The sequence below is a fragment of the Colossoma macropomum genome, unplaced genomic scaffold (assembly GCF_904425465.1).
Source record: "Colossoma macropomum unplaced genomic scaffold, Colossoma_macropomum, whole genome shotgun sequence".
Taxonomy (NCBI): Eukaryota; Metazoa; Chordata; class Actinopteri; order Characiformes; family Serrasalmidae; genus Colossoma; species Colossoma macropomum.
The window spans coordinates 1,941,775-2,013,863 of NW_023496051.1; the positions used below are offsets into that span (position 1 = coordinate 1,941,775).

At 40.8% G+C, this 72,089-nt stretch overlaps 3 protein-coding genes across 5 annotated transcripts in view; 1 reads left to right on the forward strand and 2 right to left on the reverse strand.

Moving 5' to 3' along the window:
* Positions 1 to 8,503: 8,503 nt before the first annotated feature.
* shoc2 (SHOC2 leucine rich repeat scaffold protein) lies at positions 8,504 to 51,448 on the reverse strand. Of its 3 annotated transcripts, none has more exons than XM_036565123.1 (9): positions 51,349 to 51,448; positions 26,205 to 27,264; positions 23,047 to 23,184; positions 20,460 to 20,590; positions 18,774 to 18,962; positions 14,491 to 14,613; positions 11,613 to 11,750; positions 9,550 to 9,667; positions 8,504 to 8,769 (listed from the first exon to the last, which is right to left on the reverse strand). In XM_036565123.1, the coding sequence occupies exons 2-9, from the start codon at positions 26,899 to 26,901 to the stop codon at positions 8,561 to 8,563; spliced, it is 1,743 nt and encodes a 580-aa protein (XP_036421016.1). In that variant the 5' UTR covers positions 26,902 to 27,264; positions 51,349 to 51,448; the 3' UTR covers positions 8,504 to 8,560. The 3 variants fall into 3 exon arrangements, with proteins under 3 accessions (XP_036421016.1, XP_036421018.1, XP_036421017.1); XM_036565125.1 differs by having other exon boundaries at positions 51,139 to 51,364; XM_036565124.1 differs by lacking the exon at positions 51,349 to 51,448 and adding an exon at positions 51,186 to 51,335.
* A 5,201-nt stretch (positions 51,449 to 56,649) lies between these two features.
* On the forward strand, positions 56,650 to 68,231 carry bbip1 (BBSome interacting protein 1). The gene is made up of 3 exons (XM_036565211.1): positions 56,650 to 56,724; positions 62,258 to 62,317; positions 64,510 to 68,231. The coding sequence occupies exons 2-3, from the start codon at positions 62,272 to 62,274 to the stop codon at positions 64,692 to 64,694; spliced, it is 231 nt and encodes a 76-aa protein (XP_036421104.1). The 5' UTR covers positions 56,650 to 56,724; positions 62,258 to 62,271; the 3' UTR covers positions 64,695 to 68,231.
* A 1,690-nt stretch (positions 68,232 to 69,921) lies between these two features.
* Positions 69,922 to 72,089, reverse strand: part of pdcd4b (programmed cell death 4b) — a 30,212-nt gene continuing 28,044 nt past the window's right edge. Inside the window, 1 exon segment of the mRNA XM_036565200.1 lies at positions 69,922 to 70,857. Coding sequence (XP_036421093.1) covers positions 70,797 to 70,857 — 61 coding nt within the window. The 3' untranslated portion in view covers positions 69,922 to 70,796.

Consider the following 72,089-nt stretch of genomic DNA (forward strand, 5'->3'; position numbering starts at 1 on the left):
AATGCATCACCCATTTTAAATGTCTGCATAATTAAATGGTTCAGATGTAAACAAAGTCATCCAGAGTGGTTTGGTGTGAAATTCTCCGTTCTAGTCAGGATTGAGATGGAACAAGACGTCCATCTCTAAAAGCTCCTTCACAGAAAGTTATTACATGAAATAGTTATGATTCGCTGCCTGATGACTGAGACACTGTTTCCTCATTTTTTGGCCTAAAAAGCATTTGTAAAATCCATACATGGTGGAGGGGTACATGCAGGCTGTTGTGATGAAAAAATAGTCCCCAAAACATGATTATCAGATTTTACCATCATCAACATCCATATTAACACTCAGAAGACTCGTGTAGGTTCCCTGGTGGTTTTGGATAGTAAATAAAAACCCTATATTTGTGCCGCAGTCATGGCGACGTCTGGTTCCTATCACCACCACTGTAGCAAGTTTCTGCACAATTTCAGATGAAACCACACTTTAAAATGTTTTTCCACCTTTTTACTACTGGTCTACTTTTTCTTCCCCTAGCCCCGTATTTCTGTGCTGAATGGCAGGGCTGCATGCTTATTAGTTAATTATTAGTTATTAGTTAATTATTAATGACTGCTGCTCAGCGTCCAGGCTGTGAACGCTGACGGGTCAGTCTGCGCTCTGAGCTCTGATCATTTATCATTTCACTCATATAGACAGAAGGATCAGGTTTCAGTGTTTAAAGGCCTGCAGAGAGAGAGAGAGAGAGAGAGAGAGAGAGAGAGAGAGAGAGAGAGTAAAAGAAAGAGATGGAGAGAGGAAAAAGGAGAGGGAGAGAGAGATGAGAAAGATGAGAGCAAGAGATCAAAATGATGGAAAAAGACAAAGATGACAGAAAGAAAGGTGAGAAAAAGAGTGGAAGAGGGAGAGAGATGAGAGAAAGAATTAATAAAAAAGCAAAAGAGAACACAAGAAAGAACAAAGAGAAAAATATAAAAAATGGAAAAAAGGAGCGAAAAGAGATGAGAGAGAAGAGATGGAGGAAAGAAATCAGAGAGAGAGAAAAGATGGTGAGAGAAAAGAGAGAGATGAGAGATGGGAGAGGGAGAGAGAGAGATGGGAGAGACAGAGAGAGAGATGGGAGAGACAGAGAGAGAGAGATGGGGAGAGAGAGGGAGAGAAGAGATGGGAGAGGGAGGGAGAGAGACAGGAAGGGAGAGGGAGAAAGAGAGATGGGGATGGAGAGGGAGAGGGAGAGAGAGATGGGGAGAGACAGGAGATGAGAGAGACAGAGAGAGATGGGGAAGAGAGAAAGAGAGAGAGAGATGTGTGTGTGAGAGAGAGAGTGAGAAGAGATGAGACAGAGTGAGAGAGATGGGAAAAGAGAGGGAGAGAGGGAGAGAGACAGAGAGAGAGAGAGAGAGAGATGAGAGAGGGAGAGGGAGAGGGACAGAGACAGAGAGAGACAGATGGAGAGAGAGAGAGAGAAGAGATGGGAGAAAGAGAGAAGAGATGGAGAGAGAGAGAGAGAGATCTGTTCATCTTTCCGGTTCGTTGTATGAATGTTGTGTCTGAGTGATTCTGATTTTCTTGGAAACAGAAGAAATAAAAGGTGCAGATATGAAACTCTTTACTTTCTCTTCTGCCTCACAATCAGCACTAAAAACAAAGAGAAGAAATAAAAGGTCATAAAATCTAAAACCTGCTCGTCATAAACAGAACCGAACTCCAGAAATCAGAGCACTGAGAATCAGAGAGTCAGAGGACTGAGAATCAGAGTCAGAGGAGTGAGAATAAGAGAGTCAGAGGACAGAGAATAAGAGAATCAGAGGTGTGAGAATAAGAGAGTCAGAGGACAGAGAATCAGAGTCAGAGGAGTGAGAATAAGAGAGTCAGAGGACTGAGAATCAGAGAGTCAGAGGAGTGAGAATCAGAGAGTCAGAGGACTGAGAATAAGAGAGTCAGAGGAGTGAGAATCAGAGTCAGAGGAGTGAGAATCAGAGTCAGAGGACTGAGAATCAGAGAGTCAGAGGAGTGAGAATAAGAGAGTCAGAGGAGTGAGAATAAGAGAGTCAGAGGAGTGAGAATAGAGAGTCAGAGGAGTGAGAATAAGAGAGTCAGAGGAGTGAGAATCAGAGTCAGAGGAGTGAGAATAAGAGAGTCAGAGGAGTGAGAATAAGAGAGTCAGAGGACTGAGAATCAGAGAGTCAGAGGAGTGAGAATAAGAGAGTCAGAGGACTGAGAATAAGAGAGTCAGAGGACTGAGAATCAGAGTCAGAGGAGTGAGAATAAGAGAGTCAGAGGAGTGAGAATAAAAGAATCAGAGGACAGAGAATCAGAGAGTCAGAGGAGTGAGAATAAGAGAGTCAAAGGACTGAGAATCAGAGTCAGAGGACTGAGAATCAGAGAGTCAGAGGAGTGAGAATAAGAGAGTCAGAGGACAGAGAATAAGAGAATCAGAGGTGTGAGAATAAGAGAGTCAGAGGACAGAGAATCAGAGTCAGAGGAGTGAGAATAAGAGAGTCAGAGGACAGAGAATCAGAGAGTCAGAGGAGTGAGAATCAGAGAGTCAGAGGAGTGAGAATCAGAGAGTCAGAGGAGTGAGAATCAGAGTCAGAGGACTGAGAATCAGAGTCAGAGGACTGAGAATCAGAGAGTCAGAGGAGTGAGAATAAGAGAGTCAGAGGAGTGAGAATAAGAGAGTCAGAGGACTGAGAATAAGAGAGTCAGAGGACTGAGAATCAGAGTCAGAGGAGTGAGAATAAGAGAGTCAGAGGAGTGAGAATCAGAGTCAGAGGAGTGAGAATAAGAGAGTCAGAGGAGTGAGAATAAGAGAGTCAGAGGACTGAGAATCAGAGAGTCAGAGGAGTGAGAATAAGAGAGTCAGAGGACTGAGAATAAGAGAGTCAGAGGACTGAGAATAAGAGAGTCAGAGGACTGAGAATCAGAGTCAGAGGAGTGAGAATAAAAGAATCAGAGGACAGAGAATCAGAGAGTCAGAGGAGTGAGAATAAGAGAGTCAAAGGACTGAGAATCAGAGTCAGAGGACTGAGAATCAGAGAGTCAGAGGAGTGAGAATAAGAGAGTCAGAGGACTGAGAATAAGAGAGTCAGAGGACTGAGAATAAGAGAGTCAGAGGACTGAGAATCAGAGTCAGAGGAGTGAGAATAAGAGAGTCAGAGGAGTGAGAATAAGAGTCAGAGGAGTGAGAATAAGAGAGTCAGAGGACTGAGAATCAGAGAGTCAGAGGAGTGAGAATCAGAGAGTCAGAGGAGTGAGAATAAGAGAGTCAGAGGACTGAGAATAAGAGTCAGAGGAGTGAGAATCAGAGAGTCAGAGGACTGAGAATCAGAGAGTCAGAGGACTGAGAATAAGAGTCAGAGGACAGAGAATCAGAGAGTCAGAGGAGTGAGAATCAGAGAGTCAGAGGACTGAGAATAAGAGAGTCAGAGGACTGAGAATAAGAGTCAGAGGACTGAGAATCAGAGAGTCAGAGGACTGAGAATAAGAGTCAGAGGACTGAGAATAAGAGAGTCAGAGGAGTGAGAATAAGAGAGAGGACTGAGAATAAGAGTCAGGGGACTGAGAATAAGAGAGTCAGAGGACTGAGAATCAGAGTCAGAGGAGTGAGAATAAGAGTCAGAGGACTGAGAATAAGATAGTCAGAGGACTGAGAATCAGAGTCAGAGGAGTGAGAATAAGAGTCAGAGGACTGAGAATAAGAGTCAGAGGACTGAGAATCAGAGAGTCAGAGGACTGAGAATAAGAGAGTCAGAGGACTGAGAATCAGAGTCAGAGGACTGAGAATAAGAGAGTCAGAGGACTGAGAATCAGAGTCAGAGGACTGAGAATCAGAGTCAGAGGACTGAGAATAAGCCGGCGAGCCGTTTGTTTACTGGTTTATTTTCTGATAAACGCTCCGTCATTGATCACTGATCATACCCGACTCCCCAGCCCCTCAGAATGGCACAGTAAATGGAAAAGAAACAGAAAAAAGACAGAAAGAAAGAAGAAAAGATGAAGCTGGAACGGGACACGGCGGTGCTGCTGTGTTCCTAATGCACGTTTCACTTGAAGTACTCGTCGAAGGCATTTATTTCACATAACAATAATAATCATCATCATCATCATCATCATAATTCCATTTCGTTAACAGCTAACTCGTAATTACACAAAAAGGAAGAAAAAATGTACATTTTCTTTTTTTTTCTAAGCTTTTATACAAAACCAGGAATGCAGTGCCTCTGGCGAATCGGCAAGCGAGAACAGAAAAAGCCCTTTTTACAAGTGTTTACTTTGTGTTGTCGTCGTCGTTGTTTATGTCTCTCCTCAGTCTGTGCTGTTTACGCCGGGCTCCAGTTTAGCGCCGGTTGGTCACGTAGCTCTTCGTCTCTGCTGGGTGCGTCGCTTTACAGCGTCATGTTTACGTGTTAAAGATGCGTTAAAGACGTCCACGAGCGCAGCGGCGGGTTGTGCTGTTTCCGGCCGCGAACCGCTGCTGAACTTCTTCAAAACAGTGAAGAGAAGGAAAGAAAGAAGGAAAGAAGGAAAGAAGGAAAGAAGAAAAAGAAAAAACAGCACATGACACTGCGGTTAAACTGCTTTTAAAACTGGGCTGATAAACTAGCTGGACTGTTTTAACGGTCGGTCACTTGATATAACAGTAAATGACAATTTCATTATTTATTTAAGTAAAATGAAAACATTCGTAAAATGCAAGATTAAAACATCAAGGGCCTTGGAGGGGAATTCCACCAATTTCCGAAATTTCCGCCCAGTTAATTGGTCGTCATTCAGAGAGAGGTTTGATGTGAAACGCTCCTTTCTAGACTCGGAACCGTTCACAGTGGTGGCGAATGGAACCAGACGACGTCTTATCTGTCGCTGCTGTTTTTTGGAACATTTTTGTCGTTTTTCAGTTTTTGACATAATGTGAAAATGCCTGTTGTTCTTTACATTGTGTGTAAATTTCATGATGAATGGACTGAAAGAAATGTCTAAAAAATAGCGTGGAAAAAAGTCTGGTTCCATTGACTTACATTAAAAGTAAAGGATGTTTTTTCCTTCTCCTGTAAAGTTACCATTTTGGAGAAACAAGGTTTTGTTCCGACAGCAGCGATACGAGATATGAGAATGTTTAACGCTGCCTGATGCCTGAAACAGTTTGGTGATAGTCTTAGGATCAAATTTTGTTCTTAAACATACTTTGTAAAGTCTATTCTCGGTGGAGTGAGGTCTAGAAATCCAATTAAGAAATCTGATAAAGAGAGCTGGAATTTAGCTCAGTAATCAGATTTCTCAGTGCTGTGAACTCTTACTCTGATTTCTTTCGGATTTCTCAGTCTGCGCATGTGTGAAACAGACGGTGGTACCAGAAATAAGCGAGGAGCGTCGCCGCGAGACGCAGCTAAACACTTTTGGAGTGACGCTGAAACCAAATACATGTGTGATGAAAAGAAGCATTTAAAAATTCTTCATCTTCTAGATGATGTATTTTCATATTTTTAGGAAAAGTTGCGCAAAGTTTTAAAAAAAGCCGCGGCATTAAGTTTGAGTTTACATTACGTTTTTGTCACGTCGTCTTCTGCGAGTTTATTGGCTGGTTGCAAAGCAGAAATCTGATTACTGTCTGACTCATGTAGACCTGGAGTTTCCCCATTATCTGATTACTCAAGTGCATGTAAACATGTTGATCGGATTACTGACAAAATCTGACAGTTATCGGATTGAACGTGTACAAAACCTTGCATCTCTAATTTTGCTGTTTTTCATATTTTGACACATTTTGGAATCTTCACATTGTGTTAAAACGTCATTTACATTTACTGCATTTGGCAGACGATCCAGAGCAACTTACAATTTGATTAAGTTACACAGGTAGGCGAAGGTAGTGTTGGGAGTCTTGCCCAAGGACTCTTATTGTTTTAGAGTAGGGTGCTGCCCAGGTGGGGATTGAACCCCATTCTACAGCGTAGAAGGCAGAGATGTTACCCACTACACCCCAGGTCATGTCCAACGGACCAACAAAAATGCTCCAAAATAACTTGGATAGATGAATTTCTCCATTAAAAATTCAGAACATTCATCCGAGATACGAGGTTCTGTTCCTACAGCGACAATATGCAGGTTAGTTGGCAAAATAGCCCCCCAGAAAAAACTTCTCATACGTATTTTATTATTCACCCACCTGTTTAGGCTCACTGGTCATTTTGGATAGTAAATAAAACGGCTATATCACCACCGATCACCACCACCGTGAAGAAACCAGTGTTTCTCTACAACGAGCCAATTCACATTAAACAACTGAATGACTTTGTTTAGTTTCTCTATGCTTGATTAAGGCACAATTTTTGAAATTCCGGTGGACTTCCCCTTAATCTCAATACTTTGCAAAACAATGTAATAATAATAATACCAGAGATATGGGCGCTATTTTTTTCTTTCTCTAAAGATGTACATAAACACACCAACAGACTAATCAGACATACAGCTTAAATCAAAATATTTAATAAAGAGTTGATAGCATAAAAGCCTCGGAAAACCAAGAAATTCAACTGTTGACAGATTTCTTTTTTCTTTAAATCTGCTGAGGCAAACTCGTATTCGTTCAAACATATAAACCATACATGATAGACTGATCAAATAAAGCATAAAATACTTCACTACAGGATTAAAAATGCCCCCATCCAAACGTTTAAATCAGAACACGGCCTTTTAAAAGTCAGGGAGGACGCCGGATATCGCTTACAAAGTGCATTAAAAAAATAAAAAAGTGATGGTGTCGAGAGGCAGCGTCGGACGAGGCCAAGAGAGCGCGAGGATAAAGAAAAAGAGAGTGTCGGCGTGAGGAGGAAGCAGGAAGAAAAGAAATCGGAAGAAAAATATAGATCATAACAGAAAGCCTGCTGTGGCCTCACTACAGACACAGGGCTGCGTTCCAATAGGCGCACCTCCGTCCTACCTAGGGTAGAACAGCAAGAACAAATATTAGCATACTGAACAGCATGACGACAGTACACTACCATCAGTAAAGTATGCTCAATGTGTGTAGTGTAGTACCGTCGTGTGAAAAAGTTTGTGTGCCCCTGCCAAACGGCACAGTTTCGTTGCTTTTCTAAATGAAAATAAGTTCACGTTTAACAATAAACAACACACTTTTGCACATTTTAGCGCACAACTGCTGTTCATTTGCCTAGTTCTGTATCGGGGGGGGGGATGAAACATAAGATGTAGCTTGTGCAAACATTATGGCACATTTTACATTTTATGTTTTCTGTTTTTGGCTAATAAACAGAAATTGTGCACTAAAATTTGCAGACAAAATATCAGGTTTACACTCTGTAAAGGTTATTTTCACTTGAAAAATAAACAAAACGTCGTTTGATGTGTCTCCCAAACTTTCGCGTGTGACTATACGTTGACACTACGCTGTATGTACTGCCCTCTGGGACGCGAACACTGAAGATATGGTGGGGAAAAGAAAACAGTGAACCCCGATCGCAAGCAGCATAAACCATGGGACCCTAAACACGCCTGCAGCGAAAATGAGTGACGAATTTTTAAATAGTTTATTCGCTGGAGTTGAAACTCCATCAACTAAACTGGAACGTGATGCCGAACTGGTCTGCTTTGATGTGTAACATCTGTTTTGTACTGTTTTGGACTTAAAAGCGGTGATAATCGCATCAACACTACGCAGATAAAGCCGTCAGCGAGTTTGTTCAATCTATTAGTGGATGGGAATGAATATTAAAAAAAAAGAAGAAAAAAGGTGAAAGTTCAGAAAGAATAATTACAAAAAAAAAGCCATATAAAGGAATTATTCAATAAATTATACTTTCGTAAAATCATCGTTTTTTTTTTTGTATGAAACACCTCAAGAACAATTACTTTCAGAAATGAACCAGCAAATCGTGCTGGGTAGGCACAATTTCAATGTATATATATATTTATATATATATATATTTATATATGTATATATAAAAAGAGAGAATGGTTTAACAACTACACTTGTTCTCAGATACCCAACAGATACAACCTCTGTACAAAAACAAAAATCATTCGGCATGGGATGGTCTTTAAAAAGGAGGGAAAAAAAAAAATAAGGGAATATCAAGAGAACACAATTTAAAAAAAAAAACAAAACAAAAAAAAGTCGATTATGGCAGCAGCAGCAAAAAATGAAATGAAGAAATTTTTTGTTGTTTTTTGCATACAACTGTTTTTCTCGCGGACTGAATAAAGTTGGCAATGTGGTTTAAATGCTCAGATAGAGAGAGTGCTTCAGCAGCCGTACTCCTAAAAGATCGCCCGGTTTGGCAATAGAAGTCTACGTAATCATTCCTCTTCTTTTTTCTTAAACATGATTGGGTGGAAAGGGATTCTAAACTGGCTATGATTCATCTATTGGCATGATCAGTGATCCGGCTTCCGATAATCTGCCTTGTCGTCTCTCTCTGACGTATACCTATAAATGACAAGGATGTTCTTGAATTGAACATTGAATATTTTTCTGTTGTTCTGTTGTTTTTCTTTCTTGTTTTTTTTTTGTCGTCGGTTCGTTTGTACAGTGCTTGGCCGCCGCGGGGCTGGCCGATTACACCATGGCGCGGTACGGTCCCTGCATCTTGAGAAACTGGATGATGAACGAAGGGCCTCCAGCGACGATCTGCGGCGGGAGGTGGCTGAGGGGGCAGTTCTCGATGCTCATGATGGACAGCTTGCTGCACAGCGCCAGCTCGAACGGCAGGCTGTGCAGGTTGGGGTTGTCGTTCAGGTACAGCTCCTCCAGGTTCTCCAGTGTGCCTGTGCAAAAGACAGGGATGTAAAATTGGTTTTCAAGCGTTCGAAGACAGACGGAAGTGAATCTGTTTCATTCCAAATACATGCGTATGCTCATATAAAGCCAAAATCCTAGGGCTAGTTTTATAATGCTCAGTTTTAAAGGGCCCAGTACCTGTCTTGCATTTTATGATGTCCACTTATGATGTTTGCATGGCGTTACGTAGCAAAAAACAATTCACTTTTACAAGACCTCTTTTTCCCTTAGAATTAAAGGGGAGGTTTTTGTTACTGAGCCTTTAAGACTGCTCTGATTGAGCTGTATTGTGAAGTGGCATGCAAAATATCAAACGTCCCTGGTCTGATTAGAAGTTTTGTTGGTTTTCTAAGCACAACTAACACATCCTGCACAGGAAATAAATGACATTTTTCTACAAACTTTAGTGTGCCAAAGCTTTTCACTTAGAAAATCGAGAAAACATCATTTGACCTGGGCGCCCAAACCTTTGCATACGACTTTCTATCATTACAAAAAGCAGTCAAGACTCAAACACTCCTTACAGCCTCAGTGTTAATGGGTGGGGCTAAACTGCTGTGGGAGGATCATATGCAAATTAATTAGTTGCTGGTAATACTGAACTGACAAACAATGGCATAATTAAATTAAAAATGTACTGATACACACATCTATTAAAGTTGTTGATAAAAATGTTTACTCCAGTAATTATGGTTATTATTTAACACCCAGGGCTTAAAAAAAAATCTTGATTGTTGGGGAAACCATGTGCTCGTTTGTTTACTCACCAATCTCCTCAGGTAGGTGCTGCAGGAGGTTCTCTCCCAGCCCCAGGTGAGTCAGGTTGGTCAGGTGACCGATACCTCTTGGCAATGTGGTCAACTGGTTGTTGGTCAACACAAGTTTCTGAAAATAAAATCCACATACATTTAGAACCAAAGGAAACCAGTGGCTTTTAAAGTGCTGACATCCTACTTTTTTCTTGTATTTTATTTTCTGCTTGAGCCTCACCTATTACATTCATGTGATTTTATGAACGAAGAACAGTCATAATTCATTTCCAACCTCTCTTTCTCCCTTACAGTTCAACAGGCTGTTTGTGTTACTGTGCCTTTAAGACCAGAATGTACCATTATACCGAACTGCTTCAAAGGCAAAACATATTTCAGACTTTAACTGGCTTGGATTTCAGACTAAAATGCTTTTGCATGACCTCATAACTCTATTATTTTCAATTTATTAAAATAAATGACTGAACATTCTATTTTGTCACTACCAAAAAAATATTTCAGAAATGACTGTTTCGGTAGTGACAGTTCTAGCTAATGGTAGTGACAATTTCAGCTAATTTTGAACACAAACTTTACTAAATGTTTCAATAGTGACAGTTTCAGCTAATTTTGAACTAAACTTTACTAAATGTTTCAGTAGTGACAATTTCAGCTAATTTTGAATACAAACTACTGAATGTTTCAGTAGTGACAGTTTCAGCTAATTCTGAACACAAACTTTACTAAATGCTTCAGCAGTGACAATTTCAGCTAATTTTGAACACAAACTTTACTAAATGTTTCAGCAGTGACAATTTCAGCTAATTTTGAACACAAACTTTACTAGATGTTTCAGTACTGACAATTTCAGCTAATTTTGAACACAAACTTTACTAAATGTTTCAGTACTGACAATTTCAGCTAATTTTGAACACAAACTTTACTAAATGTTTCAGCAGTGACAGTTACATCTAATTTTGAACACAAACTTTACAAAATGTTTCAGTAGTGACAGTTTTAGCTAATTTTAAGCATAACTAAAAAATGCTAGCCAGTACATGACTAGCAAACATAGCTTTGAACAACTGTACACATAAAATCATATTTATCTTTAAAACAAAAACATGTGATCCACACTGATTTTCAGGGACACATTTACTTCAAAATAATGTGATCTAACTGCTCACCATGTGGCCATGAGGGACAGGGATGCATTCTCACCTGCTCTAAAATGCAGGGGTGTGGCTACAATAAGGCTCCGCCTACAGACTAGAACTTTCGGTAGTGACATGAAAATATGGAACAGCATTTTTTGAATAAACATCCCAACACCTCCCAGCAGAAAGCAGCCTATAAATGATGATTATGTAAATATTTAAACCTCTGGTAAATATATTATTATCTCTAGTAATTCCTCAGGTTCAAAAAGATGATAACGTAAACCTTGTAAAGATCTAAAGTCTGAATATTTCATTCCTTTTTTAAATAGTTCTTTTTTAAAACTACTGAACCAATTCAGCAGAATGGGCCATATAAGTACATTATCTCGGTTCTGATTGGCTGTTCTGTATTGTGCCTTGTTCAAAAAGCAGCCTGAAACAGAGGAGTTCTCATATGTTACATTGATGATGGTCAAATAGTGGTAAATGTGGAATCTTTTCTTCAGGGACTATTTTGTCTTGTAACAGCCTGTATGTGTCTCTCCACCATGAACTGCTTTTAGAAAATATATTTCAGGCCAAAACCTTCTCAAAGTTACCATATAACAATGTATGGGGCACCAGGCAGTGAATTCATAACCACTTCATGAAATAACTTTTAGAGACATTAAACTCTTCAGACGTCTGGTTCCTATCACCACCACTGTGATCTGCCCCAAGGTTCTCTAGAACAAGTATTTCACACCAAACCACTCTGAATGTTTACATCTTAACCATTTACTTAGCAGACATTTAGAATCATTGGTGGAATTGGTTGAAGTCTGGCTTGTCAGCTGGTTCGTTTGACAGTTTACAGTAATAAGCTAAGCTGATAAGAAATGGCAAAACCTCATGAAGACAGTATGAAGAAAAGTGTGTTACCTGTAGGTCTTTAAGGTAGGCGATCTCGTTCGGAAGGGACTCCAGCTTGTTCTCCTCCAAGTCGAGCTCGCGTAGTTTCCGCAAGTTACCAATTCCATGGGGTAACTTCTTCAGAAGATTATTGGACAATATGAGAACCTGTAGGAGGAGAGGAATGGAGAACGAGCTGAGCTAATGTCTCGCTAACAACGAACATCATTCAATATTCAGTTCCAATTCAAGAAGAAAAGAAAGACCTTTTCTTCAGCTAACGTTCCACTGCAGAAACTTAACTGAACTAAAGCTCTGACGATCTACAGCTCAGCTGAACCATATGAGCATATGTATATACAGTACTGTGTGAAAGTCTAAAGCCATTTGGGAAAATTATACTTATAGAAACTTAGAATTAATACAAATAAACAATACGTGGTGATTTTATGTGTATAATGAATGTGTTCGTTTGTGAAGCATCTACAGTTACAGTTTCCAGTATTTACAGTTACTATCAAATTCCAAGTTTCCAAGTATCTAATCAATCCTTCCTTATATCAGGTACTGGAATCAAACACATTAAGAACTTTAGTATGTTAAAAACAAATTTGTGTTACATTCTATTGTTTTTATGTTTATTTGTATGTATTCTAAAGCAATATGGTGGATTTATTGGCGAAAACACACTGCTGAGGTAAGACTTTTTCCAGCACTGCATATACATGGACATTACAAGCTGGTTCTACATCAGTGGCCTTATTCTGAGATGCTAATGCTACATGTATAAAACTGACAGACAAGTATGGCAAAACAAATGTACTACAAACCTTAAACCATATATAAAAAAGAAATGTGTCTACCTGATTTGTTCAAATAACTGTGGGATATTTTAACATGAACACTCATGGGTGCCTTTTAAAGGTAAACTGTTAACATTTACTGCTACAGTCCATAGTCAGTAGTTCATTCACTGGAGGGACAGGCACCACCGCACTGTCTCCTGCATAGTATTCATGCAATTACTTGTATTTTTGTACTGCACATTACTCTTATTGTTTAAGTACATTTTATAATATTATTTATGTGGGGGCAGTCGTGGGCTGGAGGTTAGGGAACCAGCCTTGTGACCGGAAGGTCGCCGGTTTGATCCCCATCAGCTGACAGTATGCGACTGAAGTGCCCTTGAGCAAGGCACCTAACCCCCATCTGCTCCCCGGGCGCTGTGGATAGGGCTGCCCACAGCTTCGGGCAAGTGTGCTCACTGCCGTAGTGTGTGTGTTCACTAGTGTGTATGTGGTGTTTCACTGCACGGATGGGTTAAATGCGGAGGTCTAATTCCGATGGAAGTTGGCTAAAAGGTTCGTTTCATTTATTTCATTATCTCCACTTTTTATATATCTGTAAATAGTTTACAATAGTTTATCTAACTACCTTTTTGTAATAAATCTTTAAGACATCACATTTTTTTTTATAAGCCTTTTCGTCGCCACCTTCGGCTCAACACTCAGAAGTGTGTAAACGGCCACTCACTACAAGGCAAGGAGGGGGCGGTGAAGAGAGTATTTTTTAATCAGAACACGTGCCCTTCGTTGGGTTAGCTTCAGTGAGCGATATCGCGAGAAATGCAAACTTTGGAACACAAAATGTTTAAGAAGCCGGAACAGAGCATAAACAAATTTTGCGAATAACTGTTTTGTCTGGATATAAGCTTTAATGCATTGCCTTTCTTTTTGTTGCTGCTAGCTATGCAGCCTGTAGCTCGCTAACTAGAAAGCTAGCAGAGTAAAGTAAATCTGTTGTATAAGCTGTCATGTATAACAGATAAGGTAGTTTTCCATTTTGAACATTGCCAGTTAAGCCTTGGGTTCATTACACGACTTTTAAAGTCTTAAATGATTATAAAAGACTGGGCGTCTCACACCATCAGACTGGTTTTTGCAGATTTTGTTGGCGACTGAAATATTGGGGATCCACACTAAGCGATTAGGGATCACACACTACTCAACTTTTCAGCTGCTGCTGAACTGAACGGGACTCACTGAACTCAAACTCTTGCGTTCTCCCATTACTCGGAGATGCAAATAAACAAACGTGGAGCTGCTACTGCTGTTTTCTCTGCCGTTTGCGCCGATACAGTAAAGAAGCAGCAGGTAAACATGTTTAAGTGAAGATCATGGATTTAAAACTGTGATCAGTTTGGTATTTTTTGGAGTTTTAAAAGTATATAAACTCTATTGTGCCTTAAACTCAGCTTATTAAAAAATTTCGCTCCACGTGACTTTTTGCCATTTTTCTTTGTTCACTTGCTGTATTTTCTTCTTTCACGCTCTCAGTTTTCATTGGCTGTTGCAGGAATCTGTTCAGATTGAGTCGCTGATCAGTTTACACTAGATTTCGCTGAGTTGGGTCAAAAAAAAACAAACGTTTGATAAACTCAGACTCTGAATCGCGATCAGGAGGCCAAAAATCTGAGTCTGCGCCGCTCACACACAACTCAACTCTCTCACCAACTGTCGACTCTGACTGACCCAAAAATCTGCAGACTAAAGCCAACTAAGGACAGACTCGGCCAGACTGAGAATCGGGTCTAAAATCAGGGTAAAAGTCAAGCAGCGTAACCCCAGCTTCCTGAGCATTCTGCAGTATTTCCTTGCTATTGCTTATAAACAGCTCTGTTCATTTTTTTTGCTGTATAAAAAGGAAAAATCACAATGACTTCTGGGCAACTTCTGCGGCTGAAGTTGACACTTGATCCCTTGCCGCTCCAAGGGGTCTTCTAACAAGCTTCACTTGAGCTAATAAAGTAATGGGAGATGACATCGAGACTCCTTCCCCTGAGGTGGAGAGCAAAACGATGGTCTATCTAGATCTATGGCTGTATCAGAAAACAGGACGTGAACCATACCTCGAGGGATGCAAGGCCGCAGATATCCTCAGGGATCTTGGTCAGCTGGTTGGTGGCCAGATTCAGCTCAACCATGCTGGTCCACGTGCCGAAGTCCAGCGGCAACGATGTCAGCTGGTTATCCTGCAAACGATCGGTAAAACAAAAACACAACAGCTGCTGACTTTGTTGAAGTTCAAATAAAGTGCGAGAGACATTAGTGCAGCCACAATATGGCTATTTGCTTATTCAGTGCATTTTTAATAATGTGACCAGATGCTGACTGATTTCAAAGCATCCTAAAGATACTGAGACAAAGTCCGATCTGTGGCTATCATGCAAGGACCATAAACTGGTTGGCTGTAACTTTTATATGGTCTCTGAACACGAAAATCCCATCTAGGGTGGGCAATGAAATAAAAAATCCGTCACTATAATGATAACATATGATACAATATGCTTCTTGAAGTATATCACAGGTATGCTTAGTACTTCTAAAACACTGAACAACTGCATGGATCATAAAAAAGACCACTTTGGACCAAGCTACATTATACTAAAAAAAAAATTATGCTGTGTGTTGCGCTGGTCTGAGTGGATCAGACACAGCAGTGCTGCTGGAGTTTTTAAACACCTCAGTGTCGCTGCTGGACTGAGAATAGTCCACCAACCAAAAATATCCAGCCAACAGCGTCCTGTGACCACCGATGAAGGACTAGAGGATGACCAACACAAACTGTGCAGCAGCAGATGAGCTATCGTCTCTGACTTTACATCTACAAAGTGGACTGACAAGGTAGGAGTGTCTAATAGAGTGGACAGTGAGTGGACACAGTGTTTAAAAACTCCAGCAGCACTGCTGCGTCTGATCCACTCAGCACAACACACACTAACACACCACCACGTCAGTGTTACTGCAGTGCTGAGAATGATCCGCCACCCAAATAGTACCTGCTCTGTGAGGGTCCATGGGGGTCCTGACCACTGAAGAACAGGGTAAAAGGGGGCTAACAAAGTATGCAGAGAAACAGATGGACTACAGTCTGTAACTGTAGAACTACAAAGTGCACCTATATAGTAAGTGGAGCTGATAAAATGGACAATGAGCGTAGAAACAAGGAGGTGGTCATAATGTTATGCCTGATCGGTGTATATTATAAATTTTCGTACGCATAATTTTCACTGGCTTTTATTAATATGTGCCACTAGTATTTTTTCTCAAATAGGGTTTTTTTTTAATCCATCCCACCTTAAAGGACTAATTAAGATGGCCATTAGGTGGCACTGCATGTACGATTTTCTCCAGACACAAAGCATTTCAGCAGGAACCACCACTAGTCTGCATTCATTATAGCCTCTGAGAATGGCATTAGAGTAAGCAGAGCACAATCAGACCGTCTCCATTACAGTGAGAAGGCCAAGAGGAACGGGGCGGATGTGGAAGACTGGAGAGTGAATCTGACCGATTCATGTGACACGTGAAGGGAACGTAGGTAAATCCCACCTCTTCACATTTCAGAGATTACTTTCTTCAGGAGAAGAGAATCGAGTTGTATTTGGAACACAGTCCGCATGTTCAGCTGGAGCAGCAGTAGCTGTGTAGGCAACGCAGCCGCCTAAAAATAAAGGCTAACTTGGATTTGAACCAAGACAGGTTCAATCCCAGCTGACAGCATCCTGCTATTGCCAGCATAACCCTGAGCCAGGCTTAACCCTTTAACCCTCCGCCTGCTCTACAGTCACAACGGCCATCTACGAGACACTCGGCACAGAGGCAGCGGCAGAAAAGCACGATTGGAATTTGACTTGCAAATGACTCCCAACGCAGGGCAGCTCGATATGGACGCAATACATCGTGATTATACTGGTGGCAATGAATTAAAACTAAACTGGAAAACACTGGAGGTGACATGGTTAAATCTAGGCCAAACTGACTCCTGACTTGACTCATCCTTAAATTACTCCTGAATCTACTTAGATTAGCTCCCAATTCAAACTGGATCTTACTGACTCCCGACTCGACTCATCCTTAAGTGACTCACGATTCGACTCGGAATTGCTTTTAACTGACTCCTGACTCAACTCGGAATTGCGCTTAACTGGCTCCCGACTCTATTCGGATACGCCCCTAATTGACTGCCAGCTTAACTCATCTTTAACTGACTCCCTATTAGAATCATGCTCAACTGATTCCTAACACGACTCGGACTTTCTCTTAACTGATTCCTGACTCAACTCGGAATTGTGCTTAACTGGCTCCGGACTCTATTCGGACGCACCCTAAACTGACTCCCCACTCGATTCATCCTTAAATGACTCCCAATTCAATTTGGAATTGATCTTTACTGACTCCAGATTCAACGCATCCTTAACTGACTCCCGATCGACTCGGATTTGCTCTTAACTGGCTCCCGATTCAACTCAGACACACCCTTATCTGAATCTAAACTTGACTCATCTAAACTGACTCCTGATTTGACTTGGACATGCCTTCAACCGATTAACTGACTCCCTATTAGAATCATGCTCAACTGACTCCCAGCCAGACTCAGACTTTCTCTTAACTGATTCCCGACTCTACTCGGACAAGCCCCTAACTGACTCCCAGCTCAACTCATCTTTAACTGACTCCCTATTAGAATCATGCTCAACTGACTCCTAACTCGACTCGGACTTGCTCTTAACTGTTTCCCGACTCTACTCGGACACGCCCCTAACTGACACCCAGCTCAACTCATCTTTCTCTTCTCAACTTGAATATGCCCTTAACTGACTCCTGACTTGACTCGGACTCACTCTTAATTGACTCATGACTCTACTCAGACGCAGCCTTAACTGACCTCCGACTTGCACTCGCCTTTAACAGACATTAGAATTGACTGGGACATTCCCTTAACTGACTGTTACATCGAGTCGGACTCGTGACATAAGACCTTGAAATTTCATTCATGAACACAACCGATTAAATTAGCATCGCCTAATTTAATGCAGTAAATGAATAAAATGTTCAATGTTCTAGCTAAATTTTGTGACTTTGCTGGTCAGTCTTGGTACCGTCATGCGCAGTCACTGCGGCAGGACCCTCAGCACGCAGTGCCATCCGGTTTGATGGGGCTTCAAATAATGAGCCACTTATTATAGAAAAATCTTTAGTCTGACATACAGAACGAAGAGCTATGCGCAGCAAAAGCGGTGGTTAAATAAAGAGATAGAACAACCTGAAACAGTTGGCTGGCATGCTACTTGGATAGCAAGCATGCTAGCTAGCACAAAAGCTATTTTAGTTGAAGCCGTCAGCTAATCTCGGTGTTTTAGTGAGTTGCGGATCATATTCCTTTAAAAATGTCTAAAGCTTCTGCGGAATTAGTGATTACAATAGATGGCATACTTTCTATGGTTGACAACCTACAGACCAAACAACTCTTTCAAGTAGTTTTTGCCTACAGTGCTTCAACTCTCGTACAGACTGAATGTTTTCTATCATTTTATTTTTAAATATATATTTTATAGACTAGACACCATGCTGAACCTCAGAGGTTTAAAGCAGGGGTTTACCTTTGTAAAATGCAATGCCTGCAGCTAATAATTCACATTTAAGGCATTTGGCAGACGCTCTTATCCAGAGTGACTTACAATTTGATCATTTTACACAGGCAGGCGAAGGTAGTGTTGGGAGTCTTGCCCAAGGACTCTTATTGGTATAGTGTAGGGTGCTGCCCAGGCAGAGATTGAACCCCATTCTACAGCGTAGAAGGCAGAGGTGTTACCCACTACACTATACCAACCACTAATAATGAGACTAAGTAAAGAAATATTTCTGCTAAAGTGTCAAAAATTGCAACACAGAGACTCGTACAAAGCAAACTTGTGAAGCTCGGTTGGGATAATATGTTGTTCTGAACATTCGCATTCTGACCAAAACTTTAGGCCCGATTAAAGCTTTAATACACGCAGACACACACATTTTAGCGTCATATAAATCTCCCCACCCACCTTCCTCACCTTCACTCTGAGATCACTGAGGGACATCTTGTGCGGAACTGCTGTTAGTAAAGCCCCTTTCACACCACACAACCTGCCATGATTTCACTATTGCTCAGCAATCCTGATGTTTTAAGGACATTTCGGAGGTACTTTAGAACATCAGCGGGGACGTTCCGATAACTGAAAAGTTTTGCACCACATAGGCGGCGCTCCTGCAAGTCAGCAAGTGACGTAGTATGAAAGACATACGAGAGTCTGCGTTCGTAGGTCACAGAAATCCGGTTTTAGGTAGCAAATCTCCCCACCCACATTCTCCTCACCTTCATGTTGAGCTTGCTGAGGACCTTGGCACGGGAGAAGATGCCGAAAGGGATTTTATTAATGCGGTTGTGCTCCATGTTAAGCGAGTAGATGGTGGAGAACTGCGACGGGCCGCCCACCGGGTACGACTGGAAACAGTTCCGTGCCAACGTCAGACTTGTCAGGTTCACCAGGCTCGAGAGCAGGCCCTGACCGCAGGAACGAAGCGACAAAACAACACATCAGAATAACAGCAAACCATGATAAAAAAACATCAAAACCCAAACTAGTGAAAATAACAAAACATATGAAGTACAGTCAGGTAGCATTCTTTATTAAATGTCAGGAAAACTATCGAATCATTTTTAATGTTGATTTTCCATTAACCTCCAACCTTGAGACCTCTGGAGAAATGGCTCTACAGCAAAGGTTGACCAAAACATGTAATTAAAATGAATAAAATGAATAAAAATTTCCCCCTTGCCCCAAATCTGGTTTATCATTCAGCCTTACTTATGTGGGTTTGGACACTGTAAACTCTGAGTGACCGACTAGTATGGGCATCAGAACCAACTGGCCAACTCAATAAGCTGATGGAGCTGGTCAGGCCTGGGTCGCTGTGTCAGGGGTTTAAGAGTAAGAAGCTTAGAGAGTGACGTGATGGTTGGTGCCTGTGATGTGGTCTTTGTCTTGTGTTGAGTCCATCTGAGACTTCAACTTGGGCAGAGGGATACAGTTTAAAAACATTCCTCAAGGTCAATATTTAGGGGCATATGAATACAGTGTTGCAATGATATGTACTATTCAAGTACAAATTATGTCCAAATATTGTACTTTTCTGGGTATTTTGATACGTCGTTGCTTAATGCATCAAGGTAAAAAAAAAGCCAATGTGTCTTTTGCGTGCCCACGTCTGTTATAAATAAAGGGTAAAACTTTGGCTTCATACAGTGCGAAGTGCTTGGACCCCGATGATTGCCACTTGCAATGTAATTTGTAGACGTCATTTAGCTCTCATAGCAATGATGACAGCTCACAGAAATAAACATGTTCTAGATCAATTTCATACACAAGCTAAATGGAAGCAGATTGTCTTGGTAGCTAACAATGATAATTCATATATATGAACACTTGATCATTCGAAAGAAATCTGAATATGTGAAAAAGTTCACCATTCATGAAACGGCTCTTTTCACACTGAGGAATCGTTATCTCAGTTCTGATTGGCCCATAAATGTAAATACTATATTTGTGGGTTGGCTGAATACTGACTGTGAGCTGCTGCTGCGCTGTCAGAATTCTCTGTTGGCACTGCAAAAGTTAGAGGACATGCCACATTTTTTCCCTCAGCATGTTAAATTTGACAAATAAACAGAAACTGTGCACTACAAAACTGAAGAACTGACCAAAACAATCTGCATAAATGTGTCAAAACCATCAGCTAATTGAGTCATCCTGCCGTTCGAGAGGTCAACAGATGTGTTAGATCAGAGAAAACTCTGTAGTCCTCTTTGGCACCTGTTCTTGGAGGTAATACTAGTTGATGCTGGTAACAGTGAAGGAAAGCTAATATTGCCAGTAATGCTGCAAAGCTCAAATGACATCACACCAATGTCCAATGTTAGCTTTCCTTCTTGCAAGATCAGCACAATTCAGCTGAACTCTCTCTTTATAGAGAGGAGAAAACCACATGCCCTTGTTCTTACCTCAGGTAGCACAGAGATGTTGTTGTTTTCTAGGTTTAGCTCTTCCAGCTCCCGGCACTTTGCTAACGATCGGGGGATTGCTGACAGCCTGTTGTACCGCAGACCCAGGCGGTTTATACTCGACAGATTGCCTAAAACAATGATTAAAAAAAAAAAAGTGTTAAAACAGCTTCGGCTTTGTAAGGCTGGTTTTGCAGACGCTGGCTAAAGCAATGTCTTAGACCACCAAGTCATCAGAGGACCAGTGCATGTTTTTGCTGCATTAGGTTATAGCTTGGCCAAAGTTTACATATATCCCTCCCCACAAACCTTTAACTATATTGTAGTGGATCAGGCAAGACATGTTTGGATGTTCATGTTATGACACCACATCAGGGGAAAGCCATGAGAAATTCTGGGCTAAAAGTGTGTGAGAATCTAGACTTTAGGGTGAGTGTGAAATTTTGAAAACAGTCTAAGGCCCAATCCCATTTCACCCCTTTCCCCTACCACTAAGCCCTTAGCTCTCTGTTTTGCACATTCACATCTAGAAGTAGGGTGTCCCGCAACTTGTTGAGATAGAGGGGTAGGGCGAAGTGTTTGGGCTACATGGCCCTCCAAACAGGGGGTTTTTCAGAGTCACACAATCCAAACAGAGTGTTATGAGAAAAAAACCGGCAAGATGGCTGAACAAGAGACCAAAGAAACCCACAAATGTGAGAATTTTCTCTGTGAAAATTACAATAAACACTGTATTATCTTTAGTTTAATGTTGTTTCAGTGTATTATGGTCCTTTTCATCATAACAAGTATGAAGAAAATAATAGCTTGCTAATGTTTCGGTAGTTAGCTAGCTAATTTTCCCATTCCACCTTAAATAGTCCAGCAGTTCTGACGCCTGAAGCTCCAGAATGTAACTGTTGCTCCATTTAAGGTGGAATGGGAAAATTTGAACAAGAAGCTGGTGAATATCTGACTTCAGCTTCATATCACTGAAGAATTAGGGGTGGTGATAATAAATAATTGCCCCCCCTCTTTGAAGGCATTTGATGCCCTAAATGTAACTAAAGCCCAGCAGTGAGGAGCTGAACTTTACCCTCCTCTGCTGTCACTGCAGACTGGCAGGGTCGCCTACAGAGCAGCGCTAGTAGCTGTTAATGAAGTGATGCTCTTTTTATTTGAGGGTCCCATTTCAGAGAGGAAGATTTCAACCACTACCCCTGTAACTCAGTTCCAAGAGGTTAGGGTGACACTCGAAAACAAGGGGTAGGGGTAAAAAGAAGAACTGGGATTGGGCCCAGCATCTTGTGAAGATGTAGCTCAAAGGTAGGGGCGCTTGTCAATGTAGACCCTTTTCACACTTCCACATTCGACACAGCAGAAGTCGTCATATTAGGGAAAACATTACAGCAGTGGCAGTGTTTACAACTGAAAATGAAAAGTCCTCCTTTATAATGTGTTTGATAGAGAACTTATTTTAATGTCTTTATTACAGTATTCCATTCTCACACTCACACGTTCGTTAATATGGAAGTGTAAATTATAGCATTAAATGACTTCGGGTCATGCTGTGAGCAATGGCTACCACTACTGGTCAGAATCACTGCTGCGTTCCTAAATGCACCCAAACCAAGTCAACCAAAAAGGCTTACCAGAGTTTCCACTTGATCAAGTTGGAAAATGTTCCACTGAAGTGGAAACAGCTCAATCGTCATGCATCACTTTTTCACGAAGCAAACGATGAGCTCAAAAATAAACGTTAATTGAATAGCGTTTGTACCATCCTGCAGACTGTTATCAATGAGGTTTGTATAAAAAGAGAAACAGACAAGTACCCATCACAGCTGTAGCTTGGTGAGAAGTTTACTTTAAGGTAGAAATATGATGTTTTGTCTCGGTTCGTTTTTATTTATAGGTAACGTACCATGTGGCTAACAATAATGGAAGCTTATACCCGTCTGCGAATAACAGGCCTTATTTATAATAAAGCATTCATCTACATAGATTTGATCTCAAAACTGTTCTCAGTGGCATTGTACTGTATGTCAAAATTTGTGTTTTGTGAACAGTTTTTCCTGAGAAACTAATCTTTAGATAAAATTTAGAATTCAAGTAGGTTTTATAAATGAGGCCTAAATCATCACACATGCCTTAAGCAGTGATAAATCATCTCAAATATACCTGCTTATGTGGTTTTTGACACTATAGAACTATTATAGCTACTTATGAAAATGGACAAAAGTAAATCAAAGCAGTAGCGGTCAGCTTGACACCAGAATTCTGCGTGTATCTCGTGTCCATGTGTCAGCTAAACTAGCCTCACAGCTCCAGCGCAAAGCTAAGAAAGCAAATTCTGAACACCAAACTTGTCTTGGTAGGTTGACTGCACTTGAGGACTAAACTTGAGGCCTGGAGCTTAATTTATAGAACATAACAGCATTTAAACTGCAGTTGTAATGTTAGTAAGAAAAACTGCTATTGGACATTTTTCCCCAAATCAGCAGGAGTGCTGTGGATATTAGACAGAAGAAAAGAAACACACCGAAAAAAACATCATACTGTAAATAAAAGAAGAAACAGAGGAGTAACACTGTAAGAGAACATGTACCTATAGTCTCAGGTAGGTCCAAAAGCTCGTTGTGCTGTAAGTCCAAATTGGTGATCTGTGTGCAGTTGCCGATCTCTTTCGGGAGATGCTCCAGCTGATTGTGGGCAACGTCCAGAGTGATCAGGTTACACAGTTCGCCTGTAGACCAAACACAGACATCAAACTCAACGCTGTGATACAGCAAGAATCAAACGCGTAGTGCTTTCAGCAAATCTTTTCCTCCCGAGGTTCTGCCAGCCCCTCCATTTATTCAGTGATTCCAGAAAGGCACAAGTGAATGAAGCACTCACGATTTAAGATTAAGAAAATGTACTATTTCTTGGCAGGACAGCCTCAAACTCCAGGTCCACGGCAAGGACTGCACGATATGAACAAAATATTGGTGTTCTGATTACACTGCTACAAATTATTTACTTTGTACCAGTCACCAGAGTACCCACAGTCTTAATCCAAATACTGTAAATCCAGAGTATTTGATGTAGACTAATCTCAGAATTTAACATTATGTTACCAAAATAGAGGTCTAGACAGGACTGTTTATTGGGATATCTGAATATCCGCCATGTTGGTCAGAAAGCTGTAAAGAAAACTGTCTATTGATTGGTTTGTAATTTTGGATAACAGGCTTTGCGGTCCTCGACCAAAGCCCCAGTAAGTGTGCACAAAAGGTGCTAGTTTACCCCTTTGAGCTTCAAAATAAGAAAAAAGACACCATGCTATGCAGTTAAATGGCAAATATGGCACCAGGAAGAAAGCCCAAGATTTTATCCCACTCCCACAGAAAATCAGAATAATTTTTCCTGCTTCGCTCGCAACCGAAACGTTTTGTCCCGCTCCCACCCACACAGTTCTGTCAAGCCAAACTGACATACAATATGCGACCTAGTCTATTAAAAAATACCTTATTCTCTGCTGAAATATCAGCGCAGTCATGGTCATCAGGCTCACTGAGAGTAATTTCACGAAACACCACTTATTCCCAGTAAACATAAAGCATGAATTAAACCACAGAACGGTCTTTTTTGGTGTTTCGCTGGGCTCAGCAGCTGTGGTCATCAGACTGAAGACTCCTCCGTCTCTGTAAGCCACGAGAATTTGCGCGCTGTTCACGATATCCTTTAGAACGACTTCATTAATTTGAACTGTTTTACTGTTATCATTTTATATTGTTTATATATATGATTTAGTGAGAGTTCTACTTTATTCAGGCTGTTCATTAATTTGCGGGATTTCTCTCCATGCATGCTACGACCCGCTCTGGCCTACAGTGGGCTGGTTACTCTTCGCTCCAGCGTGCAACACTGAAAATGAGTCCAGGCCTCTACCCCCAAAATAATTACCTGGTATTCATACCTCACATTTGCCTTGTTCATACCTAAAATTTAAAAGACTTATGGAAACCACTACCATCATATTTTTGCTATACTGCCCACTCTTTAGACTGGTATCTGATTGGCTCCCTTGGCATCCAATCAGATTCAACCCTTAAGACTGTCCGCAGAAAGTCATGTCTGTATGACTTCTAAAAGAGTCCATCCCTTAAACTATCTCCCTTAGCGAACAGCATTATTTTTAGCTAAAGCCCTATTTGAGCTGGATTAGTTTTACCTGGGGAGATACTGTTATTGGAGAGATTACAGAGGAGATCTGTATTTTAATTGAGTATAAATTTGCCACATCCATAGTTTTCTATCAAGTTATTCTGGAGCAATTTTTTTCTATAACTTGCTGAACTCAGAGCTCCCTCAGTCAAATTAGCCCTATCCAAATCAACGTCACAAAAACTGGGTAACATATAATGGCGCCTCCATTTATTTCTTTTTTTCCCAACTTGAACACAAGGCTAACTACTAAAATGGAGCTGGATTTGACCCAATTCCTTAATCCTCATGACACTTCATGACACTGGGTGTTGCCTTGCCTTTCACACTTTCTTCCTGGTGCCTTAGTTGCCATTTAGCTGCATAGCATGGTAGGCCTGCTCTTAAATGGTACACTTGCATCGCAAAACTGCACATGCACAGGAAGAGAAGCTGTCGGGTGTCTTTTCTTATTTTGACGCTCAAAGGGGTGAACTAGCACCTTTTGTGCACACTTACTGGGGCCTTGGGTGAGGACCGCAAAGCCTGTTACCCAAAATTACAAACCAATCAGTAGACAGCTTTTACAGCTGTCTGATCAACATGGCGGATATTCAGATATGAATAAAAATGCATTTGTTTATTAATTTTACTTTTCACTGAGCTTAATTTTGTTTGCAGTCTGAATTTAGATGCTGACGACAAGCAAATTAGCTCATTAAAAACAAAAATGTACAACCAGTACAAAGCGTGCAGCACATGTGGAGCCTGCACATCACACTTGTCTATCCCAAATGCACATGCTTACCCTTGAGGTCTTAAACCCTTTAAGTCTGCACATTGTTGACGTTACCAAAGTGTGGTCTTTGTGGAGGACCGCAGGGCTTAGAGCAACATTTTGTTCTGGGTTTTATCGTTCAGAAGTGTGCAAACAACTCAAACATCCATGCGATGACGATTCAATCTGGGCTCTTTGGGTAAGAAAAATTACACCCATCCTTCATCCTGTATGAATCAGCCACTCAAATCATGCACAGGTTATGTTACCGAACCTCATCTGGTAAAACTAATCCAGCTCAAATAGGGCTGAAGATGTACATGTTGCAAACTTGCCTAGTTTTGCAGATATGAAATATATGTAAGAGAGAAAGATGAACCACTTACAAAATGTTATCAATTCTATATTAAGTCCTGCCTTGTTTTTGAACACGTCCTTTGTGGCTGTGAAATCCTAGGAGGAGGCCTGATTTCACAGCAGTGGCTATTTAAATCCAGGTGATATTCCATCACCTGGAATTCGAGGTTATTAGTATTGCAAAGACCAATACTGCAACAATGACTGACAACACATGAACAAATGACAAACAATGTGCAGCCCTAGTTAGTCAGTATTCTAGCTTCTGGTTGGTAGAATCTGGTGTGCTAGGTAACAGTTAAGGACTGTGCAGAAACCTTTCCGCAGCAGATCAGCGCATCCATGATCTAGCAGCTAGAGCCCATTCAAGAGTCCTACAGACCTACAGCACACTTGTTCATCAATGTGCCTTCTATAATAGATTCCAGAGCTTGGTCACTCACCAATCTCAGCCGGCAGCTGCTTGATCTTGTTCTCGCGGATGCTGAGCATGGTGAGCTTGGCCAGGTTCCGGATGTCCTTCTCGACGGCGGTGATACGGTTGAAGCGCAGGTACAGCGTGGTGAGCGAGGTGACGCGGTACACCACGGCCGGGATCTCCCGCAGCTTGTTGTGCCGCAGGTCCAGCATGCGCAGCTTCTTCAGGTTGTCCAGCGAGTCGGGCAGGCTGGTGAGCGAGTTCTCGCTCAAGGCGAGCGTCACCAGGCCCGACAGGCAGCCCACTTCTGCCGGCAGGCTCTGCAGCTTGTTGCTGTACAGGTAAAGCTCAGTCAGCTGTGTCAGCTCCTTGATGGACGAGGGCAGCAGGTGGATGGAGCGCTTGGACAGGTCCAGGCGTGTCGAGTTCTCGTCCCGGCACTTGCTGAGCTCCTTGATCACCTCGGCGTTGCTGGACTTCTTGCGGATGCCCGGCGCCGGGTTGGGCCGTTTTATCGTGTTGTCCACAGAGAAGGCCACGGCAGGCGGTGCGCCGCTCGCGTCTTTCTTCCCGTCTTTGGCATCTTTCCCTTTGGTTTTGGACTCCTTGCCCTCTTTGCCCAAGCTGCCGGGTGCCTTCGGCTCCTTCTCCCGCTCCTTACCGGACGGAGGTTTGGGCTCCTTCTCCTTGCAGTCTTTGTCTTTGCCTAAAGCACTGCTCATGGTGAAAGTACTTCGGCCCGACGGAGCATGGGACCCTAAGTCTCTCACTCTCTCTCTTTCACTCCCTCCCGCTCTCGTTCACTACGCAAGTAAAAAAACTCTAAAAATTGGCAGACGGGCTGCTATACCTCAATGCTTTCATACATATCTGTGTACGTGTCCATGTGTCTGTTTGTTCTCCAAGAACACTCAGGTATTCGGCGGCTATTAAAACTCCATGAGGAAGAGAGGAGCTTGACAGAGCCACAATTCAAATGAGGAGGCCAGCAGCCTCATGCTTGGCTGAACTGCAAACACTCCCGCGGCTGAATCCAAACAGGGTCAGACAAAGAGGTTGGCAGAGGTCGCATCTTTTGGGTTCGGCTGTTGAAACAAAACAAACAAAACAAAAAAAAACAGTAATTAGTAAACCACAGCAGCAGCATAATAAGTTCACTTATTTAGAACTACATGGCTATTAAAAGAGGTGAGTCAGGCTGTCAAATAGCTTAATCAAAAGTCCAGCCTTCCAAATAAACATTCGGAACAAAAATGACAATCTGTGGTATACCTCTAAAGACCAGTGCTGGACAGTACCTAAGTAAATGTAATTCGTTACTGTTTTTTTGTGTATCTGTACTTTACTGAAGTTTTTCCATTTTGGGCGACTTTTTCCTTTCACTCCACTACATTATGAGAAATCTGTCGTTCCTTTGGGTTTGTGTGTGTATAAAAAAAAGAAACGTCAAAACGAAAGAAGCACAAAGCAAGAGCACCAATCAGGGCACAGGGGTCACTTAGTTTTGAGCTTGTTTTGACCTGTTGGTCATACCGACCCAGTGCAGCACACGGTTCAACATCAGTGCAGCAGCGTAAAATTTTGGGAGAGTCTATTCAGCATAAATGATGAACTAACCTAACTTTGTGTAAACAGACCACAGTATAGAAATATGTACACATATGCAGTTGTGACTGACGCGTCTTTTTTCTGAATTTATACAAACACTTTTTCATTTTATAGTAAATTTGTTTTGGCTAGTTTATGTTTATGAACAGAGACCTACAGACGCAGTTTAGTAAAGGAAACTCATTTGTGAACCTGAGTTTAAAGTTTTTATTAAACTTAAACTTGTAACTGAGTGTAAATAAATCTCAAACTGAAACTTTGCTTGTTTGTATAAAGTGATTTCAGAGCCACTCAGTTCTACCTGATGGAAACTGTTTGCCTTCAGTGTTTTGTGCTTATGATAATTTTAATAGACGTCAGCGTCACTAATTAATGACATTCTATTAAAAGACTGGTTTACCAAGAGAGACACTGGAGTATTTTCACCTAATTAATAAAGCAGAGTCTTGTTATAAAATGATAACAGGACATCAGAGTCATAATTAATCTTTTAGTACTTTTACTTTCGATACTGAAGTACATTTGAAGGCAAATACTCTTGTACTTTTACTCAAGTGGAGGTCTAAAGGGAGGAACTTCTACTTTTACTGGAGTAATATTTTACCTTGGGTATCTCTACTTAAACTCAAGTACATGATTTGTGTACTTCCTCCACCACTGCTAAAGACATCAAGCTTTTTATTCGAGAACTTGTAAATCTATAACCTATAAAGATTTCTACATTTCCTAGAGTTCATCTGGATTATTACAGCTGGTGAGGGCGTGGCTATATCAGCACTAACTGGCATGACCCCTCAACTTTGTAAACAAACATTTTTATTCTCAGTCAATCAGTGCACACTTACAATGTGGAACGGCTTGTACGTAAAAAAAAGTCTGTGAAAGAGGTAACAGTTAAAAAGTTGCTGCTGCTATAAATGATCTATACTGCATTTGCACTGAGCAACATTCGCATGTGCACAAGACACAAGTCAGATGATTTCAGGAAGGATTTAAAATTTTGCATTTCAACAGCATCAAATCCAGACTGGAACGCAGTATTTCTGTGGACACTCGTCAGAGACAGAGAACCTGAGCTGAGGTAGGCTGTCTATAACAGATAACACTGCTTCAGCTGCTGGAAATAGCGCTCGCTTCACAAAATGTTCTGTCTCAGCTCGGCAGGGAGCTAAAATATCTGGAGGCAAATTCCTTTTTCATTAATGAGCTGAGCTCATAGACTTCACTGCGTTTTCGTCCTCCGCTGCAGCGGCTGTCATGTCTTTTCTATCACTTCCAACAGGAACCTCTGTTAAAATGATCCGCTGTTCCGGTCGCTTCATAATCAACTCTGAAAGGTAAATGTGTCGGTAAACTCTTGCCATACTGAACTCCAAATCAAATATGTGGCTGGTACCGTATTACTGGAACTGTGTTTGGTCAGCATGTTCACAGCGCACAGTAAAAAAAACCTAATGACCCATGTTGAAATCTTCGGAGCCCTGCTGGTGACATCCCGTATACATAAAAATAATGCATGGCTATGCTATATTAACGTGTAGGAACGAGACTGTAATGCATGGCCACGACTTAGTAGGCGTGGGAAAGAGATCATGCCTTATTAAGCTGTGCTCAAGGCTTAATTATCTCATTCCCACACCTTACTGTCGTGGCCATGCAATATCTTTATTTATACAGGATGTGCTGCTGGAGTTTTTAAACATCTCAGTGTCGCTGCTGGACTGAGAATAGTCCACCAAAAATATCCAGCCAACAGCGTCCTGTGGGCAGCGTCCTGTGACCACTGAGGAAGGACCAGAGGATGACCAACACAAACTGTGCAGCAGCAGATGAGCTATCGTCTCTGACTTTACATCTACAAGGTGGACTGACAAGGTAGGAGTGTCTAATAGAGTGGACAGTGAGTGGACACAGTGTTTAAAAACTCCAGCAGCACTGCTGTGTCTGATCCACTTGTACCAGCGCAACACACACTAACACACCACCACCACGTCACTGTCACTGCAGTGCTGAGAATGATCCACCAGCCAAATAGTACCTGCTCTGTGAGGGTCCATAGGGGTCTTGACTACTGAAGAACAGGGTAAAAGGGGGCTAACAAAGTATCAGAGAAACAGATGGACTACAGTCTGTAACTGTAGAACTACAAAGTGCTCCTATATAGTAAGAGGAGCTGATAAAAACAAGGAGGTGGTCATAATGTTAGGCCTGATCAGTGTATTGTTGATAACTGTTCAATCAGAAAAAGAGAATCACCTAATCTAGTCTTCTTTCACATGATAACTCGTTATCATGGTCTGTTATGTTCTTCTTGCGTTATAGCAATTTCCTCTTAACTGTTCACCTGTGAACTCGAACGATCTGCTAACCTCAACCGCTAAAGGCGCATCTGAGTCTTTGAACTATTTCAAAGTTACAAAGAAGCCTTACGTCAGCAAATGGCAAATAAATAGAGCATTCGCTCTGGTTCTGAGCCACAGCTACGTCATTATTCAGCTGTTCTTTTTAGATACTCCCTACTTCAGCACAACAATAGCAACGTATGGCGTTCATACAGTTTGCAGACGTTGGTCTGCAGTCCTGCTGCGTGAGGGGTGGTGTGATGTGGTGCCGGTGTGTCTGTGTGTATAACAGGGTGTCACTTTGGCTGTGTGTTTGTATAACTATGAATTTATGAGCACGTGCTCATAACTATGTATGTACATGAACCTGCTGACATAAAGCTGTTTTAATTCTGTGCGCGTGTGACAGCGTTCTGTTTTAGTTCTCACCGTTTCTATTGTTTCACATCTTAAAGGCTGAATTTGTCTAATTTGCCAGCTTTCTGGTCAAATAAACATTCTGGGACCTGTGCAGGCTCCTGAACGTAAATGCTGCACCATTTAAGGTGAAACAGGACATTCGAATCCTCAGTTTCATCAAATTTCTCAAGACATTTTTCTCTGTGCGTCTCGTAAACTCGCCCCTCTGACTGTCAGACACGGCTGGAATTTGGAAAATATTACAGTCATTCACGCTTCAGCACCAGATGGTCCAACGCTTGTCCTCATCAGTCTGGTGTCGATGTTAGGCTACAGCTAAAAACAAAGTGGACTACTTCAGAGGCAACAGATCAGCTAAATGGGGTAACGTTAGCGTGGTTTGCCCTGTTTGTATGCTGCATATCTGTGATTTTTCACTGCATACTGGTAAGATTTTTGAACTATTCATTGAAAAAACTGCTAGGAACAATTTTTTTTTGGTTCAAGACACTAAAATTGTATTACAGCATAACCATAAATGGCCAAACTGGAAGGCAGGATACACCCTGGACAGGTCACCAGTCCATCGCAGGGCAGACAGACAGACACACACACTCACACCTAGGGGCAATTTAGCGTATCCAACTGGCCTCACTGCATGTCTTTGGACTGTGGGAGGGAATAATTAATGTTATCCAACAGTAGCAAATTATTTAGGTCAAAAATAATGGAGGCCAATATTTAGCCACATCATATTTGGAGGTGGGAGGTGGAGTAAATACGTTATTGTTACGATAAATCGATAAATTACGAGTATACAGTCGTTTTGCCAAAGTTTACGCATCCCAGTCAAATTATGTTTTGTTGATTTGTTAAAGGTAGGTTCACACGTCATTTACAGAGAACATACTTCTGGACAATTTAATGCACAATTATTGTTTATTTAGAAAAAATAAGACGTTAAATGTGGAGTGTAAACCAAATATGTGCAAAACATATTTCTTCCCAATATATTAAACTCAGCAAATAAACAGAAATTGTGCACCAAAATTCCCAGAAAACTGCCATATTTACGTTTGCTCCATGTAGAGGACGTGTTAACATGGTTCCACTTCCAACAAACTTTGCATATGACTGTATCATGGGTATCATTAGTACTTCTAAAACACTGAACAACTGCACTGATTACAGAGAGCCTGTACAAAAAACAACACACCACCACCACCACCACCTAGTGCAGGGCTCGGCAACCCAATTGTTAAGAAGAGCCATTTTGTCCTTTTAATAAAAATCAAACCACTTCGGGAGCCACATTTTATGCCCATTTCACCATCTTGGCTGTAAATATGTCTCAGTATGTGCTGATGTACTAGAATAGAATAGAGTATAAACAAAACAGAGACTTACTTTGCTCTGCTTTAAGCTTTAGCTCAGTTATAGCCGCTTTTCTCACATCTCCGGCAGGAAACTTTTCCACAAAAGTGGAACACTTTCTTGTAAAATGTCTCTCAATGTTCACCTTTTTACAAGCCTGAAGTCGGCTTCTCATTCGCCAGTGTCCCATTCCACCTTAAATTGTGGCTGAGGCACCAGAATGCAGCTGCTGCACCATTTAAGGTGGAGTGGGAATTTTAGCTAGCGAGCTACCGAGACATGACCACACTACTACTGATCTGTTATGCTTGTTATGAAGAAACTCATCTTCAAATTATGTTTGTCTTAAATATTTCTATTTGTCTTTTCGGTCTCTACTAGCTAGGCGAAACTTGCATTGCTACGGTGACCAGCAGGCTGCGCACCAACCATCAGGGTTAAAGGGTGAATCAGCAGTTCTACATGAACTCCAGCGTTTAAGACCATTTATTGTTAAACTGTGTTGAACAACCAGCAGAGCTTTATTTTACTGTAAAGGAAGATTATTTTATTTTTACCTACAAACCTAATTCTGCTGTGGAACCGAAACAGGGCAGTAAAAGAGCCGTATGTCGCAGAACCCTGATCTAACGCATAGTAACAGCACCGCAGCTTATTTATTTTACCAACTGTTTGACTTTCCCTCCTCTTTCTGTTTAAGGAGTTCACTTCTGCAAACATTTAAATAAACAAACAAAAAACAAAATGGTTCTACAGTTCTGCTGGTGCTATTAGTCCATTACAACTTGGAACAAACCACAAAAACATAAGTAGTGCAATACATATTAAGTATTGTGAAAATGTCATGTTGTGATATTGTAGCTATGCCACGTTTCCCAGCAAGATAACTGATTGGCCAATGCATTTAACGCTTTCAATATGTAGTTTTATGATTGCAATGCTTGCATTTTGTCTACAGCATGCAGCGCTAAGTGCGTATCTGTGTGCATAGTGTAAGCGGGTATGTGCTGTTTGACTGTGTGAGCGCGTGGTCGGCCGGAGCTCAGATCAGAGCATCAGAAAGGTTAACGCTGCTGAGAATAATCTTTGGGAGCGGCCTTCAAAGCCTGGACTCCCTGCAGGTCACGAGACCTTTATGGCTAAAGGATTCATCTCCTTTCAAATAAAGCAATAACTGAGTGTGTGAGGCCATTCAACAGAGTCACTCAGAGGACAGGGCGACGAGAAAATCAGAATATATTATTAAATTATCACAATAACTAGGTTACAAAGTATTAGTTTTCAGGAGATTAGATATCAAAATCAATTTGCATAAGGAAAGAGAAAGTCTAAGACTAAAGTCTAAATCTACAGAGAAAATGGGCCTCCTAACAACCACCTGGAAGACCTGGTCGACACCAAAACTGACCCCATCAGATAAACAGCACTTAAAGCTTTCATCTCTGAGAGAGAGGAGAAAATCAAGCTGTTTCAGATCTGAAAACATCCACAGGTGTTTCTGTCCATCCTTCCACTGTGAGAAGACGACTCAGCGCTGTGGGTCTGAAAGGATGTGAAGCTGTTCAAGAAGAACCTCACTGAGAAAAGGAGACGGACACATCAAACAAAGAAGCTGAACCCCAGAGTCCAGACCTCAACATCACTGAATGTGTTTGGGATTAAGCAGAAAATGCAACCAACTTCTGAGACTGAACTTTGGAGGTGTGGCAAGATCTCTTTGCAAATGTCTTTGAAAAAATGAGAGCAATAATGTAATAAAAGATGTAATAAAAGCAAAGAGTGACACACTAAAAACTGTTTTTTTGTGCTGAATAGGAATTTCTGCTTTTTTCCTGGTGCTAAAAAAATGAATAAACTATACTTCACAGCTGTTTTGACTCAAAATTAAACAAATGGACATATCAGGACATTTAGTAATCCTGAGGGTTGCAGACAAGGCACAATGGATCGGGTATTGGACACAATAAGGCCCAAGGCCATTTCACCCCTCATCCCTACCACTCAACCCTTAGCCCTCCGTTTTGCGCATTCACGTCTAGGGGCAGGGTGTCCCGATTCTTGTTGAGATAGAGGGGTAGGGCGAAGCGTTAGGGCTACATGGCCCTCCAAACGAAGGGTTTTTCAGAGTCACACTCCGGCAATATCGGCAAGATGGCTGCTTAAAAGACCAAAGAAACCCACAAATGTGAATATTTTCTCTGCTGAAGAATCACGATAACCATTATATTATCTTAGTTTAATGTCTTTTCAATATTATGGTCCTTTTCTCCATAACAAGCACTATGCTGATGTCTCTGTAGCTAGCTGGCAAAATTTCCCGTTCCATCTTAAATGGTGCAGCAGTTGCAGTTATCATTTAAGGTGCTGCACCATTTAAGGTGGAACTAGAAAATATGAACAAGAAGCTGGCTAATATCTGACTTCAGCTTCAAATCATCGAAGAATTAGTGGTGGGTGATAATAAATAATTGCCCCCCCCCCTCTTTGAAGGCATATGATGCCCTAAATGTAACTAAAGCCCAGCAGTGAGGAGCTGAACTTTACCCTCCTCTGCTGTCACTGCAGACTGGCAGGGTCGCCTACAGAGCAGCGCTGGTAGCTGTTAATGAAGTGATGCTCTTTTTATTTGAGGGTCCCATTTCATAGAGGAAGATTTCAACCACTACCCCTGTAACTCAGTTCCAAGGGGCAAGGAGACACTTGAAAACAATGGGTAGGGATAAAAACAAGAAATAATCTTGTTTTATTTGCATTTAACATACAAAACCTCCCTAAACAGGGATGATTCTGCTTTGTTTCTTGAGCTGATATTACTGTCTAGAAAGCCCAGCTAGGTTTGTCATCTAATACTCAAAAAAGCTTCAATCCTGATTAAAACAGATCAAATAACTGGGGTAAATGTGTTATAAGGCAACACCAAAATACACTATGAACCTGTGAACACATTCTCACACCTTCACAACAACAATATCCGTCCAATATATCGCTCAGCCTCAACTGGGGGGGCAGTTGGGCCACCTTAATAATAACAGACATGCTGATTCAAGTCTAAACCTACGTAATAGGCCTAAATATAGATGACAGAAAATAGCCCTAAATATCAACCACTTGTTTTCTTCTTGGTTCTAGGCCGACATGCATGAGGACCTGAAAATCTTCAGCTTAGAGAAAAATCACCTTATGTTAACACATCCTCCCAACCACTGCCTACCACACTGCTGAAGCTACAGGTTAAGACAAGCATTCTGCGACGAGAGCGTGAATTTCCTCATAATTCAGCTGAATTACATCAGAGCAGCAAAGAGTAAAAACCCTTCCTCTGGTTAGAAAGGGTTTGCTGGTAGAAACCAGCATGAACGCCTGCCTAGCAACACATAGTAGCAGCTTTATAACGTTGTATAACACCATTAATAACAGTATTTTATACATGGTCAAAACCTTGTAGCTCTGTTTGTACTGTTTACCAACAATTTGACCACTAAATGCTGGCTGTCCTTTATATTGTGTGAATATTTAATGATGAACGGAACCAATAAAAATGATCCAAAATGACTTTTACATTAATATACAAAGGATAAAACTCTAGAAATGAGATTCTGTAACACCAGCAACATGACAAACAATGAACAAGACCAACTGAAGTCATGGAATATAATCAAAAATGAAATATCAGCAGGTTCACAACAGCTTAATGCAAGCTGACGCACCAATGGACTTGAAAACCATACATATTTATATACACACACAAACACACACACATACATATATATAAATACACACACATTTTAAGAGTGGAAATAAATTTAACCTAATAACACAGAGCTTGTGAACTGCCTGTAGATGAATTAGACCAATCAGAGGCAACCAAACCTCCATGTGTTGTGACATCTCAACCACAACTTACTGATACAGATTCTTAAGCAATAGAACCCGAGAGGGAGAGTGTTATCACGAAATAACATCACGGCTGTGATTTGGTCGCCGTAGATCATCAAAAACACTTTTACACAACAGTTAAATAAATACAGTAATAAATTAATAAACTGGGTCGTGAACGCGGCGTTTAATATGTTTTAATGTCAGCAGTTCCTTCACCAAATTATAGTTCCTTAACAAGCAGCTTGTTGCTACATCAGAGTAACGAACTCCGCCCACTCGCTGCACAGCCGGCAGTTCGTTCTCCAGCTCCTTACACTAAGTTCCCAAACTGTCATCACCACTGAGCAGCTTTTCAGTCGGCAGCTGTGACAGAAGAACATCTAAACAACCTGAATTTAGCCGAATACCATCTGCCAAACGTGTAGTCTGACCAAATCAGACTGAGCCATAAAACTGCTGCAATATCAAGTTCAGCTCAGTTTTGTCAGTTTTTGCCAGATCAGTATTAATGTTGTTTTGTTCCAGCCAGTCTGTAAAGCATCTTACAGCCCGTTTAGTTTGGCGAATGGTGTTGGGTTCATTTCTGGCTGATTCCAGGTTGTTTAGCTGTTCTTCTGTCTCAGCTGCTGACTGAAAAGCTGCTCAGTGGTGATGACAGTTTGGGAATTTAGTGTCGTTTCATCTTCAGAGTCTGACCAAATCGGCTGTCGGTCAAATGTGATCTTAAAAGTGTCCATTTTCTGTTTGTGGCAAAGTAAGAAGTGAAAACGTTCAAATGGTTTGAGCGTCTCCTACAGCGGTCAAAGTCGTTGCTTAGCAACGGCGTCTCAGCAGAGTGATGCAGTGTTGGTAAAAAAAACTGATGTTATGGCGAAATAACAGCACACTTCTCAACCAATCACCAGAACTAAATGTTATATAACTATATATAATAATGACAATTTAAATTGTAGTCGCACTATTAGTCAGATAAATCACTATTACACATCGTCCCCAAATTGTTGAGCCCTATTCAGGATGGGTCAGGATCCTCAAACTTTGGAACAGTTACAATAAGAGTAAAAAAATCTGATGACAAAGATGTGGGAACTGGTGCTGTTGGATGATGCATTCAATTAATGACATTTTGTTATGAACAGTGCCAGTTAGGACACGGTAAGTCCAGATGAAGGAAGGAGCCATGTTAATGGTATTACGACATTTTAGAGCCTGTTTCACCCTCACTGTACGCACGACTTTAACGTAAATACACACTGGAAGATGCAGCAGTGAGAATGCTCAGCCTGAAAACCTGACAACCAGTATCAAACCAATATATACATCCTATACAAACACTGGCATGGTCTCATTAATGAAGCCCAACTACATCAAACAGCTTTACCACATTTACAAACACTGTACACTTAGATCAGTTCTTTCACTTGGCACTATCAAGTTCTAGGGCCAAAATGATAATGATTCATGGATAAAAATCAGCCAATTTAAGGTTCAACAAATGTAACAGTATTGGCAATAACTCAGCACCAATATTTATAAGAAGCTCGGTTTATGGTATAAAGGACAGACGAATGTAATATAATAAGAATCGCCAATTTACCAAAAGTTACCAGTTTATTTACCGGAGCAATAATTAGACACATCAGACAAACCAGGCTAACATCTCTTTTTCCATCAATACCTGATCCTTAAGTCTTGGCTGATACCAAGTATCAATATTAAATCTGCCTAAGCAAACTAGCTTATGAGTCCTGATATGTATATTATGTATGATATGTTCTGTGTCACGAATAAAACAAATTAAGCTTGAACAGAGGGCATTCGTTAAGTTGCATCTACTGGCACACACGTACGCATCATTTAACAGCATGTATGCATGTCAAAAAACGCTTTGTTGTGTCAGTATCCCAAACACCGACGCTGATACTATGTTAAAGTGCCCTAGTAATGACTGCTTCATAGTTTTGATGCCACAAGGAACAAAAAGCAACCTGAAGGGCTCCCAAGTGGCGCAACAGTATAAACATGAGCCCAATCATCAGGAGATCATGAGTTTGATCCCTGGTGAACCTACAGCAATCTGTGTCCAAGAGTGTGTAATGGGGCCCAATCCCATCTCACCCCTCGCCCCATCACTTAGCCCTACCCCTCTGTTTTGCGCATTCACGTCTAGGGGTAGGGTGTCCCGATTTTTGTTGAGATAGAGGGGTAGGGCAAAGTGTTAGGGCTACATGGCCCTCCAAGCGGAGGTTTTTCAGAGACAGAAAAAAGAAAAACCGTAAAGATGGCAGCACAAGCGACCAAAGAAACCCACAAATGTGAGTATTTTATTGTCTTACTTCAATATCGTTTCCATGTATTATGGTCCTTACCTTCATAACAAGCTTTAAAAAAAATCACTACTAGTGCTGATGTCTCACTAGCTAGCAGGCTAAATTTCCCGTTCCACCTTAAATGGTGTAGAAGTTATATTTTGGCGCTTCAGGCATTTAAGGTACCATGGGATAATTCCAGCAAGAAGCTGGTAAATATTTGACTTCAGCTTCATATCAAGGGGGCAAGGAGACACAAGGGTAGGGGGAAAAATAAGAAATGGAATCGGGCTTTGGCCTCACTCTGTCTGGGTGAGTTGGATGGCCCTCATTCCCCCCGTGATGCTAGCCAGCACAGGCGTCTGTCAGCTGACGTAAGAGAATTGGCAGTTGCCGCTTTTCTCCAAGAACGTTCAGCTGTCCAATGACGTTGCGTTAGCAGCAGTTCAAAAAGATGCAGTGGCGCTTCTCAAGATTTGTGCTAGCTTTCGCCAGCTTTCGCCCTCCTAGCATTGGTGGTATCATGTCACTGGGGGGGTCCTACATGTTTTGCCAAAGCTTAGAACTGTTTGTAATCCTAAATACCAATTTTAGCCTGAAGCCTAAATCACCATAATGATGGAACCAGGTCAAAAAAAAGATCCACCATCTTGAGACAAAATATGCAAACTAACAGCAAACTAGCTTAAAGAACACAAAGCAACAATCAAGGTTAAAATAACAACCACGAACAATGTTTTCAAATGAGAAAAAGCCAACAGAGCCCGATTTCAGACACACATACAGCACGTGATGATTTGGTGAACTGAAATGAATAATATGGTGAAGATGTGGCTGCTGCTGAGATCTTCAAAGGCCCATATGATGAAAAACTGAACTGCTCTCGCTTTTTTGACGCAAGAGTTTAGAGTATGTACAAACTGTTAAAGCTTCATATCATACCATTCATTCCCCCAATCCACATACGGAAACTATGCTGCAAAAACAGCCCATTGTTTCTGCAACGTCACGAATACCAACATCTACAGCCTACAGCTGTTTAGCCCCGCCCACTCACACTGACGTTATAAGGCATGTTTCATCCTCGTCAGCTTATGAATGAGGCACAATGCAGAACTATTTACATATCAGGCACAAAAAACAGAATGTTTAATTCTATGGGATAAAAAGAGGTTAGAAAATGGTCCAAGCTCAAACAAGTTATGACTGTTTTTGGTACAGAAAAATAGGGCTGAACGATTTGGGGAAAATATCTAATCGCGATTTTAGCGACTGAAATTTAAATTGCGATTTTATTAATAAACTAATGCCTGATTAATTTCGGCCAAAAACACAGCACATGGAGGTTTGGTTGCCTCTGATTGGTCTAACTCATCTACAGGCAGCTCATACGCTCTTATTAGGTGCAGTTTCCCCTCTTAAACGTATGTTTTTGCTATTGCGCACACTTAAAAGAAAAAAGTTCTTCAACGGTTCTTTGAAAGACAATGGTTCTATATAGAACCATAAACACTCAATGTACCATTTGCATGCTTAGAACGTTCTTTGCATGGTTCCTTAGATTAATGGAGAGTGTGTTGTATATGGCTCTATACAGCACCTTTTTTTAAAAGGGTTCTATATAGCACTAAAATGTTCTGTTGTTACAAGCTTGACATCATAACAATAGTAGAACCCTTTTTTGGAGCTATATAGAACCATATACAACAAATTCTCCATCAAGAACTATTTCCCCATTTGAGCCTGCAAAGAATAGGCTTTGAGTGCTTCTATATACGTTCTATACAGAATGACTGTCTTTACCAAAGAACCATCTTTTTTAGGAACCTTGAAGAACTCTCTTTTTTGATGGTGAAATTTCTTGCGATTTGAAAATTGCACTCGTCTTAAACTGCGATTATAAAACGACTAATCTTTCAGCCCAAAACAAAACCACACAAATGTTATTAGCAGCTTCAGGGGAGCATAAAAAGACAAGACAAACGTAGGAAAGAAAAGGCTGGACACACGTCGAACACGCAGAAGAAACAGATCGAGCCTGTGTCTTTAAACAAAGCCGCTAAGATTAGGATCTAAAAGGGTGAGGAGAAATTGTGAGAGACTGGCGAGGTGTTATCTCGGAGAGAGAAAGTGAGAGAGAGCGAGAGAAAGAGAGAGTGTATGTGTGTTTGTGTGTGTGTGTGTAGTGGGCGAAGCCTGGAGACCAGCGCAGAGAGGCAGGGGTCAAACTGCATAACTCGCTGCTTATCCTACATCTCTGACGAGCGAAGGACGGGGGGAGAAGAAGAAAAAAAAAAAGAAAAAGAAAAAAGAAATCTCTCGCATTCCTCTCCTCGGGATCCTTCGAGCCGCCGGCACACGGGCCCTGCGTGACAGATATTTCTCAAATCAATCCTGAAAGTCGGGCTAACCACAGCATGCTGATCCTGACCTTATCTGGGGAGAGAGAGAGAGAGAGAGATAGAGAGAGAGAGAGAGAGAGAGAGAGAGACAGAGAGAGAGATAGAGAGAGAGAGAGAGAGAGAGAGAGACAGAGAGACAGAGAGAGAGACAGAGAGAGAGAGAGAGCGAGCAAGCAAAACACTGCTGCTAGCTACCAAGCAAACCACAACAGGTCTTAGCAGAGCTGCACATGTAGCACGAAAAAGAACCTGACAAAGCACATCTCAGACTTAAGTGACACGTATTCAGATACACAGCGCGGCCGTGGTATCGCTCTCCTGACCGCAGTTTGATCCCCTTTGCGGTCCAGCGCCGCGTCTTTCGTGCGATTTTAGCTGACGACTGTCACACAAGTATCTGAGACTTATTGTCTTTTCTTGTTCATTTTATTACACACAAAACCTCAAACTCAGGCAAGAAACACCAAAATAAAAGAGCTTAAAACAGTAATAACCATTACTTTTAAGCCTGAATTTTGTCCACTCTTTGGTCAAACAAGCAAGTCTAATTTAGATCACTTACAACTTCCTCCAAATTCCTGCATCATTTAATTGATCAGTCAATTCAGAGTGGTTTGGTGTGAAATGCTCAGTTCTAGATAAACCTACTGACTGATTTCTGTACAGTGGTGCTGACAGGAACCAGGAGTCACCATGTCTACAACACAAACAGAGCCTTTATTTACTGTCCGGAACCACCGGTGGACCTATGCCCATCATCTGAGTTTTGTGTGTGATTATGATGGTTAAATAGTGGAAAATCTGAGAAAATGAAAGGTTTTTGTTGGGCACTATTTTGCCTTATAAGACCCTACATGTCTTCCCCTTTGCCATGCATCGATTTTTAAACCAAAAAAATACATTTTAACCGCAACAGGCATCAGGCAACTTGTCAGCAACGATTTCCTGTAATAACTTTCTGTGAGGGAGCTTTGAGAGGTGGACGTCTGGTTCCTATCACCACCACTGTGAATAACTCAGTAAGAATCTCTACATTGCAATTCATATCAAACCACTCTGAATGAATCTTCACGACTGAATTATGCAGATATTTTGAAAAACTCCCTTTTAACAACTGTGTTTAACGTTTTCAGTGAAGTGTGATGATTTTGGCATGAATTTGGCACAATGCTAACTGGTGTACATAAGCTTCCATTACTTATTAGCTACATTAGCCAGTGCAAAACACAGCACATCTAACTCCCATTCTGTTGTTATTGTGACATAACATGATTGCGAAGGCTAATAACCGTGGAAAACGATCACGGTCAGCTCAAAGAACTGCGATTAGGCAACTACGCAACAGGCGACGGGTCTATTCGTTGCTTGGCTGTTCATTTCAAGAACAATTCTGTTTTATTGTGCTCTATGAAAATGTCCCTACTGATGCGAGGCTGGATAAGCTGTACAGAACACCGACATTGTCAAAATAACAAAATTCAGAGTGTGATACTGATTGCAAACGATATTTGTTTTGTATGTGTAGGGTTGGGGGAGGGATCCCATTTTTAATATCTTTAATCCATCTCCAAACATTGCCGTGGTACACAGCACTACTGGGTTTGGGGGTGGGGAGAGTCGTAAGCAATGTAAAATCATTTAAGACACTTTTTTGCCATTTCAAAATCGAAGAAAATCAAAAAGATTAGTTCCTTTATAACGTCACCAAAGAGGTGAACCCAGTGCATTATTTTCAAGGCATATTTCAATAACAACTGAGAAATGCTCAACAGCGCCGCAAACTAGGAAAGAGGCATTAGCTTAGCTAGCATGCTAACAGCTCTGCTCACAGAACATGTTCGATTCTGGCTAACTAAAGCACCGACATGAGTTTAGACGATTTTAATTCAAGTCTGAGCGAGTAAAGTCGAGCAGGTGGTGCTGAAAAAACAGGAAGGAGAAACTCAACCTGTTCTGTGGTGTCTGGATCTTTAGCCTGATCGGCTAACTGAACGTCAGCTTAGCAAACAGGCTACAGACCCAAACAGTGCCACACACCACAGTACAGACATGATTCTGACTAAACCTGCTCAGCTGAAACAAGTTTAGACGATAAAAACTAATGTCTGAGAGGGAAAACGTGGAGTGGACGGTGTTGAAGTGACAGAAAGACAAAATCGAACCTGTTCTGTGGTGTCTGGGACAGCCGCGTTATGGCTAAGCTAACAGAAGCTTAGTTAGCAGGACAGACAAGCCGCACGACACAGCAGAGCCTCGGTTCCACTGATACTGAACTCAAACCCGTTTAGAGGACAACTGAGAGAAGAAAGTCGGACTGCTGTTAGAGCGAAAGCTGAAACAGAACCTGTTCTGTGGTGTTTGGGACTGCAGCCTTTTGGCTAAGCTAATGAGAGCTTAGTTAAAAGTGTGGCTGGGCGATTAATCAAAAACAAGATAATCAAGATAAATTATTATTGTGCTGTTTTTTCCGTTTCGCAATGATGCTCTTATTTTGTCTTGGGTTATAAATTCAGCACAACCCTTTTCCTTTACAGTTTGCTGACCTTACTTATTTTTATTTATGTGTTATTTATGTAAATGTATGTATTATATTTAGTATTTCTCAACATTAACTTTGTAAACTGTTTTTAAGTTGAACTATATTTAATAGCATAGATCAGGGGTCTTTAATTAAAATTCAATAAGGTCCAGTTAGAGAAAATTTCCTCAAAGGTCCGGAACATCATAATGTCTAAGCTGCATCATGATTCAGTGCCATATACTGTTTACTGAAGTAGCCTAGTAGTTATATAAACATCTTATACAGTCAACAACTGAATATCAAATCAAATAAAGTCCAACTCAGTAACATTTCAACAACATTTATTGTTAGTTTTCTGTTTTTAGAGAACACCATGTGAAATAACTTCCCTCTGACTCACTTTCTTCTCTGACTGCTGTTTCTCGGCTCGTCCCTCCCCTGTATGTGCGTGACTCACTTGAGTGTCAGTGCTCACCTTAATGCACAGGTCTGATTGCGTCACGTGTGATATTTACAACGCATGATATTTGTGTGTGAGTCTCCCGGGCCGCTAAAGCTACCGTAAAGGCTAGAAAAGTTATGCTGATTAAAACAGGAACACCCTGTCGAAATTAAGTAATTCTCCATAGTTTATATATTATAGGTCCAGGTCCGCATAGGACAGCGTCTGGGTCCGGACTCAGACCGCGGTCCGCCTATTAGTGACCTCTGGCATAGATGTTTCCAAACTAGTAATGGTGTTAAACAATCAAGATCTCAGTATTGAGTAAAATAATCATGATTATCATTTTTGCCATAATCGAGCAGCCCTATTTAAAAAGCACAAGTCTATTCTGATGTATCCAGTATTGTATTGAGTATTCCATCAAATCCTCAGCTATAAAGCAGCTCAGCCATGCAGCTTCACTACCTTCCTACAAAATGTCCACATTCGGAACGCAGGCAAGTCCACCGTCTGAAGTAGATCATTTAATTATTTCATACACAAATGCATTTCTGCCCAACGGTGTTATTCAGTTAATAAAGTAAACATAATCGCCTTCTGAACAACTGAGTAGCTAAAAGGGGTTTGAGGTGTCAAAATAAATTGTTTTGTATGTTTATGGCCAGCAATGGCATATTCTTCCCACTATAGCTGCTTTTTGACTGCATGGTACCGACTCGACTCGACTCGACTCGCTTAAGGCATCAGCTACTTCGTTTTCCACTGCAGATATAGTTCCCTATAAATGTAGCTAGTCATCATAGCACCAAACGAAATGGCCATGACGTTCAGAAGAGGCTGATGACAGCAAGACAAAAGACTGCTGACAAAAAAGACAGGAGAGTTTGGGAAATACGTCAGACGACAACACGATTCTGGTTGCCCAAAAGAGGCGACTCAAGAGGCTACGCTAACCTGGTAGCTAATGTTAGCATATGAGTTTAGCAATTCTCTCCGACCAATCGGTAGCCTGAAACGTCACTTTTTGGTATCGGCTCAGGTCGCTTAGATCCTTGATAGAGTGGTATCAAAAAAGTACTGGGTACCAGGTACCAACTTTTGCCTAATGGAAAACCAAATAAGGCGAGGCGAGTCAAGCCGAGCCGAGGCGGTACCAGGCGGAAAAGCACCTTACTTGGTAGTCATCATTGGTGATCATGTTTGTAACTAGCCGACCTGGAACACAGAGTGTGTGTTTATTCTTAGATTTCAGCATTTATGTATTCATCAAATCCAATTGCCTGGCTGGCACCTTGAGCGCCCCGACTGGCACCTTGAGCGCCCCGACTGGCACCCTGACAGCCCTGACCGGTACCTTGAACGCCCCAACTGGTATTGGTACCAGTTTTTTTATGATATTCAGTCCTATATACTTGCGCCACGAATGATGAAGAATCTTCTTGCACTATGCAGCACCTTCCGATAATTCCTGGGGGGATATTTCACAAAGGGGAGGGTTCTCAGCTCTCCAGATAACTTGATAACTGTACATTTGTGAAAATGGATAAAATTGAGGCTTCAAGATGGCTACTACAGGTTTTAGCTACACTCTCAAAAAAGATGTTTTTTAAGGGTTCTTAAGTAAAGAAAATGGTTCTATATAGAACCATGAATACTCAAAGAACCCTTTGCGTGATTACAGGGGCCATAGCATCAAGAAAGGGTTCTTCAGACTGATGGAGAATGTTCTGTAGATGGTTCTATATAGCACCAAGAAGGGTTTTCTATCATTTTGATATCAAGATTGTTACAATAGAGGAACCCTTTTTGGTGCTATATAGAACGCTTTTCAAAAAAGGCTCCATGCAGAACCATCTACTGCACATTCTCCATCAATCTTAAGAACCCTTTTATCATGCAAAGAGTTCTTTGAGTGTTCATGGTTCTATATAGATCCGTTTTCTTTACTGAAGACCCCCTGAAGACCCATGATTGTTCAGTAGCCATGTTTACATGCAGCCTAATAATCCGTTAATAATCTGACTAATAGCTCAATCGGAACAGAATACGTCCATGTAAACACCTCAATCAGAATGCCCTAATCCGATTGAGGCCATTCGGACTACAGTTTCTATCCGATTGATCGAGGTGGGTAATCCTGTAAATAATCTGTTAAATAGAAGAATAATATCCGTGTAAACGCCTGTATCTGATTACATTCCCTAAGTCCGTTCTGATCATGTTCGTCACGTCATAGTGAAAGTTTATACCGTTCAACATGGCGGAGCAGAAACTGGTCTGCAGAGGAGACGAAGTTTATGCTCTGATCTTTAAAAGACGGCGGTGGGATGGACGTCCAGCTTATCTGTCTCAGAACACGACGTCTTCCTCTCGGCCTTCTTTAATAAGGACATGTGAAGGACGTTTTCCTGAGTCTGACATCATTTTAAAGTCATTAAAAACACAAGCGCTGCTCACTGCTGCTCATCTCACTCTGACTGGACTCACGTGAAGCTCGTTGTCATGGTAACGTCTACACTGAGTGGTTCTCTATGCATGAGCGTAATTTTGGATCTGATTGCTTGTAGTGAGCATGTAAACTGAGATTTTTCATCACATTGTTGAGTAGAGTGAGAATAAACACCCCAGTCTAAATCTGTAATCGGAATGTATTTTATCAGATTGGCAAAAATCTTCGCATGTAAACACAGCCACAGTGTATGTGACATCCTCCTATCCTTTTGTATAGATAACTGTACGTCATACATCATCAGAAACCACATATGCATGTATATGATGATGAATTTAGTGTGCGGTCTGCAAAGTGCCAACAGCTTCCATTACTTGTTAGCATTAGCCTCACAGCTTCAAGGCAAAAATGAAGAAACTGAGCCACTACATTCGGGGATGAAGGTGGGGAACTGTTTAAAATTATTTTTTTAAAAGTGAAGCCAAAGCCTGTCCAATAAAAGAAGAGCTCAGGGACGATCCCACTGGGCAATCCTCTCTTTGGGCTTTAATTATATAGGTTAGTGAGCAGTACTCTGCTTTGTGAGACCCCGGTGTCTGAAAATGGTGGTCACATGACAACAGGTTTTCTCCTGACTAACACGCTGTACTGGTACGACCACATACACGGTCTTTTTGTTACTGTAAACTTGGTTAATCAGGGCAACACAGGAGCGAATCCACCATAACAGTTCTACTGCAGGATCAATGCAGGTGTGTTGGAAGTAACTCAAATCGTTGCACTGATTCAATCAATCATTACATATTGTTCTACGTAGAACCATGAACACTCAAAGAAACCTTTACCTGATTAAAGGGCTCTCTGCATGGTGAAATGGCTCTTTACACTGACGGTTAATGTCTTGTGTTTGGTCCCATATGGCACCAAAAAGTGTTCAACTGTTATGATGTCAAGTTTGTAACAAAAGCGGAACCCGTTATTGGTACTATATAGAACCCTTCTATACAGAACCATCTACAACACATTCTCCATCAATCTGAAGAACTCTTTCACGATACGAAGAACCGTTTAGGTACGCAAAGGGTTAATGAGTGTTTGAGTATTCTTTACTAAAGAACCATTGAAGAACCAAAACATACCAAAGTCCACTCCTACAAAACCAGACACTCCCACCAAACCAGAGTCCACTTCATTTACCAGTTTGGCTATCTAGCACTGCCATTCCTCTTCACACTACAATGGGACACGAGGGCCCAATCCCATTTCACCCCTCGCCCCTACCACTGAGCACTTAGCCCTCTGTTTTGCACGTTCACATCTAGAGGTAGGGTGTCCCAATTTTTGTTGAGATAGAGGGGTAGGGCGAAGTGTTAGGGCTACATGACCCTCCAAACGGAGGTTTTTCAGAGACTCCAAACGGAGAGTTATGAGAAAAAAAAGAAAAACTGGTAAGATGGCTGAACAAGAGACCAAAGAAACACACAAATGTGAGAATTTTCTCCGTTAGAAATCACGATAACTACTGTATTATCTTAGTTTAATGTCGTTTCAGTGTATTATGGTCGTTTTCCTCAAAACAAGCATAAAAAATCTCTAATAGTATGCTAATGTCTCTGTAGCTAGCTAGCTAACTTTCCTTTTCCACCTTAAATAGTCCAGCAGTTCTGACACCTGAAGCACCAGAATGTAACTGCTGCACCATTTAAGGTGGAACAGGAAAATTCTGGTGAATATCTGACTTCACCTTTGTATAACCAAAGAATTAGCGGTGGACGATAATAAATAATTGCCCCCCTCTTTAAAGTCATATGATGCCCTAAATGTAACTAAAGCCCAGCAGTGAGGAGCTGAACTTTACCCTCCTCTGCTGTCAGACTGGCAGGGTCGCCTACAGAGCAGCGCTAGTAGCTGTTAATGAAGTAGTGTTTTTTATTTAAGGGTCCCATTTCATAGAGGAAGATTTCAACCACTACCCCTTGTAACTCAGTTCCAAGGGGCAAGGAGACACTCAAAAATAAGGGGTAGGGTAAAAAGAAGAAATGGGACTGGGTCTAGGAACGAATGATTTGGGAAAATCTCTAATTGACTCATATTACCAGTGCGATTTATATAAATTCGGCTGTTTTTCAGCAAGAAAAGCATGTAGAACGCCAGACTGCCAGTTCACAAGCTCTGCTTAAACAGGTTAAACAATTGTAGCTCTTGTGACTCGAAAATTCTGATATAACATTGATTAAACCATTCTTCCCTACATAACACATATTCAAATATGGCCACTAAGAGGGCACAATATGGCAAACATACTAGCATTGCGACTGTAATGCTGCAACTCTTGCAACATTAAAAACACATGGGTGAATCAGTAATGCAACAAGGTTAAAGCCTGGCATGCATTATTTTTACCAATATAATTTACTTTTGTTGGATAATGAACACTGAATTCATAAGAACACCCACAAAAACTCTTAGCGCGCAGTAAAACATACAGTGATTGGTTATCGGGCTCATTTGCGTACTGAATCCTTCCGCATCAGTACGGCCAATATCGCAATAACAATGACAAATGATATTGCAGAGATGACATAATACCACTTTTTCCTTTTCCATTACTGATAACGATATTGCACCCTTTTAGTATCGGCCAGTACCAACACAACATTTCTTCTTTAAAAACTACTACACTTTAAAATGGGCCATTTTTAAGGAAGCACTTCGCTTAAGATAAGAATCTGAAAGCTATCAGACTGAAACTACTCAATCATTACTATCTCACAGGAAGGGCTACACAGTTAACAACAACACAAAGTGTGGGCAAAGTGATATTTCAGGGCAGATTTGTTACAGTACTGGATCACATCCCGATTCAGTACTGACGCCTATCAATATAGATACCCCACCTCTAATACACTGTGCCCTCTATCCAAACTTCAGTGCACTTGTGTAGCAATCCAACTATCTGACATTATGTGGCTATGACAACACCACATAAACTCTGCCACACATTTCAACTATTTGACAGCACTGGAGTTTTGCCATCACAATACTGCCGCAACCAAGCACTCCCACCAAACCACAGTGCACTAATGTACCAATAAAGCTGTCTAGCACTGTCCAAGAGAGGCCTGGTCATTCTTCTTCATACTATAACACCAAACATGGATAATTACAGGTCAGTAATAGGGCTGAACAGTTTGGGGAAAATATCAAACCTTGACTTTTCTGACAAACAATGATAACTTGCGATTATGTTCTGTAGATTAATGTTCAGGCCTGTTTTTTTGGCCAAGAAGACCAGAAAATCCTCTTTTTTCTGGCTTGAGGCTTGAACCCTGAATGTAGTGCGCCAGACTGCCAGGAAGTTGTGGTCGTGATGTCACAACACATGGAGGTTTCGCTGCCTCGGATTGATCCGACTCATCTACAGGCACTACATAAGCTCTGTATTATAAGGCAACGTTGTTGATAATGTAAACTATAGTTAAAACCACTGCGGCTTTTGGGATCCAAACGTATCCAGGCGCCCTTTCTAACCTGTGAACTGTGTGGGACTATCCACACCCAGCTTGTACAACTTCCATAGAAAAGCTCTGCCAATGCAATGGGACCGCACACATGCCTAACATCACCAAGTCCAATGCCAAGCGTTGGCTAGAGGGGTGTAAAGCCCCCCACTGTTAGGCTGTGGAGTGACGGAGCTCCATCCAATACCTTTGGTATGACTCGGAGTGATCTAGAACCGATCTTACCAATGCTTGTGTGGCTGAATGCCATCAAATCCTCAGAGCAATGTTCCAACATCCAATGTAAAGCCTTCCCAGAAGAGTTCCTGAGCGAAGGAGACAGGCTCCCCATTAACACCCTCGACTTCAAAGGAAAAGCTGAACAAGAAAGTGCCTGCAAACTTCTCAACATGAGGGGCTCGTTTTGTAGGCCACGGCTGCTCCAGCAGGTGTACCGGGGTCGTGTTAGTAAACGTAGCCTCGGTGGGGGCCCAAAACACCGCATACAGGACGGAGAGATGAGCTCAGAAGAAGGGCGTAAGCACTCCTCCGAGAAGAGATGCGGCTTTGTCAGGAAAAGAGCCAAAAACTGTTCTGGAAAAGTCACAGAAACCTAAGTGGAAGCTGTCGATACTAAGGCCTACAGAGGTCAGGAAGAAACCAACACCATCTAACGTTGCGGTGCTGCTCTGACACTTTTCTGACTTCCTTTGCTAACTACGTAAAAAACGCACCTTGGCAGTAAGACAGTTTCACCAGTGAGACAGAAACTAGCACATCTGGGTTGTCAGCTGGCTAGAAAAACAGCTACATCCAGTTAAAAAGCGAGAGCTCAGTTCCCCACAAGCCTGTTTTGATAGTCAACATAGGTTAGCAGGCTAACGTTCGCTGGCTAAAGGCGCCTCACAATTAGCCTACTAGCCATTAATATTTATTTTCGTGTTGGCCGTCGGACAAAAACAAGTCGGTTTATTTTAACAACCCCTTTACAGAGACACCACGACAGCCACTTCATTTCCCAGCCAGGATTTACATAAAAAGCTACGGCTGGTTAAGCAAATCTCTCGGCTAGTAAAACTACCGTTAGCCACCCTTTTTTAGCCTTAGCTTAGCTCGCTAGTGTTAGCCGGGTTTGCTAACGTTACTCGGCCGAACGAGCCTGAGATAAAAACACGGTAAAATGCTGCGGCGGTTCAAACAGATATTAACAATTCCCCGTTTAAATAAACGCCTCGTTTTCTGCTTTATAATTCCTGTCACCGCGGCAAAAGGAGCCACATACACAAAGCAGGGAGTCTCCGGTTCGGTTCGCTCTCCCGCAGCAGGGCCTCTGTCTCTCTGTCTATCGCGCTCCTCCAGCAGCTGTCACCACGAACCAGCGCTCCGGCCGCGGCGGGGGGAGAGCGCAGCTCAGGTCGGGCGAGGCGGCGCCAAAGCCGGACACTGCGCTTCGCTGTCCCCGCTGTCAGGGTGCGACTACTCCCGGGACCAGATCCCCTGCTTTCTGCGCTTTACTGTCTCCAAGGGCCAATTTCGGGAAGGCTCGATGGCTTTTTTCTCTCGGTAGCCAACAGAACAACGTTACGCGAAACAGAAAACACTTTCTCTCCACCACACACACACACACACACACACATACATATATATATATATATATATATATATATATATATATTTATATATATATATATAGCTATGTATACATACACTCACTCACTCACACTCACACACCAGAGCGGAGCGGCCATTCCGGGGCCGAACAAAAGAGCCCTCCAAACCTCCACACCGTGGTCACGGAGAGCACCGGCGGGGGGGTGGGCGGTTTGGTTGACCCCCTCCTCCTACTGCTCCAGCTCCTTCTCCGTTAATGTGTGTCAGCGTCTTTCGTACCGATCAACAACCGTGAAACGCACAGAAAGCCCAGCGATCAGGCTGCGTTACCTTCCGAGGTATTACTCCGCCATCCCCGCCGCTGCTTCCTCCTCCTCCTCCACCTCCTTCTCTCCGCTCCGCCGCCGCTCGTGCTGCTGCCGCTGCGGCGCGCGCCCCGCCCCGCCCCTGCCGTCCTCGTTGCGTCACACGCACCGAACCACACGCACGCGCCGCCGCCGATGCATCGCGAGACGTCGCGAGCACGGACGCGGCGAGTTCGAAAGCGCCGGACACATTTACTTTCACACATTCTGTACGGTTATTACATACTCTACACTCAGTTATTACATACTCTACACTCAGTTATTACATACTCTACACACAGTTATTACATACTCTGCACTCGTTTATTACATACTCTACACTCATTTATTGTATACTCTACACTCAGTTATTACATACTCTACACTCATTTATTACATACTCTACACTCATTTATTACATACTCTACACTCGTTTATTACATACTCTACACAGTTATTACATACTCTACACTCGTTTATTACATACTCTACACTCAGTTTATTACATACTCTACACACAGTTATTACATACTCTACACTCAGTTATTACATACTCTACACTCGTTTATTACATACTCTACACTCATTTATTACATACTCTACACACAGTTATTACATACTCTACACTCATTTATTACATACTCTACACTCAGTTATTACATACTCTACACTCGTTTATTACATACTCTACACTCATTTATTACATACTCTACACTCGTTTATTACATATTCTACACAGTTATTACATACTCTACACTCGTTTATTACATACTTTAAACAGTTGTTACATACTCTACACTCATTTATTACATACTCTACACAGTTCTTACATATTCTACACTCATTTATTACTTACTCTACACTTATTTAATACATACTCTACACAGTTATAACATACTCTACACTTATTTACTACGTACTCTTCACACAGTTATTACATACGCTACACTCATTTATTATATACTCTACACACAGTTATTACATACTCTACACACAGTTATTACATACTCTACACACAGTTATTACATATTCTACACTCATTTATTATATACTCTACACACAGTTATTACATACTCTACACTCGTTTATTACATACTCTACACTCATTTATTATATACTCTACACACAGTTATTACATACTCTACACTTATTTATTGCATAGTCTACACAGTTATTACATATTCTACACTCATTTATTATATACTCTACACACAGTTATTACATATTCTACACTCATTTATTATATACTCTACACACAGTTATTACATACTCTACACTCGTTTATTACATACTCTACACTCATTTATTATATACTCTACACTCGTTTATTACATACTCTACACAGTTGTTACATACTCTACACTCGTTTATTACATACTCTACACTCATTTATTACATACTCTACACACATTTATTACATACTCTACACTCGTTTATTACATACTCTACACAGTTGTTACATACTCTACACTCGTTTATTACATACTCTACACTTATTTAATACATACTCTACACAGTTATTACATACTCTACACTCATTTATTACATACTCTACACACAGTTATTACATACTCTACACTCATTTACTACGTACTCTTCACACAGTTATTACATACTCTACACTTATTTAATACATACTCTACACATAGTTATTACATACTCTACACTCATTTATTGCATAGTCTACACAGTTATTACATACTCTACACTCATTTATTACATACTCTACACATAGTTATTACATACTCTACACTCATTTACTACGTACTCTACACACAGTTATTACCTCACAATAACTTACTCCACACAGTTATAACATACTCTACACTTATTTATTGCATACTCTACACACAGTTATTACATACTCTACACTCATTTATTACATATTCTACACACAGTTATTACATATTCTACACTCATTTATTACATACTCTACACACAGTTATTACTTCACAATTACTTACTCTACACAGTTATTACATACTCTACATTCATTTATTACATACTCTACACACAGTTATTACCTCACAATTACTTACTCTATACAGTTATTACATACTCTACACTCATTTATTACATACTCTACACACAGTTATAACATACTCTACACTCATTTATTACATACTCTGCACACAGTTATCACATACTCTACACTCATTTATTACATACTCTGCAGTTATTACATACTTTACACTCGTTTATTACATACTCTGCACACAGTTATCACATACTCTACACTCATTTATTACATACTCTGCACAGTTATTACATACTCTACACACAGTAATTACATACTCTACACACGGTTATTACATACTCTACACACAGTTATTAGAATACTCCACACAGTTATTACATACTCTACACTCATTTATTACATACTCTACACTCAGTTATTACATACGCCACACAGTTATTACATACTCTACACTCATTTATTACATACTCTACACACAGTTATTACGTACTCCACACAGTTATTACATACTCTACACTCATTTATTACATACTCTACACTCATTTATTCCATACTCTACACACAGTTATTACGTACTCCACACAGTTATTACATACTCTACACTCATTTATTACATACTCTGCACACAGTTATTACATACTCTACACTCATTTATTACATACTCTGCACAGTTATTACATACTTTACACTCGTTTATTACATACTCTGCACACAGTTATCACATACTTTACACTCATTTATTACATACTCTGCACAGTTATTACATACTGTACACACAGTTATTACATACTCTACACACGGTTATTACATACTCTACACACAGTTATTACATACTCCACACAGTTATTACATACTCTACACTCATTTATTACATACTCTACACACAGTTATTACGTACTCCACACAGTTATTACATACTCTACACTCATTTATTACGTACTCTACACACAGTTATTACGTACTCCACACAGTTATTACATACTCTACACTCATTTATTCCATACTCTGCACACAGTTATCACATACTTTACACTCATTTATTACATACTCTGCACAGTTATTACATACTGTACACACAGTAATTACATACTCTACACACGGTTATTACATACTCTACACACAGTTATTAGAATACTCCACACAGTTATTACATACTCTACACTCGTTTATTACATACTCTACACTCAGTTATTACATACTCCACACAGTTATTACATACTCTACACTCATTTATTACATACTCTACACACAGTTATTACGTACTCCACACAGTTATTACATACTCTACACTCATTTATTACATACTCTACACACAGTTATTACGTACTCCACACAGTTATTACATACTCTACACTCATTTATTACATACTCTGCACACAGTTATTACATACTCTACACTCATTTATTACATACTCTGCACAGTTATTACATACTTTACACTCGTTTATTACATACTCTGCACACAGTTATCACATACTTTACACTCATTTATTACATACTCTGCACAGTTATTACATACTGTACACACAGTTATTACATACTCTACACACGGTTATTACATACTCTACACACAGTTATTACATACTCCACACAGTTATTACATACTCTACACTCATTTATTACATACTCTACACACAGTTATTACATACTCCACACAGTTATTACATACTCTACACTCATTTATTACATACTCTACACACAGTTATTACGTACTCCACACAGTTATTACATACTCTACACTCATTTATTACATACTCTACACACAGTTATTACGTACTCCACACAGTTATTACATACTCTACACTCATTTATTACATACTCTAACACACAGTTTTTACGTACTCCACACAGTTATTACATACTCTACACTCATTTATTACATACTCTACACACAGTTATTACGTACTCCACACAGTTATTACATACTCTACACTCATTTATTACATACTCTACACTCATTTATTACATACTCCACACACAGTTATTACGTACTCCACACAGTTATTACATACTCTACACTCATTTATTACATACTCTGCACACAGTTATTACATACTCTACACTCATTTATTACATACTCTGCACAGTTATTACATACTTTACACTCATTTATTACATACTCTGCACAGTTATTAAATACTGTACACACAGTTATTACATACTCTACACACAGTTATTACATACTCCACACAGTTATTACATACTCTACACTCATTTATTACATACTCTACACACAGTTATTACGTACTCCACACAGTTATTACATACTCTACACTCATTTATTACATACTCTACACACAGTTATTACGTACTCCACACAGTTATTACATACTCTACACTCATTTATTACATACTCTACACTCATTTATTACATATTCAAGTTTCTAGGTTATTTGTTATTTGCACAACAAGTCAGGACATTTATGCATTGAAATACTTGTGTTGAGGCTCAGCTGATCACTCTACAGATAGTAAACAAAGTAAAAATAAAAATACAAGAAAATTGAAAACTGAAATATATTAAATATATACAAGATATAAACAAAACATACACAAAATATAGAGACCATACATTTTAAAGTGACTTAAGTGACTCAGTGTTGTTGTTATTTAAAGTGACTTGGTGTTAAGGTGTTCTTGTCCATATCAGAGATATGATATAATAATAATGCTGACAGAGTGACTGAGTGAGATGGTAGTTGGTGAAGGACCCACAGCTTCACAGCTTGTTCAGAAGCCTGACAGCCTGTGGGTAGAAGCTGTTCATTAACCGGGTTGTTCCAGCCTGTATGCTGCGGAATCTCCCGCCTTATGGTAGGATGGTGAACAGGCCGTGTGCTGGGTGACGCTGTCTGACCGGATCTTTTTGATCTTCCTGATGCAGCGGGACTGGTAGACGTCCTGTAAGGCTGGTAGTTTGTTGCCTATGACGGCTTCTGTTGTTTTCACCACTCCTTTAAGGGCCTGGTGGTCGCAGGCGGTGCAGCTGCTGTACCGGACAGTGATGCAGCCCATGATGATGCTCTCTACGGTGCCTCTGTAGAAGTTGGTGAGGATCTGAGGAGGCAGGCCAAACTCCCTTAACCTGCGCAGGAAGAAGAGACGCTGACGGGCAGATCTCACAATAGTGTTGGCATGGAGTGACCAGGTGAGGTCATCAGTGAGGTGTACTCCGAGAAACTTCACACTGCTGACTCTCTCCACTTCTCTCCACTGAGTGGTAGGGGTAAAAAGAAGAAATGGGATTGGGCCCAAATCCTGTGATCAGCTGTAATGTCCAGCATTGACCGTTGGGGGTCAGAAGCGGTTCGCTGGCTGAGGGTTTCAGCGGCTGTGAGAGCAGAAGGAGAGAAGCGCCACTGCAGCGGATAAACAGCTCTGGAGGTAAAAACGCTCGGTGCCGTTTATATTTACGGTTCTTTAACACGGCCGTCACCACTACACGCTCCGCTCACAGCAGTGCAGCGCTGCGGCTGTTCCGCCGCGTGAAACAGAGGCGATGTGGTTTCATGAGGACCTGAATCTGTAGGAGAGCCGTTAGTGCGGTTACTATGGAGATCAGAGCAGATTAGCCTGCTGTGGAGATCCGCACGAGCCTTCAGGTCGATATTACTGTCGATATCTCAAATCTTAGTTACTACAGGACGATGCGATACGTCCTGTCGGTAACTTACGATTGATGTGATCGATTAGATCAGATTCCTCTAGATTAGTGGGTTAATATATGATCAGTGTGATCAATTAGATTCGATTTGATCAGATTCCTCTCATTATGTTACTGCACAACCTATATGATTGATCAGATTCGTTTCATTAAGTTAATATGTGATCCATATGACAGATTAGATTCCTCTCAGTAATTAATGTGATCCATATGATTGATTAGATTCCTCTCAGCAAGTTGATATACGATCCATGCGATTGATTAGATTCCTCTCAGCAAGTTAATATATAATCCATACGATTGATTAGATTCCTCTTAGCAAGTTGATATACGATCCATACAATTGATTAGATTCCTCTTAGCAAGTTGATTTACGATCCCTACAATTGATTAGATTCCTCTCATTAAGTTAATGTACGATCCATACGATTGATTAGATTCCTTTCAGTAAGTTAATATACGATCCATACGATTGATTAGATTCCCCTCAGTAAGTTAATATATTATCCATATGATTGATTAGATTCCTCTCAGTAAGTTAATATATGATCCATACGATTGATTAGATTCCTCTCAGTAAGTTAATATATGATCCATATGATTGGTTAGATTCCTCTTAGTAAGTTCATATATCATCCATATGATTGATTAGATTCCCCTCAGTAAGTAAACATATGATCCATATGATTGATTAGATTCCCCTCAGTAAGTTAATATATGATCCATATGATTGATTAGATTGCTTTCAGTAAGTTAATATATGATCCATACGATTGATTAGATTCCCCTCAGTAAGTTAACATATGATCCATACGATTGATTAGATTCCTCTCAGTAAGTTAATATATGATCCATATGATTGATTAGATTCCCCTCAGTAAGTTAATGTATGATCCATACGATTGATTAGATTCCCCTCAGTAAGTTAACATATGATCCATACGATTGATTAGATTCCTCTCAGTAAGTTAATGTATGATCCATACGATTGATTAGATTCCCCTCAGTAAGTTAATGTATGATCCGTACTGCTGGCTGGCTGCAGTATGACGTGTAGCTCCACCCATCCCCATCACGTCATTATTCTGTCTGAACTGTCTTTCAGTCTACAGTGTCTGATTTGGACTGTTAGTTTTTCTTATGCTGATACTGTCATTTTTTATTTTCCTCAGAAATAGTTTTAACGTTATTCTGCTATATTGTAAGAAGGCGTGGTTACACCTGGGAATACACGTATTGACGTCAGTTGTGATAACATGAGCACCATCTCCAACTTAGTTAACACGACACGTGGTGTCTTTTACGTTGAAGTGACATGTTAACGATGTACAAATTGAGCGTCAGTGGTGTAGACGTAAAAACCATTAATAAAAAAGAGCTAACCAAGGGCCCACTTAAGTTTTGCCTGTGGGGAGTCAGCGTGTGGGCTAATCTTACCAGTAGGTTGCTAACATATCACTGTTGTCGGAAGAAAATCTTGTATCTCCAAAATGGTAACTTTACAGCAGAAGGAAAAAACATACTTTACTTCTAATGTAAGTCAATGGAACCAGACTTTTTTCCAAGTCATTTTGGGTCATTTCTTCTGGTCCATTCATCGTGAAATTTACACACAATGTAAAGGACAACAGGCATTTTCGAATGATGTAAAAAACTGAAAAACGACAAAAATGGAGATTTTCTTCCGTCAGCAGCGATATGTAACAGAACTTAAGCGTATGCAGCCTACCGTTAGCTAGCTTTATTTTCAGGCTATAGTCGGAACTATAAGCGGAATTTGTCATTAAATTTCGTGAGTTACGTGAGCTGCACTTTTATTGCTGATACATTTACACTTACTGGACAAACTGGATATCCAGGAAGAAAAGCCCCCTTTGCTTTTGCTGCTTTCAGGCTCTGTTTGCTAGATTTGCAAGTTCACTGAAGGCAGTCTGTAGCTGCGTCCCAATTCAGGGGCTGCATCCTTCGGAGGCTGCATTTGAAGGCCGATTGCGCCACAGCGGCGCGACTAGGCCAGGCCGTCCCATTTCGAAGACTCCTAAATATGCAGCTGAGAAATGTGTCCTTCCTTTCAGTGGCAACGAAGGGTCCAACGGGTGGATCCTTCGCCTGCAAAATATCCCGAGGTTCACTGCGAGCCGAGGATTCGAAACATGGTGGCGTCAGCAGAAGAGCGAATGGCAGATATGGAGCACAATGTTAAATATAAATACTGGGTGTAAACTGAGGCGAGTAGCTATTAAAATCCCAATCTCATCAGTCGCCGGCGGTGAAGCATCTCCAGCTCCAGTAAATGAAAACGTCTTTAAAGAACTTTAAAAGAACTTGACAGGAGCGGCGTTTCGGTAAGGGCGGGAACAGCGGTGCTGTGACGCAAACAGGAAACCTGCAGTAGAGCAGAGCGTCTCATTTCGGTTCAGCCTTCGTGGGTCTACACAGCTTTCGTAGACCGTATCCTTAGAAGGACGCAGCCCCTGAATTGGTACACACTGCGTGACATGCTTGACCTTGGTTTTGGGAGAAGGGGGCGGGTCTACCTGATTAATAGACGTATCTGACTTCAACTGTCGTCTCTACTGAGCAAACTGTGGTTCCAGATTTGACAATGGTGGAGGAATTTTGGCTTCTTTTCTATAGAACTTTTGCTAACTTACTGCAATGGCTAAGTTAATCACACACACACATTTTCTAAGCTGCCTATCCAGCAGGGGGTGCTGGAGCTTATCCCAGCAGTCATTGGGCAGGATGCAGGGTTAAAGCAGCACTATGTAATACTTAAGCAATAGAACATGAGAGGGAGGGTGTTATTGCAAAATAACATCACGGCTGTGATTTGGTTGCAGGCATGAGCCGAATATACAACAGTTAAATAAATAAAGTAATAAATTAATAAACTGGGCTGTGAACGCGGCGTTTAATATGTTTTAATGTTCGCAGTTCCTTCTGCCAAATCAAAGTTCTTTAACAAGCAGCTTGTTGCTACGTCAGAGTAACGAGCTCCGCCCACTCTGCTCAGTCTGCTGTAAGCTTCGCCTTTTGAAGTACAGGCTGAGCCATAAAACTGCCGCAATATCAAGTTCAGCTCAGTTTTGTGAGTTTCTGCCAGATCAGTATTAATGTTGTTTTGTTCCAGCCAGTCTGTAAAGCATCTTACAGCCCGTTTAGTTTGGCGAATGGTGTTGGGTTCATTTCTGGCTGATTCCAGGTTGTTTAGCTGTTCTTCTGTCTCAGCTGCCGACTGAAAAGCTGCTCAGTGGTGATGACAGTTTGGGAATTTAGTGTCGTCTCATCTTCAGAGTCTGACCAAATCGGCTGTCGGTCAAATGTAAAATCTTAAAAGTGTCCATTTTCTGTTTGTGGCAAAGTAAGAAGTGAAAACGTTCAGATGGCTTGAGCGTCTCCTACAGCTGTCAAAGTCGTTGCTTAGCAACGGCATCTCAGTGGAGTGATAGTGTTGGTGCAAAAAAACATGACGTTATGGTGAAATAACAGCAGTTAGACGCTTCTCAACCAATCAGCTTGCGTGGCCGGAACTAACTGTTGTATATTTTTGGTTAAAACTGAAAGTAGCAGAAGAAAATAAAACACTAAAATATGGTCAGCGCGCGCCGCTGAGAGACGCCTGAAATACTCATTTAAGTCCAGGACGGATTTGGAGCGGGTTTTTCAGATCACGTGATACGTCTTTGCGCATTAACGTCTCACGCACAGACTCAAAAAGAAGGTCTGGTTCGATGTTTATGTCTCTAATGTAAAATCAACAATATACTGATGAAGATATGATGACAATAGACTCATTCACAAAAGTCAGATTCATCTGCTTGTGGGGGTCCGAAGCACAACCGACGTTACTTGCACATCATGTGCAATTACATATTTCCACCAGAGAGGTCTCCAAATCCCCAAATCTGTGTGGCTTTAAAGGGGAATTCCTGCATTTTTTCAAAATTTCTGAATAATCCTTGAGATGTGAGTCATTCAGAGTGGTTTGATGTGAAGTGGTTCACTGTAGAGAAATGTACAGATCCAGGTTTCTTTACAGTGGTGGTGATAGGAACCAGGGGTCACAATGTCTGCAACACTAATACAGCAGTTTAATTTACTATCCAGAACCACCACTGAACCTACACAACCTCTGAGTTTTATGTGTAACGTTGATGATGGCAAAATAGTCGTAAATCTGACTATCCTCTGGGGACTATTTTGCCTCACAACACCCTGCATGTACCTCTTCCCCATTAATGGATTGAAATAATTGGATAAAAAAAAATTTTAAGCCAAAACATTTTCACCAAATGATCATAAAACAATGTGTCAGAGATCAGGCAGTGAGTTCATAACCATTTCATGTAATAACTTTCTGTGAGGGAGCTTTTAGAGGCGTTAAACTGATGTCTGGTTCCTATCACCACCACTGTGAACAGTTCTGACTCTGTAAGTTTCTCTAGAATGGATAATTTCAAATTAAACCACTCTGAGCGACTTTAACTGTGTAGAATTTTTGACAAAATGGATGGAGTTCCCCTTTAAAAGCTTGGGGTATCATTTTTATTAACCTCTTGTTCTCCAGGGTATATTTTGGTTTGTCCATCTGAATTTTCATGACCAAATCGTAAGGCAAATTATTCAGTAACTGCATGAAATAAATGTAATTTCTTATTTTATTTATTTATTTATTTATTTATTTATTTATAAAAGCTCCCTTCAAATGAACAGAACATGTTTTATGATCACACATATTGCTATATCCTTACAATTTACTGCTGAAAGCCAAAAATCTTAGTTGCTCTTTGTATTTTTTTATAAAAATAATTTTTTACAGGGCAGATCACTGAAGAGACGCCATCTGTTTATAGTTTATAGCCCAGATTTGTGGAAAAACGGGTCGACTTTCAGTAGACAAAAAAATTCAGCTTCTTTTATTATAAGGGTTTAAAATTACATCACCCATCTATTTGACTGGAAAGAAGACACTTACAGCTCTCATATGACCCCCACCTTTTAAATGTAGCTTATGAAATATGACAGTTATGAAGAATATGACGAAGTGCGTTTTGGAACCACTGGTGGTCTCAAGGAGTTGAAAAGGTTTTTAAAATCACTACTACTGTACAGATAAGCGGTTTAGATGATGGGTGGGGTGGGGGTACTACTGTACAGCATAAACATCTCACTAACTGTGGCAGTGTAACCACAGTACCCAGCTTTCAGATCAATTATTAACAGCCTTTTTCTTTCTTTCTTTGTTGAAAGGTTGGAGAAGCACGATGCCTGAGGTCAAGTCGATGTTCAGAGAGGTTCTGCCCAAACAAGGTAAACTGTTTCAGCGCAGTGTTACTGAGGTCTCTGTAAGTGTCTGTTCTGGTTTGTATTTACAGCTCGACACAGAGTTTATTACATGCCTCACTGTTTGTTCCGCTTCCTAATTCGACTGAAAGGGTGTACAGATCCATGAGTTTCATCCTTCTGATTTAACCCATGTTCTAGCCCAAATGGAGTCGGGCAGCCAAGAGATGTTTGGTGTCTGAAGTTTGATGCTTTAGTTTCAGTGCTGGACAGTAACAAAGTAAATATAAATAGTTGCTGTACTTAAGTAGTTTTTCATGTACTTTACTGAAGTTTTTCCATTTTGGGGCGATTTTTTACTTTCACTCCACTACATTTCAAAGTCAAATATCTTTTTACTCCTCTACATTCTGAGAAATCTGTCGTTCCTTTTGGTTTATGTGTGTATAAAAGCGTAACATGTCAAAATGAAAGAAGCGTGAAGCAAAAACACCAATCAGGGCACAGCGCACACTTTGTTTTGAGCTTGTTTTGACCTGTTGGTCATACTGACCCAGTGCAGCACACGGTTCAACATCAGTGCAGCAGCGTAAAATTTTGGGAGAGTCTATTCAACAAAAATGATGAACTAACCTAACTTTGTGTAAATAGACCACAATATAGAAATATGTACACATATGCAGTCGTGACTGACGTGTCTTTTTTCTGAATTTATACAAACACTTTTTCATTTTATAGTAAATTTGTTTTGGCTAGTTTATGTTTATGAACAGAGACCTACAGACGCAGTTTAGTAAAGGAAACTCATTTGTGAATCTGAGTTTAAAGTTTTTATTAAACTTAAACTTGTAACTGAGTGTAAATAAATCTCAAACTGAAACTTTGCTTGTTTGTATAAAGTGATTTCAGAGCCACTCAGTTCTACCTGATGGAAACTGTTTACCTTCAGTGTTTTGTGCTTATGATAATTTTAATAGACGTCAGCGTCACTAATTAATGACATTCTATTAAAAGACTGGTTTATCAAGAGAGACACTGGAGTATTTTCACCTCAAATGAGTTGATGAAGCAGAGCCCTCACAGAGCAGGTACTGTTTGGGTGGTGGATCATTCTCAGCACTGCAGTAACACTGACGTGGTGGTGTGTTAGTGTGTGCTGCGCTGGTCTGAGTGGATCAGACACAGCAGTGCTGCTGGAGTTTTTAAACACTGTGTCCACTCACTGTCCACTCTGTTAGACACTCCTGCCTTGTCAGTCCACCTTGTAGATGTAAAGTCAGAGACGATAGCTCATCTGCTGCTGCACAGTTTGTGTTGGTCATCCTCTAGTCCTTCATCAGTGGTCACAGGACGCTGTTGGCTGGATATTTTTGGTTGGTGGACTATTCTCAGTCCAGCAGTGACAGTGAGGTGTTTAAAAACTCCAGCAGCACTGCTGTGTCTGATCCACTCAGACCAGCACAACACACACTAACACACCACCACCACGTCAGTGTTACTGCAGTGCTGAGAATGATCCACCACCCGAATAGTACCTGCTCTGTGAGGGTCCATGGGGGTCCTGACCACTGAAGAACAGGGTAAAAGGGGGCTAACAAAGTATCAGAGAAACAGATGGACTACAGTCTGTAACTGTAGAACTACAAAGTGCACCTATATAGTAAGTGGAGCTGATAAAATGGACAGTGAGCGTTGAAACAAGGAGGTGGTCATAATGTTATGCCTGATCGGTGTATAATAGATGAAATATATATGTATTTATATTATATATTTAATGCGCAGCCCAGCCCTCCCCAACACTTGAGCTATGTTAGTGTAGTCCATATCAGTCTATATAATCATTTTAAGAAATGAAACATGAGTTTAAATAAAGGCATTTTTGAGTTCAGGGGGTCTTTAATTAATCTCATAGACTTGCTTATGTGTTTTCTGACACTGTATGATAAATTATCATTGAAACAAATGGACAAAAGTACAGTAGCATAGTAAAAACCGTAGTAATATCCTCATATCTTGAATTTTGTCTATAATTTTGTCCATTTTAAAACAAAGTCTACGCAGACAGTTCTCACGATGCTACTTGCTAACATAAGCTTCCATTGCTTGTTAGCTAGATTAGCCTCAAATCAAACATGTCTTAGCTGATCATCTCCATTTGGGATTAAGGGGCATGTTGTCTTTATCTGATCACCATTCTTCCTTCACGTCCACCCGTGCAGGTCAGTTGTCCATGGAGGATGTTCCCGCCATGGTGCTGTGTAAACCAAAACTGCTGCCCCTGAAGTCCGTAACGCTGGAGAAGCTGGAGAAGATGCAGCAGGAGGCGCAGGAGGTGATAAAGCAGCAGGAGCTGGCCCTCAGAGAGCAGCAGCAGGCACAACCGGAGCAGGAGCAGGCTCAGTAGGGCACACTGTGAGGGGATGAAGTGCGCACTTCCATCATGACCTAATATCACAACATATCGCTGTAGCTGGAGCCCATCTGTAATGATCCATCAGCGCCAAGCCGTTCCGCATTGTTCGGTGTTCAGTTTGTAGTTTTGCTGTTTGCGTTACGTGATTATGTTTGACATCCAATAAGCTTCTCCTTTAATGTGAATGTGTTCGTGAATTCATAACGTCCTAAACTGGAGTTGATTGATGACAGGTGCAGTTTAGCTCCGCCCACCCACACTGAAGTTATAAGGAGTGTTTCAGCTGGGTTGATTTTTGAATGGTGCACAATAGAGTCAGCACGTGAGCACAGAGCTTAATGGGCCTCATTCACTAATATCTTAATATTAGTGTACTATTAAGACACTAATACTAACTAATATTAAGTTTGTTCTTCAGAAAAAAATCTACATCAGGGGCCGTACTACAGTCTGAGATCTGCTTTGTTGTCATGGCAACTTCAGTTAAGACTGAAGTTAAGGACAGAAGCCATTACAGAACAACAGTTGTTAAGTCTGTAATCTTGTCTTATGTCCAGATAAGAAAACCGTTTTTACAGAAGCATCTCAAGTTGCCAAAATATCCTAAATATTTTCTTAACTTTAAGATAAACCCCAGATCTGTCTTAACTTCTGTTTAACCGTCTGTTTCTATTGTTTTATATGCAGTGATGGGCAGCACAGTTCACTGTAACCAGCATAATGACGCTACATTTATCTACCCTGAAAACTGCTTTGACTTTGACAGTGTTTAAGAGCCCCAGACGCTGCAGACACGACCTCCACCGCCCCCCCCTTATCACCTTTGTGTGTTAATGTTGATGATAAAATATTACAGTGATGGTGGTGAATAATGAGGAGACAGAGCTGAACGTGTGTCTGTTTATTAGGAGGAATAACGTTAGCGCCCTCGGCTAAAGCGTTTGGGGAAATGGAGACTGAAACTGAGAGCGGCGACTCTGATAAACAGCACGAAGCGCTAAAACAATATTCTTAACTCTCAGTTTATCGCGCTTCAGTTTTGTTTGACCTTTTTTACCTCAGTAACGGTAGCTAACGTTAGCTGCCTGGCTAACTAACTTGATTACGTGTTTACGTTTCAGCTGTGCCGGTATGGTCGGTTGCTAGGCAACAGACACGACAGTTGATTGTCAACCTCAATCGAGTAAGTTAAGATTTCCTAACTTGAGATGAGAAAAGATGCTGTAAGATAAGATCCTGTAATACGAATTTGTGAGAGATCTTATCTTGACCTGTCAGACCTTAAGACAGGAAGGTAAGAATTTTCTGTAATACGGCCCCAGATTCACTACGTGTTCTTAAACCGGAGAACTGTTCACACCTCTGTGCTGTCGAGTGTGTGTAGATTCTGTTCTTGACTAAGCTACTGCTAGCGTCTAGTGCTAACAAGGATATTGAAGCAAAAACAGCTCAGATCTGAGTCTTTATCCTCTACATTTACCTCAGTGCTGTAAATTTACCTCAGTACTGTAAATTTACCTCAGTGCTGTGTCAGTGAGCTGGAATTTGCTGGGGGTTTAGCCTTCTCGCTAAGCTACTGCTAGCTTCTAGTGCTAACGAGGATACTGAAGCAAAGGTAGCTTAAGCTAACAGCTCCACACATGAAAAACAATCTGTTCTTACCTAAGAACCTAAGAACAAATCCCAAATTAGAAAGCACTGGTGAAAGTCAGAATCTTCATCAAAACTGCATGAATGGGTACATTTTTTTCTTAAGGACGGTTGGTGAAGGAGGCCCATTGTTGCTGTTGAAACAAACTCTTCTATCTCCATTTTTGTCATTTATTAGTTTTTTTTTTTCAACAAAATTTGAAAATAACAGCTTTTACATGATACATTTGAATAAAGACTGAGCCAATAGAAATCATCCAACATGCTCGCATTAATTTCCATATCAAGTTATGACTGTTTTTCCTTCTCCTGTGAAGCTCACATTTTGGAGATCGAGGTTTTGTTGCGACAGTGATGACATATCAGTCTTAAACGCAGCTTGTTTAAGTCTGAGACACTAAGCTTCAGCTTAACCCAGGTTTAGAGACTCGAGCTATGATTAATCTTGCACTATCTATGCACGATCAGTCTCGCCGCAGCCACTGTGTTTGTGCTTACTGGACTAAAACTTACTATAAATAACAAAAATCTAAAGTATGGTTCGTTTCCTCTGATAAAAGAGCGATATTTATTATGTGATTGACGCCATAAACTTCACTCAGGAGAAAAAGGAGGTCTAACTCTGCCAGAGGGGCGTTTTTATGACCACTTTCTAGGGCCACTTTTAATAAAAATAAAAATAGTAGACTTTGAGAATAAAACTGTAATATTTTGAGAAAAAAGTCGTACAGTATGATATTTTGAGACTGAAAGTCTTACTATTTTAAGGAAAAAAAGTCATAATATTAAAAAAAAAAAAAGTCATAGAATTACAACATTAAAGTGGCATTAATACAGGAAATATTGTGGCCAAAGGCTTTGCGAAGGGAAGCAGCACTTCCTCGTGAGGAGGTGGTTTAGTTCTACTCTCATATCGATTTACCCATAAAGAAACACTCAGTCTCCCTGTCTCTCCTGCTCATCAGCACCAGCCTGTTATTAGTATAAGAACCGGCTGAAACGGCGGAGCAGGAAACTGTTTATCTAGAGTAAAGAGCCAGACGGACTCGGAGGAAACTGTCTGTCTGTGTTGTTGAAGGAGAATCTCAGGCAGGGTCGTCTACACGGCTATCAGGAGCTACATCTCCCCCCATTCAAAGAGGGCATGAAGTTTCACACACAGTGAGAATGATAAAATGATTGTTCCCCAAAGAGACTGGAGTGAGAGGAACTCCGGCGCCAGTACAGCAACCGAGACCCCGACGCGTTATGGCAGCCCCCTACAGTTAGCCCACTTTACCCTCCAAATATTACGACTTCATTCTCGAAATATTACGACTTTTTTTCTCCAAGTCTACTGTTTTTATTTTTATTAACAGTGGCCCTAAAACGCTGTTGTACGTTTCTAATTGGTCCAAGATCCCGAACTTGACCAGTCCTGGACCAGGTTAGCTCAAAGCTGATGTAGCCCAGTAAACAGTGATCCATTGTCTAGCGATAGAAGATCCAATGTTAGAACAAACTAAGCTTTAAGTGAGCTGGCTGAGCAAGAAATCCTGCTTCGGAAAAGACAAACCAAGCTGTGAATTTACAAACACATCCATTAATATTCTGTATAATGTCTTCCTAAAGCATTATTTATATCTGGAGATTAAGTACTTTAAATTACACCATTACTACATGAAAAGTCTGGACCGTTTTCATTGCCATTGCAAAGGGGCGAACCATCATCTATCAACAAACCATCATCTCCTGAAGATATGACTGTGCTGCATGATCAGCTACGGCTTGTATGTAGCTTTTTGTAGATAATTTAGAAACACATTTCATTTATTTTCAACACCATTTGTCCTGAAATATGGCAACGTTTCAAATATAGACATGAATATTTATCCAAAATTGTGTCCTGTGTGATTTGGATTGGTATGCAGCTTCCAAAAAATGATCACAAACGCTGCAAAGTTGGATTTATCCAAAAAAAAAAAAGATCTCTGCAGTTCTGGTTTGATGGAGTGGTTAAAAACCTGTGACTCTACTTGGAGCAGCTGAGCTGTCCACTTTACTTTATCAGCAGTTTGAAAAGATGCAGTGCTGCTTCATGAGTCTTGGGGAAGGCCTGTGCAAGCCTTCACCCTCTCAGCTTGGCAGCACTGACCTAACTAGTGCGGTATGACTGAATCGGGGGGGGGTTGGGGATGCAGGTTACACCCTAAAGTCTGCTCCAGTCATAGAACCACAGCTGAAAGATCAATCGTTTTTAGATCAGAATCACAATTAAAGACAAAAAAAGAGAGTTCTTTGCAGTTCCCCAAAAAAGATGGTTCTTTAGTAAAGACAATCATTCTGTTTAGAACCATTAACACTCAAAGACCCATTTGGTTCTCTGCATGGTGAAATGGTTCTTCAGACTGATGGAGATTGTGTTGTATATGGTTCTATCTAGCACCAAAAAGGGTGGTACTGTTGTTTACGACATCAAGCTTGCAACAATAGAACATTTTGGTGCTAAAATAAAACCATTTTCAAAAGGGTGCTCTATAGAACCATCTACAACACATTCTCCAGAACTTCTTAAGCATGCAAATGGGACATTAAGTGTTTATGGTTTTATACAGAACCATTATTCTTACTAAAGAACCCTTGAAGAACCATCTTTAAGTGTGCAACATAGCAAAAACGTAAGTTTTAAGAGGGGAAGCTGCACCTAATAAGAGCTTATGAGCTGCCTGTAGATGAGTTAGACCAATCAGAGGCAACCAAACCTCCATGTGTTGTGACATCACAACCACAGCTTACTGGCAGTTTGGCACAGTACGTTCAGGGGTCGAGCCTCAAGCCAGAAAAGGTGGACATTCTGGTCTTCTTGGCCAAAATAAACCAGGCCTGAATCTCAATTTATAAATATTTTATATGTATATATATTTTGGAAGTTGTTGGAAAATCGCAACTAGATATTTTCCCCAAATTGTTCAGCCCTACATGGTGCTGCTGTTATTATTAATCTCGTACCTGTTACCCTCCATCAGTCGTGCTACACAATAAAATATTAATGTTATCAATACACAATATAACACTGATGTGCATGTTTAATAACAGTCATGCAAACGTTTGAACAACCCGGTCAAATTACATTATTTTGTTGTACTGAAATACGGCATTTTTCTGTAAATTCTAGTGCGCATTTAAGAGTTTAGTGTTTTGGGGGAAATATATAAAACATGCCATAACATTTGCACAGGCCACATTATGGTTCTTCCCAACATGGTAACTTCAGTAAATAAACAGTAATCGTGCATTAAAACGTGCAGTAGTGTGTTCTCTGTGGAGGATGTGTTAACTCACTTTCACTTTAATCATCAAAAACATGTAATTTGATCCAGGGTGCCCAAACTTGTGCATACAACTCTATTTTTAATGCGCTGTCCACCCTGTGAATGTCACCGGTCTAAGAGAATAGGGAGTTGTGGAGTAAACAGCACAAATATCATTTTTGTGTGCCTGTTTGTTATTCAATGCTACTTAGCTGTGATCGTTTGCCCAAAGAGCATCATGTGAATGTAGCGCGACTGGAAAGAAACACCACAAACTATTTTATTATTCTTCATTTACTTCTTCACCGTTTTAAACAAAGAGTGAGAACATTTGGTAAATTTCACCCACACCAATATTCTGAAATACAAAAATATGTTCTTGACAATAGTTTTTTGCGAAATGAGCCCAATTGGTTCACATTTCTCTGTATTGCCTGTTTTTTTTGTCATCAGTTGCATTCAGTAATGACATCTCTGTTACAGCAAGGCGGGGAAAAACAAAGACGTCAGCACAGAACAGAAAGTTTAGGCCTGTAGGAGGAAAAAAGAAAAACAGAAAGAAAGAAAGAAAGAAAGAAAAAGGGGACAACCCGTCCACTGAACTCCCTTTATAAAGCTCTCATGAACACAAACGTATCGGACTCTATAAATACTGCTGACTGGAGAACTGGGAGATGTTTCCACAAAGCCAGATTTCTTTGACTTGTTTTGCTGGATAAATTAAGCCAAGGGTCAATAATATCCAGTAAGAGACGGTAAGGTTAAGTGATGTCTCTACTGCCCCTGTTTTGACTTTTGGCTCAAAGTTATCCAGCTTATATTTGGTGAAAATGCCTCTGGAGTGGCAGTGAACTCAATACAAACATGGAATGACAGTCATTTCAAAAGTGTGGCACTTTCTGGGTTAGCTTATCAGGTCACCTCGGAGGGGTGTGTGTGCGTCTAAAATATCTCCTCGTTTTCTTTTCTTTTTTTCTTTTTTTTTTTAAGCGCTTGCGTTGCTCCTCGGTCACCTTCCCCGTGTGTAATAAGCTCTACATTCTTACTGGACAGCAGGAAAACTCTACCTAAACCTGTGGGACACAGAAATGTGGTTTTAGAACAGTAGCACTGGTTTCCCCGAACGTGAGATGGCCTCTGGGTCTGTGGAGCTTCAGTAGCTTTCGGGTTTGAGACGTCCGCCGTCTCCTTCACTCACGAACCTCTTCCGTCCTCTGGAAGAGAAAAAGCCTTGGCATGAGAAAATAGTGTTGAGTTCATAGTGGGTGGTCAATATGGCATTATCATTATCAGTGAGTGTGTATACATGCACTCAATAATCCGATCATAATCGGATTTCTGCAGATATCCGATTATTCAAATGGTCATGTAAACAGCGTACTCCGATCTAAAAATCCAATTAAGAAATCTGATAAAGAGAGCTGGATTTTAGCTCAGTATCAGATTTCTCAGTGCATGTGAACTCTTACTCTGATTTACTCGCATTTCTCAGTCTGAGCATGTGCGAAAACAGACTGTGGATGTTGCGAGACTCAGCAAAACACTTTTGGAGCGGCGCTGAAACCAAACATGAAAGAAAGGATTGAAATATTCTTCATCTTCTAGATGATGTTTGTTCGTATTTTCAGGTAAAGTGGTGCGATGTTTAAAAGCCGCAGTATGAAATTTGAGTTTTATGTTACGTTTACGTCACGTCTCCTTCTGTGAGTTTATTGGCTCATTGTAAAGAAATCTGATTACTGTCTGACTCATGTAGACCTGGAGTTTCCCCATTATCTGATTACTCAAGTGCATGTAAACGTGTTGATCGGATTACTGACAAAATCCGATTTTCTGCAGTTATCGGATTATTGAGTGCATGTAAACAAAATCGATACTACAGTATGGTAAAAATATAATATTGTGATACTTTTCACAATTTGATCATTTTCACGATGTACAATGTCACAATTATTTTTTCAGACATCTGATCAGCTGAAACTGAGAAAACAAATAAACCAGTAGTGCTACATTTTTAAAAACGCTATAAAAACTAAACACAATGATTTTTATTCAATATTTGGCATGGTGTGTAGCACTAAATCCAGTTAAACTGGACTCATTTTGCTCTCTGTATAATGAAACAGGCAGCTTGTCAGTGTTTAACAAGTACTGACGATATCGGCGACATGTTCAGTGAAGCATACTGTACAGTGACATAATTTCTCAGCATAACGCTATATACTGTCATATCGTCCAACACGTTTTCTGAGCATATCGTGGATATCGTCAGTACATAAACACTGACCAACTGCATGCATCCTTACAAAGAGAGCATCATTAGTCCTGTTTAATTGGCTTTAGTGCTGTGCAGTGTGTGAAAAGCTGAACAAAAATCAGTTTTTAACCATATTTATAGTTTTTGGCAGTTTTTTTATAAATGTGTTTTAAGTATAATCAAACTCAT

What these genes read in the sequence shown, in the direction of transcription:
- shoc2 (XM_036565123.1), bottom strand. Translation starts at nt 26,901, where the DNA reads ATGAGCAGTGCTTTAGGCAAAGACAAAGACTGCAAGGAGAAGGAGCCC. An exon ending in CCTACCTTAAAGACCTACAG is followed by an intron (nt 9,668 to 11,612) that starts GTAACACACTTT and finishes TTTTATTTTCAG; the next exon opens with AAACTTGTGTTGACCAACAA. An exon ending in GCACCTACCTGAGGAGATTG is followed by an intron (nt 8,770 to 9,549) that starts GTGAGTAAACAA and finishes TCTTTTGCACAG; the next exon opens with GCACACTGGAGAACCTGGAG.
- bbip1 (XM_036565211.1), top strand. Translation starts at nt 62,272, where the DNA reads ATGCCTGAGGTCAAGTCGATGTTCAGAGAGGTTCTGCCCAAACAAG. An exon ending in AGAGGTTCTGCCCAAACAAG is followed by an intron (nt 62,318 to 64,509) that starts GTAAACTGTTTC and finishes CCACCCGTGCAG; the next exon opens with GTCAGTTGTCCATGGAGGAT.